General features: G+C 40.9%; 1 long non-coding RNA gene across 1 annotated transcript; it reads left to right on the top strand.

Moving 5' to 3' along the window:
- Window positions 1–3,481: 3,481 nt before the first annotated feature.
- Window positions 3,482–52,884, top strand: LOC148121102 (uncharacterized). Its single transcript, XR_015738538.1, has 3 exons — window positions 3,482–3,515; window positions 50,310–50,438; window positions 51,850–52,884. It is a non-coding gene; the product is annotated as an uncharacterized LOC148121102 (long non-coding RNA).
- Window positions 52,885–53,303: the final 419 nt, after the last annotated feature.

Raw genomic sequence — 53,303 nt, 5'->3', positions numbered from 1 at the left:
TTTTGTTTCCCTAATAAAATGATCCAATGACAGCGACTTTGCTACTTATGGATACTATGCTATGCTATGCTATGCTATGATAATTATGATATGAGTTCTCTCTTTGGTTAGCTTGTTTCACAGATTAACCTCAATCTCAGCATGTTAGCATCATCCTAGGGTCTCTGCTGCATGTCAGACTTCAAACTCTGGTGTCTTAGAGCTTCATTTTAGAGCATCTGGCCTACTGAATATTACCTGGCCTCATCAATTTTTTTTCCGTGAATCTTGTAAGTGTGATCGTATGACCCTCTCCATGCTTACATGAACAGCACTGAGGTCTACTGCTGTCCTGGTGAGTTGCAGCCCACCTCCTTGGGTCACAGCTGACAGTTACAGTGTCTTTTGAATATGTTTTTGGCTAAACCAAGGTTAATATTACCCTAGGTGGATGTCTAGAATCTGTAGAGTCTATTCTGCCAATCTCCTTTCAAACACATGCTTTTCAAATTGTTTCTTCAGCTTTGCATCCTGTAGCGTTCAGTGACTGGGAATGGTAGGTGGCTTTCCTATTGTCCTGGTGCCAAGTGGGAAGTGGGAGGGTTCCTGTACAATAGTGCTGATCTCTAATAGTTAGGCTCAGCCTGGTTCTGATTTTAAGCTCACTCATGTTCCTTTTGTAACAAAATGGCAGAGTTCTTTCAAACCTTTCTGTTCCACCTCCTACTCTATTTCCCTGGATAGCTAGCAAAGACCCTGAGCAACACCCATGCCATGTTTTGAATGCTATACTGCCCTGTAATTTCCCCCACAAAGTGTGTCCTTTAGTTTTGAATTCAGCTCCATCCAGATATTCAGGAAATGGGCAGAACATAGCGAGATTATTTTCCAGGATTTAAAATTACTGATCCAATGCCCAGTTCTAGACAGAGTCCTTATTCCCCGCTTAAACCTCACGAGCCCAACTTTTACTGCTTGTGTTTTTCTTAGTCTTTCTGTCTTTTGAACTCCTACCACACTTGAAGGCTTCGTGTAGCCTTCAACTCTAAACTTTTAGATATCCTTCTCACAAACCAATTTGAAGTTCCATTGAACTACATGGCCAGTTCTATTGTCAGAACAACCCCACTCCTAGTTTTAGTAGGCTGTTTCTTCTTTTGTTGCTGCAAATAAATATATGATAAAGAATGATTTATTTGGATTCACAGTTTAAAGGAATGAAATCCATCATGGGGCAAGGTGTGGTAGCTAGGACCAGCTTGGGTTAGGTGGCAGGCCCTGGTGGTGGAAGTTTATTGTGCATTTTTCTCACATTTCCGGAGATCGTAGTGTAGACAGCTTGATCCAGGACTATTCTGAAATCCTCAAGGCCTCCCTTCCACCTGTCCACTTCTTCCAGGTTGGGACTCAACTCCTAAAGTATCACAACTTCTCAAACTAGCATGATCAACTGGAGACCAAGTTTTCAAACACACGAGTCTGTGGGAGACATTTTCAACAACAATGAAAAAAAAACCCTAACAGCTGTTAAAAATCAGAGAAGAATTTTCTGTGAGAAAGGTCATGAAGAGTTGGGCATGACTGACTCCTTTAGGGCTGGCTGAACAATGAAGTCAATAGGAAAAGTGAAAACAGATGTCAAAAAAGAAACATATTAAAAATAATCTAAAATACACAGAATAAGTTGTCTTTCCTTTATAACGAATGGGAAATTAATGAAAGTTGTGGAGAGAGGTATGCACACAATTGGTTCAGCATTTTACAGCAACTTCTGGTACTTGCATGGGTGGCAAGAGGCAGCTGGATCAGGAAGTGAACATGCACAGCCTTGGGAGGGATTCCTTCAACTTTGACAAACATGTGATGGTGAGAAAATGGTTTGCCACCCTTATTTTTTTCTGATGTGGGATGTCCTTCTGTATATGTGTTCATTTTATTGGTTGATGAATAAAGCTGTTTTGGCCAATGGCTTAACCGAGTAAAGCCAGGCAGGATATCCAAACAGAGATCTAGAGAGAAAGAGAGAGAGAGAGAGAGAGAGAGAGAGAGAGAGAGAGAGAGAAGGCAGAGTCAAGAAGACACCGTGTAATTGCTGAAGGAGACAGACTCCAGAAACTTACCAGTAGGCCACTGCCTCATGGTGATACACAGATTAATAGAAATGGGATAATTTAAGATGTAAGAACTAGCTATAAATACGCCTAAGCTATCAACCAAACATTGTTGTAATTAACATAGTTTCTGTACGATTATTTGGGTCTGGATGACCAGGAAATAGCGAGCAGTCTCTGACTACACTTTTCTATCCATAACATAACAATGATAGTGAAAAGTACCTCAGAAGTTTGCTTTGATGGTTAAATGTCAACTAAGTTCAGGATTTATAACAATAGATAATATTATCAGAGAACACATAAATGATTGCACCAACACACATATGCAAGGAAAGAAATGTAAGCAGAGTGGAAAATAAATGCTTATTTTGTGTTGTGTATAATGTCACATGTCTGCCATAGAAGCACACAGAAGACTGAGGCAGGAAGATCATGAATTTGACATTAGCATGACTATTTAATAAGTCTCTCCATTTTGAAGGAAAGAAGAGAGAGAGAAGGGGCTAGTTTTTGGTAGGCTGCAGAAGGTTTGGAGAGGGGACAAGACTCTCTCTCTAGTCCCAGCTCTAAGGATGTGCTAATTAACCTTTTTTGAGCTTCTTTTTCCTTCTCTGTATATCAGAAGCAGCAACAATCCTTATTTCATGGAGTATCACATGTGGTGTGCTTGTCCAAGAGCCCAGCATCTAGTGACTACCTACAAAGGGTAATATTCATTATTAAAGATGATTCCTTCAAGGAGTTTGTGATCTCTTTACTGTGATAATTCTTGGGCTTTGTTCAAGTAAAACTGAAGTGAACCTCTAAACAAATGTAAATTATGTGATTGTTTTTTATATGATCTCTGCTTCATTCTGAGACAATGCTTTCATTTCAAAGGGTCGATTTGATGATCCCACGACATAATTCATGGGAAGTGACACCCAGTAAGAATGTGGAAGCTGTACTCTGTAATTCCTTTTCTTCAATTTTCTCTCACACCTGCTCTGAGGTGTGGAAAGCCATACAAGGTAGCCTGGGTATGCAGAGCCTAACCAAGACTGACAAGTTCCTCATTTTCTTGCAAATGGAAGAATAAGCAGTGCTATAAATGGGGAGTTGTGAGGTCAGAAGTAAAGAAAATCACAAAAGCAGATTGATGCCACCAGCTTCTGGATCTCTTGCTATCTGAAGCACATTGATAGCCACAGACTACTCGGGGAGTGCCAGCCATCATGTGGTGTGGGAGAATTATCTGTATTCTGTCAGTCATGTATTTTAATAAAATGTTGATTGGCCAGGCAGGAAGTATAGGTGGGAAAACCAGACAGGAAGTAGTGGTGGAGCAAAGAGAACAGGAGTATTCTAGGAAGCAGGAAGCTCCCTCGCCAGTTCTGCCCAGACCACCAGAGAGGAAAGATGTAAGCTGCCCCGCTGGAAAAGGTACTGAGCCATGTGGCTAACGTAGATAAGGATAATGGGGTAACATAAGTTATAAGAGCTAATAAGTAGTCTGATGTAATGGGCCAATCAGTTTATAATCTTATGGAGTCCTGTGTGTAATTTTCTTTGGGGCTTGCAGGTTGTGGGGTACCGGGCAGGGACAGAAACCCCAACAAGCCGGCCCCTCATGTTACAATCATGAAACATTTTAAACCCATTAAAACATAGAAAGGTAAAACGAGAGAAAAGGGCCAAGGACTGGAGGGGAGATCGATGCTGAAAACACAGGCTTCATTTTCCTAAATGATCTCGACAGTATGTGCATCAATTAACTTCCACATCAAAATACAGAAATAAATTAGCCAAGTGAATAAACTTTTATCAAATTTTGGATTAATTATGGTAGGTAGAGAGTGCCTAGGAAGACTTATTTCAGCAAGGTGATTGTTGATTTCAACCCTGGCTCCCCTATTTGTGAGCTCCACAGCCTTGGGTAAGTTACTCGAAATGTATGAGTCACCATTTCCTCAATAGTTCCTAAGTTAGTACATTAATGAAATGATTAAATGCCTCTATAATTCACACAAGGCAAATAAAAGAGATTCCAGACATCGTAACCAAAAAATTTTCTAGCTATTGTAACTGTGGTTTATGCTTTTAGCTGAATCAATACAACTCAAAATAAGGAAAGCAAAGGTGACTGTCAAGGTGAGGCAGATCGTCTACCTCTTAGCATGAATGGTTTACTCCTCATCTCCTCATATTTACTAGGTTAATAGTTAGCAGTCACCTGGTGCTACCTTTCACAAGGGCAACTTTCCAATGAGATATTTTTGGTATTTTTTTTTCATTTTTTTAAATTTTAACTTTTCTCAATTCTAAACACACACGCACACATGCATGCACACACACACACACACTTTCTTTTCCTTGGAAAATTGCTCTTATTTACTCTTGTTCTCAAATACCTGCAGGCGTTGCGTTGCTCATAGAGCTTTCCACTCTGTAGTGTGCTTTCCTCCCCCTCCACCAACATAGGTAATAACCATGGGAAGGACAAACCATTCTCTTCTAGCTCTGTGCACTCCTGTTCTCCTGCACTTAGCCCTTGCCAGAAATGTGCTTTGTGCTGGGTACTCTGAGTCTGTGGTTATAAAACAAACAGACAGTTTAAAATTTATCAAAACAACAAATCCTGCAAAATGCTATATTAACACAAATAGTTTGCTTAACAGACTTCATAGTGGTTTCGGAACCAATCCTTGCATGTTCTTGAAAGTAAAAGGATCTAATGTCAACAAAATTAAAAATGAATTGATAAAACAGCCCATAAAGTCAGTTCAGCACAAAGCTCTTTTGGGATATGCGGCATCAGGTTCTTCAGGCCTTTAGATTCCCATGAGATGTTTGATTGCTCTGTTTCATCAAGAATTCAGTTAGGTCAGCTGAACCAGATTTTCTTCTCTCAGATGTTTCTGGGCCGATTTTCCAGACATTGACCATCAACCGGCCCTCACTCTTCCACGTGTAAAATTCCACTGACACGGTCCTTTCTATCAATGTATTATATTTATTCTTTAAGAAGCTCCTACATGTATACAATGCATTTGGGTCATATCCACCCCTCATTCTCCATTTCCAACTCCTCCTAGACATCCCTAACATACCCCTACAGCTTCATCTCTTCCTCTTCCTCTTCTAAATAGAACACTGAATCCAGACATGTGTTAATGGAACAAGATCTTTGAGGCGAGGAGAGCACACGAGGATCCTCCATCTTGAAGAAGATTGACTCTACCTCCTGCCTGTAGCTTCCCAAATAGGGGTGAGAATGTATGAACCCTTTTCCCTCGGCACTAGAATGTAAACTGAATTGATGTTGTGCTGACAGCCACAGCTCCTATAAGTTCATGACTGCAGCAGCCCTGTCAAACCTGTCTGACAGCAGTTTTCCCAACCTCTGGCTTTGTTACCTGAGCATTGAAGGGGTAGGGTGCCAAACAGTGGTGATCCTGAATATTATTAACCCTAAAGTATTTAATACACATCACTGAATCTCTTTTCTTTAATAGTATGCATTAAACAAACGGCAAACATCCCAAGAATTATAAGAAAAACCTAGGGTTGAAAACAGCATATGGTTCCATTAAAAGAAATCAGAATAGATATGTTTTGTCTTCTGGGAAGCACCAGTCACTGCATCTGGGAAAGTGGGGGAGGTAGTTAAATGTTTCTGCTGGCCAGATGAGTGGGCTGACAGTACTGGAGTTGGAGCATTACTTCTTGATCTATTGAAATCCTTTCTTGCTACACAATGCATTTTTCATTATAAAGGCATGATAAATAGAACTTAGTTGATGCCGTTGTTTGCAAAGGATGATTTAATTGAATTTAAATGAACTGAAGTCCAGAGTGCTAGAATATAGTAATAAGTACAGTTTATGGCATATTTCAGTGTAGAAAGGATGTTTGCCTACATTGTTCAATGCTGACATTCTTTCTAAGATGGTTATTATCATTATTTTAAGATATGTACAGTAAAATTAATGGAAAGCAGGAAACTTTCCTAGCCAGGCAGTGTGGTGGCACAACCTGTAATCCCAGCACTTGGGAGGCGGAGGCAGATGAATCTCTATGAGTTCGAGGCCAACCTGGTTTACAAAGTGAGTTCCAGGACAACCAGGGCTGTTACAAAGAGAAAACCTGTCTCCAAAAACAAAAACAAAGAATAAAGAAAAGAGGAAATTTTCTTAGGTCCATTAATTTAACTGGCAACTAGTAACATTCCTACCATGTTTTATCACTTAAGCCAGTGTTGCCCTAATCGAAAAGGTCTTCATAGCTTTTCAAGGTAGATCATATCCCTCTTTGATAAAGAATCAAATTATTATTGTAGGAATTTAGGAATTGTTTCTATCAATGACAACATGCAGGTGGGCCCCGAAGTGGAGCTAGGGAGGGTGGAGGAAGTGGCATCGAAGCTGCATCCCAAAGCACATCTGGCCGCTTAGCAACTGCATGTCAGAAGCCTTTCTAGAGAGACTGGTGAACCAAGCTGAGACAGGTTTCTCCTTCAACAGCAAGGAAGCCGACTCAGAGAGAGGAGCAACTCCTCTGCATTACTGTCCAGTTGTGGACATAAAAAAGTTCTCTTTGTGAAAAAGGAAAGAAAAAACTCCCTCTAGGCAATGGATTGAAAATGAATTTGATTTATAAATGAGAAGAGGAGGTGGGGCAGTGATTGAGAAATCCTACAGCGTGGACATCAGAAGAGGAGACCGTGGGGTATGTCTACCTCCTCTGTGGCGAAGGCCGTCATGACGGGAACAACGTGGTGAAAAGAAGTTCTCCTCAAAGAGCAGATACTTATCTCTCTGAATTTTTATAGGTCTTAATAAAAATTATCAAAACACAAACCAATAATATCTTGCTCTGGGTGAGCTGTGCAGTGCATTAAATCTGGAAGAACTTTCTACTGCGGTGTGCTCACACATTGCTCCACTTTGCATTCCTGTCTTTCTTGCCTAGGTCTTTCTCACCGAGTTTCTGGTTCTAGACCATCAGGCCACACTTGTGTCAGTCCAGGCTTGCATGTTCTGAGCGCTTGGCTGACACTCCCTTAAATACCTCTGTGGCTTCTCCATTGCATTTCCTGGCCATTTTGTGCTCTAGCCAGGATTCCTTTGTGCTAATCAATTTCACTAATTAGTAAAGATAAATTTTAAAAAGTATTTTGTAGAAGATTGTATTCTGTTTCTCGTGTTTCCAAAAGTCTGTCAACATGTGCTTAACACAATAAATTTGTATTTTTTTTTCTTGAGAAGCAAACAATCAAAGAGATAGTATGTCATCTCTTGACATTTTCTCAGGGATTTGGCCTCAGTTAAAGCCTCCAGTAGAAAGCCAACATCTTAAAATTATTTTGGATATTGTGTGCTAGTATGTAGCAATTTGTTTGTGCTTAAAAAGTCTTTGAACACTAGTAATGAAGCACACATCCAAAAAATAGGATGAGATGGAAGCTGAATAGGGGCTTTCATTCCTCTTCTGCAGATAGCAAATGTGAACTGGATGAATTCATTTATAACTGATATACTTTCCTTGTACCATTGGTTATGGAGAATTAGAAGATATGTATATGTATATATAATTCCTATATGTTAGATTCCTGTTCACTTGTCTTGACCTTATTTTACTACCCTGCATTCCTATTTCCATAGGGCCAATGCCCACGCTCCCCTAGATAGTACACTCTCATGGGCAAGGCAGCTGGCATTTGCTGGACTTCTGAAAACTCCCCTGGGCATCTTTGCAAAATGCAAGCTTTTTCTAGTCTTTCTTAAAAGTCAACAGTTATTTGCCAAGTAATTAATCTTGAGAATTTATCTTTAGCTTGCAAAATGGATGTAGCAACCAAATCTGCAACTGAATAGTGGATTTTTTTTTCATTATGATCTTAGTAAGTGCTGAGAGCTAGTTAGTGGTTAGATAAAAACAATCTCAATCCCCTTTATCTCCAGGATCTTATCTCTAGGAATTCTTCTCAGGTCATATCTTTTGGGCAATTTTGCTCCCCAAATTTTCCCTCTTTCTCCTGCCTAGGTATGTGTTACATAACAATTCAAAGGAAAAGCCTACAAAAAGATCCCATGTTCTTGGGAAAGCAACTGAAGGTATAGAAGAATATAACATTGAAATCAAATATGGGCTCTGTTGTACTCCAAAAACCTCCATATATATTGATAAAAGAACATGAAGAAATTCAAAGGGTACTGAGCAGGAAGCTTACTCTCTGCTGGTTAGCTCTTATAATCTTAGAATTTGGTGTGGGAGCTTCTGGGAACGAAAACGTCCCCAGTACTTTTACACACCTGGGCAACCCTGGCACAAATGTTATATGGGGCTAGCTAACTGCTTTCTTATTGAACGTCCAAGTCTGAGCCATAGGAAGAAACTATGTCTGGTGCTGGAAATCTGGCCCCAAACCCATGGTTTGGGAGCTCATAGGTCTGAGGGCCTAAGTCTACTATTAAAATTTCCTTCAGAATCCGTATTCCTGAACCCATAGACTAGTGCACTCACGCTTCATCAAAGAGGTTTCTTTATGCAGTGGGTGGGGGTTAGGACAGAAACTCACAACTGGCCAAGATACAGAGAGAAAGTATCAGTGAAGCACACAGTCACAAATTGACACCTATATTATTCACAACTCCAGACTCAGGGACCGTTGTGGAAGAAGGAGCAGAGAGTCTGCAGGCACATGCTCGAAACAGTGCCTTCTGGACCTGACAGAACCTCTGAAACCAGGAACCCAGAGCCATTGCGGCTGTACAGCCTGCGCAAGACCTGCACAGGATCCAGTCAGTCAACACTCTAGCATGGGGAGAGAAGGAGCTGACATAGAGAGAGAAGGAGCTGTTAAGCTATGGTTTGCTGATGACTTCTGGGAGGGAGAGTCAGTTCTCTGTAAGACTATGGGCCTTTGTAAGTCAGCCGTGCTCCAGATGATGATCCCAGGCACGTGAGGACATGGGCGGCACAAATCTAATCTTACTTTTTTTCTGACATGAAGTGCAGGATAGGGAGGTAGGGATGGAAGAAGTTAGGTAAGGAAGAGAGTGGTGAAGAGGGTCAAAATAAGAACACAATGTCTGAACTGAAAAGCAAAGCTGTCGTTTTGGGGGAAGACATTGCAAAACACACAAGTGACGCATCAGCTCATTAAAATAATACCCCTTGGCCTCTGTCTGGAAAGACGCTTATTCTGCCAGGCCTATCATGGCTGTCGACTGCCAGGACAGCCGTGGATGCAGCCCAGGACACTTGCACATGACAGCCAGCTCAGCACAGCATCAAAAGTTGGGCACTCTTGCAAGTGGTTGCAAACGGAATCTTTCTGGGAGTATAAATTATTTGAGAAGACTAGGTAAGCTGTCATTAGACAAAGTATAAAGCCCCACAGATGTTCTACATAAATTTCTATGTGCTGAAGTTTGAAAATAATAGTCTTTGGCCTAGAAATTATACTTCTAAGAATATATCCTGAAGGATGGGCTTAAACTTTACACACGAAGACATCTGGTGCCTTAGTCACCACTCTATGGACATGAAGAGACACCAGGACCAAGGCAGTCCTTATAAAAGACTATTTACAGAGGGTTTTTTTTTTTTTTAGTCCATTACCATCATGGCAGTGAGCATAGTGGTACATAGGCAGGCCCTGGAGCAGCAACTGAGGACTACGTTATGATCCATTGAGAAACCTAATACAGGCTTTTGAAACTTCAAAGTCCACCCCTAGTGATACACTTCTTTAAACAGTGCCACACCTCCAAACCCTTTCAAATGCCACTCCTTGGTGACTAAGCATTAAAATATATGAGCCTTTGGGGTCCATTCTTATCAAGCTACCATATCTGGTGCAGTGTTCTTCTCATTTAAAAAAATTAAGTAATCTAAAACTCTTAACAATAATCAAATAATTAAAAATAACATACTATACCAAAGTTATCACTATTGACGAACAGTTTTAATTTTATTGTATTAAATTGTGCATGAACTAGCAAGTGACAACCATGGACACCTGGAGCTGATATAATATCCTTGGTGTGAATACACCCTAAAGGTGTAGACAACAGTTACCTTGGAGCAATGCAGTTCACAGTAGCATTTACTTTCTCAATTGTTTTCTAGATTTTCTAAAAAGCACAGAGGCAGAACAGGACAGTACTCCAAAAGTTAAAAATTGTATTTGGTTGGTCTTTCATTTGTACTAACTTTGTTATTGTGGATATTTTACTTACATTTTTTTGGCTCTGATTTTCTAATATGAGACTATGAGACACTAACAATGCCTCAACCACAGGGCTGTTCTGACAATCAGATGAAATGCTAGGCAGTGTTTACAAGAGTCCAGACAATAGGTTAACCATTTGATACACTTAGTTTTTATTGCTTGCAATTAAAACAAGTGCATCACTGTAGCAAGTCTTTCTCTGTACCACCAACTCCCAAATAATCACACAGAGACTTATTATTAATTATGAAAATTTAGACATAGCTTAGGCTTGTTTCTAACTACTTACTATAACTTAAATCAACCGCCACTTTAATCTACATTCTGCTACAAGGCTCGTTGCCTCATCTCTGTACTGCCCGTTCTGCTGGCTTGGTGTCTGGCTGGTACTTACCCTTCTTCCTCTTGATGATCTTTCTCTGCCTGGAGTCCTATCTATGCTCTTCTGCCTAAGCATTGGCCGTTCAGCTTCTTATTACACCACTCACAGCAAACAGCTTTACACGGTGTACAAATATCCCACAGCACACGATACACACAAATGTTTAATTCCTATAACAATGAAAATAAATGAAATTTTTGATTGATTAAAACAGACAAGTATTATTTACAATCCAAATTAATCAATGTGGTTTACTTTGAGCAAGACGTGGCTAAAAACTGAGAAAGGAACATTAACCAAAGTGGCAAGAATGGGCAAAGCATGACTTCACCATCTCCTTTGCTTTGGGCCACGCTTGTTTAGTTCTCTCTTGCCTGCTTATCACTCTGGAATGAGTTAAGATTACAATGTGACATGCCACATCTAGACAGACAGATTCTCCTGACAACCATTGAATTTGAGAAATACAATGCTCAAGTAGCTTTTCTGACTTTGGATTGTAGTTCTAGATGACAAAGGAGACAAGATGTAAGAAAGATACACTGAATTGACGTTGTGTTTTCAGTTCCAACTTGCTATGCCAGATCCTTTCAGTGTTTTCTTTAATCCAGTTCTCTCAAAGAGAGAATGCTGCATTAAAATAGCCAGCTCTCCAGAGAATAAAGCTGGGAAATCAAGCACTTTAATTTCAGTTTTCTATAGCAGTTTCTATCCATGAAGCTGTATGGTTTAGGAGAAAAGGGTAGCTTAAATGTGTAGAGTTAAAATTGGGCAAATAATTTCATTTCTGAAAGTTAAGTTTCTGCCTGTGAAACAAGATGAGCAGCAATTTACTTCAGAAAGTTGGCGGGTGGGTTCAATGAGATATCACTTGAGTATATGGCTTAAGTATATGACATAAGCAGATACCGGTGTTGGGGAACAAGGAAACAAAGAAAGAACAAAGTCTACATAAGGATGCTAAGAGCTAATAAATATCAGCAGAAAATATATGTCTCTTACTTTACATATAGTAAACTTCACAGGACCCTTAAGAGTTGAGCTTTGGGTGGCCTGTGCTGCCACCCAGGGGCACCAGGTCTGAGCTGATGCTGAGTCATGTTTGGGTCTGTGGGTCTGAGTTGATGTCTGTGACTCATGTTGCAATGGAGGGCCCTGTGGCTACCTGGGGTCTAATCAACCACCTAAGACCATGTTGGTGCTCAAGGGCCACGCTACCTTCTGTTGCAGAATATTCCTTTACATGCGTGAAGATGTGTTATTGTGATTGGCTTAATAAAGAGCCGGATGGCCATTAGCTAGGCAGGAAGAGGTTAGGCAGGACTTCTCGGGACAGAGAGGTGGAAATGTGGAGTCACCAGTCAGACTCAGAGGAAGCAAAATGGGTAGTACAGGGTAAAGCTAACTGAGTCATGTAAAATAATGCAGATTAAAAGACACAGGTTAGTTTAAGTAGTAAGAACTAGTTAGGAACAACCTAATCTAAAGCTGAGCTTTCATAATTAATAATAAATCTTTGTGTCATTTTTTTGTGAGCTGGCAACCCAAGAAAAATACATCAACAGCTTTCAGGGCCATACGTACCTAACTGGCACATGCTGCTATCAGGCGCAATGATGTTGTCCAGGCCCAGGCTGCTGGCAAGGGTCATGTCTGGGTTGAAGTTTGTGGCTTCTCTTGCCACAAAGGCAATGCATATTCCTAGGCTCTGGGCTTTCACCTGAGTCTGGGTTGGTGTCTGAGGGCTGCACTGCCACCAGGGCCATGCACGTCTGGAGGGCTTGTACCATCACCTCTGGCCATGGTGACATCCAGACCCAAGCTGCTGCCAAGGACCACATCCAGGTCTGCAGTCCTACCACTGCAGGGATCTGTACTGAAGTTCAGGGCCCATGTTACCACCAAAGACCATGTGGATGTCCAGGATCAGGCTAGTTACTTGTGTCCACGTTGGTGGCAGAGAGCCATACTGCATCTAATGACCTTATCTGGGTTCATGGTCTTGCTGCAGCTGGGGTCTGTGTTGATGTCTGTGGCCCGTGTCACCTCAGGGGTCTGTAGCAACCACACATGATGAAATCAGAGGGCTATGCCAAGCCAGCCCTGCCCTTTGCTGGCCCTGGGATATCTGGTGCTGCTGATTTGGTTAATGAGAGAAACCATATCTCTGTATTTCCATTTACCAGATTTACATTGTTATTTTAAATGTGCAACCAATGCATTTAAAAGAGAAACTATCCCCCAAAGTAGATGTGGGGATTAATACTGCACTGAATATAGACATTTGTCTCATCCAAGATGCCCTTAGCCACAAGGATATGAATTAATTTCACATTTGCAGTGTATGTCCTTCACAGTTAAAGATCAGACTTCAACAGCAAGTGTCAAAGTCTCCAGTTTCACACTGAGTTAGATCTCAACACAGAATATCTCCTGGTGGTTGAAGGATGGCTTTGTCACGTTTGGGTCTCTGCTCCTGGTGAGTGTTTTTATCACATCCTACCACAGCCCTGGGCCCACTTTAGCAACCCCACCACAGTCTTCTCATCTGTCCCACCCCCACATCCACACAATAAATTAAGTCAGTGTCTTATAACTCTGAGACAGCTATCAGACAATGGAAATAACCAGAAACTATTCACCATCTGAGGAATGTGGCAAAGAGGTCAAACCCATGGGAGCCAGATGTGTTGGGACTTAGAGCCAGTGATCAGTAAGAGATGAAGGACAATGCCCCCTAGTAAAAGATCCTCACATTACATTTTTGTTTTAGTATAAGAAATGAAAGAGATGAAGAAATGCCAAAAAATAATGCAAAAGTCACTGTGGTAAATCTGCTTAAGCCACTCTAAAATACCCTTTAAAGCAACATTTCTTAAATTTGCTCAGGGATTATGTGACTTTTGCAAAGATATTTATTTTTTATATGAATATTTTAAAAGTAAAACATGGGCCTGGAGAGTTGGCTCAGCAGTTAACAGGGCGCCTGGGTTGGATTCTCTACAACAAATGGCAAATTCTAACTGTAACTCTAGTTCCAGGGAATATGATTCCCTCTTCTGGCCACTGCAGCATCAAGCATGCTCATGGCAAACAGACACACAAGTGGACAAAACACCCATATATATAAAATAAAACCATAAAATAATTTTTAAAAACTAGAATTTTGGCATAAACAGTTACGTGGTGGGGCTTGAATAAGTATGCATAGACTTGTGTTTGAGTGCTTGGCCCATAGGGAGTGGCACTATTAGGAGGCATGACCTTGTTGGAGGAAGAATATCATTGTGGGGTGGGTTTTGAGGTTTCAAATGCTCAAGCTGTGTATGGGACACAATCTCCTTCTGATGCCTGAGGATCAAGACATAGAACTCTCAGCTCCTTCTCCAGCACCATATCTGCTTGCATGCCACCATGTCCCACCATGATGACAATGGACTAAACCTCTGAAAATTTAAGTCAGCCCAATAAATTGTTTTCCCTTTATAAGAGTTGCCATGGTCATGGTGTCTCTTTGCAGCAATAAAAATCCTAACCAAGATACATTACATATTCTTGGTCTGTGGCTTGGAACATTTACCCTCTCTCGTCATCATTTTATTGGCTTCTGTAATTGCTATGTTGTTCAGGAATGTTTTCATGTTGTAACAGAAACATGAAATAGTGAACTGCTTCATTGTCTTCAAACTCTTATGTAGTAAGTAAAAATGGCAGGCTGTGTCCCATTGCCTGACTAGCTTATACCCTGAAATAACAACACACAAATTGCATTCATTTAAACACTGACTGGCCCATTAACTCTAGCCTCTTATTGGCTAACTCTCACCTCTTGATTAATCCATTTCTATTAATCTGTGTATCACCACCTGATTGTGGCTTACCGGCAAGAGTCTAACCTATGTCCGTATCTGGCAGGAGAATCATGGCGTCTGCCACACTGCCTTCTTCCCAGCATTCTGTTCTGTCTACTCCACCCACCTTAGGGCTGCCCTATCAAAAGGCCAACCAATGAAAGCAACACACAAACAGAAGACCCTCCTACACCATTTTCCCTTTTTCTGTTTAAACAAAAAAGAAAGGCTTTCACTTTAACATAGTAATTATATATAACAAAACAATAATCAAGCAAGAATTACATTATTTATATCTACTTTATCTTTTATCATAACAAAGAAAAACTATAACTATAACTATCCATTCTTCAACTCCATCAAAGACTCCAGAAGGATATAATATTACCGAAGTAAACAGGAAGTAAGCAACTTCCAAAACTCTAAAAATGACAGAAACATCTTGCTGCCTAATCAGTCACCCAAAGTTATTTTGTACTGTTGGAGCCCCTTCGATGCCCATCTTCCTCTTGAAGTAGATTGGTGCTGCCAGGAGCAGACGTGTCTCATTGTCATGAAAAGCCCCAAGCTATTAAAGCATTAAATGCCATATTCTGTAGTCTTTGAAAAATATGAAGAGTGCCTATCTGAAATATATCTCTGTATATCTAGAAAATCTAACTAACATGACTACAAGCTTGATAGGGGAGTTCAGCCAATCACATTCTGTTTTGGGGGCGTGCCGCCCTCAGGCTAAAGCTTGCCTATAAACCTAGCAAGCACGCTCCACTAGCTCTCTTTTTCGCCTGGCTCCTGCGTCCGGATGGATCGTTTGGATTCTGGTGTAAGCTGTTGTAAGTCTTACTTCTGTTTATTAAAGCTGTATATTTTGTATCAAGATAGTCTGGGGACTTTTCATTACCAATCACCCTGCGACTTTATTTGGCACCCCAACGTGGGCCCTTTTTCCCACCTCGTGGCGCGGGCCTAGCAGCCTGAGTGCACACAGCACCTGGCGGCCTTTACAGTAAAGCCTGCACTGGATCCCAGCTCCATTCAATAGAATCGGGCTGGGGACTTTCCGACATCTGCAAAAGCCACGAAACTCGGGCAAGCGGCAGCTCTACCCCCACTCGGGCAGTGTATTCCCTGCAGCCCCGGCTGAGTTTGACTTGTGCTGCTAGCCTGAAAGTAACCTCTGGATTTGAGTTTATATATATTTCAGAATCTTTCCGGGTCGGCGCCATTGTCACGTGGATTCAGGTGCGCCCCCGCCACTTACTGGCAGGCAAGGGTCATTACAGGTAAGATTTTTCTTTTCAGTTGAAAACAAATAAATAAATACAATTTTTTTTGCTTGAACATGTCAGAAAACATTACTATTCAAAAATTCAATGGCCTTTTTAATTGCACCACGGAGGATATCCTCCATGAGGTTTCTGATATTCCTCTTACTTGGTTATTTCTGGGACTTGTCGCTTTTCTGGTGTTTGGATATTTTATAAGAACAATGCAGTCCTTCAAGATTGACTCAGCAATGCTGAGGGCAGACATCAAAACCTTAAGGACAATTCAGACTGACACCAACCTCCTCAAAAAAAAGTTTGGAGTTTTCAAGGAAGAGACTAGATCAGAGTTTGGAGCTCTCAAGGAGGGGACAACCAAAATGACTCGTAACCTCCAGTCCGTGACTGTAAGTGCTGAAACATTAACTGAGAGGATTAAAACCATTGAATGTGAAAATTGGACTTTATCAAAAGGGTATGATAGATTAATTGACAGGATTTCCATACAAGAAGGCACAGTACATGCCATGAGGATTATGTCCAAGGAGGATATGGTATCTCTAACGGACAAGCTCCATGTCTTAGAATTATCAATGAAGGCAATAGTGTCCAGGGAGGAAATGGTGTCTCTGATGGACAAGCTTCATCCCTTAGAATCGTTAATGAAGGCTTTGGAGCATAATACTGGACAGGAGATTCAGGATTTACAGAAGGCAATGGTGAGCAGATTTAATAAGATTGAGGAAATCATAGACTCTGATGAACAGGAGCAAAAGGTAGAAAGGCAACATTTACCTCTGAAAACTTTGAGTCTACACAGAGTTATACCTGCCTTTCCAGTAATAACATCAGAAAAGATAATTGGCTCCAAAAACCCTAAGGTCATTAAAGAACATACATGGAAGCCTATACGTATGAATGATCTGGAAGAATTTAAACAAGCAATTGTGAATTATGGACTACATTCATCCTTTGTTAGAGAGATGTTAAAATCCTGGGCTCTGAGGAGCAGGGCCACCCTTCAAGATTGGAACCAGCTCACATCAGCTGTCCTTGAGAACGGACCTTTATGGCATTTCAGATGCCTATTCAAGCAAGAGGCCAGACTTTTACAACAACAAGAATCAGTGAAAGGAATTGAGGTTTCTCAAGATCAAATTCTAGGTGAAGGACTTTATTCTGATCCTCAGGAACAAGCTCTTTATGATGAAAATATTTTTTCCATATGTGCCACAGCAGCTCTAAGGGCCTGGGACAGGGTTCAAGACTCAGGTCAGAGAGTAGAATCATATATCAGGGTAAAACAGGGTCAGAGAGAACCCTTTAGTGACTTTTCACAGAGACTAACTAAGGCTGTACAAATAGGGATACCTGATCCAGAAGCAAGAAATATAGTAATTGAGTCTTTGGCTTATGAGAATGCCAACGTAGAATGCAAAAGGATCCTGGGGCCTTTAAAGATCAGATCAACACCATTGGATGAATGGGTATTACATACAATGAATGTTGATACATTTGATTATGGCAATGAAACATGGGTGCAAGAAGCAATTTCCAAAGTTAAAAGGAGACATCAGATTACAAAATGCTTTCATTGTGGCAAAATGGGACACATGAAAAGGGACTGCAGACAATGGAATTCCAGGAATAATGCCTCTTCTAGGAATAACAGGAATAGGAGGACTCAGCCTTCAGGTTTATGCAGGAGATGTGGAAAGGGCAGGCATTGGACGAATGAGTGTAGGTCAACAAGAGATAAACAGGGCAACCCGTTGCCATCGGGAAACTCAATAGGGGGCCTCTCGAAGGCCCCTATGGCAAATATGGTCCAGTGATATTTCCGATCACTGCAGAGAACATGCCTCTTCAGGGAAATTAGAATGCCCCATGCCTGCTGTTAAAAGCAATAATGGCCTGAAGGATGAGTTAAATGTGGTGAATGAATCAAGAAATATAAGAGGACAAAGTAAACGAATATTCTGGCAGACTTCTATAAATGAACAAAGACCAAAGCTAAGAGTGTATGTAAATGGCAAATTTATTACTGGCTTACTGGACACAGGTGCGGATGTAAGTATCATTACTCCAGAGTCTTGGCATCCGCATTGGCCTCTTCAGGAGGTAGACATTCAGTTCCTAGGAATTGGAACTCTATCTTGAGTAAGACAAAGCATGAGATGGGTCAATTGTATAAGTCCAGATGGACAAATAGGAAAACTAAGGCCATATGTAGCCAATATTGCAGTGAATTTATGGGGCTGTGACCTATTGCAGCAATGGAATACCCAAATTAACATTCCTGCTGCTTCTACAGCCTATATTCCTGAGGAAAATACTACAAGATATTACAGATGATGGAAACCAGCCATTAGAACTATACAAGAACACAACACAATTGATGGCCCTTCAGAGGTACAAACAGTCATGCCTCTAAAATGGTTGACTGAGAAACCAATATGGACTAAACAATGGCCTTTAGCTGAGGAAAAGTTACAGGATTTAGAACAGCTGGAACAAGAGCAATTAGATGCTGGACATATAGAAGAATCTACCAGCCCTTGAAATTCTCCTGTATTTGTTGTTAAGAAAAAATCTGGTAGATGGAGAATGGTGACAGATCATAGAGCTATTAACAAGGTTATTCAACCAATGGGCCCTCTGCAATCTGGAATTCCTCTTCCCTCCCTGTTACCAAAGGGATGGCCTCTTATAGTTATTGATCTGAAAGATTGTTTCTTCACTATACCATTACAAGAAAAAGATAAAGAAAAGTTTGCCTTCACAGTGCCTACTTATAATAACTCTCAGCCTGCAAGGAGGTCCCAGTGGACCGTCCTCCCACAGGGAATGTTAAACTCTCCCACCCTGTGCCAATATTTTGTAAGCCTACCATTAAAAATTATACGCAAACAATTTCCTAAGTCCATAATATTCCACTATATGGATGATATCCTGATCTCTGATCAAAACAGATACCTTAGAAAGGTTGTTTGAAGAAGTAAAAATAGTGTTACCTAAATGGGGATTGCAAATTGCTCCTGAAAAAATTCAGAGAGGAGATTCTGCTAATTATTTAGGTTATAAAATAGGTTTACAAAGAATTAAGACACAAAAGGCACAAATCAGGAGAGACTGGTTACGAATTCTTAATGACTTTCAAAGATTATTAGGCGACATCTCCAGCCTACGACCGGCTGTTGGGATAACACCTGATCTAATAATTCATTTAAACAAAACCTTGGATGGTGATAAAGACTTAAACAGTCCCAGAGAATTAACAGCTGAAGCAGAAAAAGAACTGACAATGGTTGAAGAAAAATTACAGGAGGCTCATGTGGACAGGGTAAATACAAAGCTTAGTTGTATTCTTGTTATATTGCCTTCCAGAATTTCTCCTACAGGAATTTTGATGCAAAGAGACGATGTTATCTTGGAATGGATCTTTTTGCCACACAAACCAAGTAAAAAGTTAAAAACTTATGTGGAAAAAGTCTCTGAATTGATTATAAATGGAAAATTGAGACTTCGTCAATTAGCAGGTATAGACCCAGCAGAAATTATAGTGCCTTTCACTGCTGAAGAAATAAAAAAGTTGTGGGAAGACAATGAACCATGGCAAAGAGCTTGTGCTAATTTTTTGGGAGAAATCAGTAACAATTACCCAAAAAACAAGAGACTTAATTTTATAAAGAGAACTTCTTGGCTCCTTCCGTGAATTATTCGTGATGCTCTAATAACCGGAGCCATAAATTTTATACTGATTCTAATAAATCAGGGAAAGCAGGTTACAAATCAGAAGAATTGAGTAAAGTGGAACAAAGTCCTTATGATTCTGTCCAGAAGGCAGAATTATATGCCATTTTTATGGTGCTTAGGGATTTTAAAGAACCTCTTAATATAACTACTGACTCACAATATGCAGAAAAAGTTATCTTGCATATTGAAACTGCTGAATTTATACCTGATGATACAGAACTGACCTCATTGTTTATCCAGGTACAAGACATGATCAGGAACAGGCTTTGCCCTATGTATATAACACACATCCGATCCCATACGGGTCTGCCAGGTCCTCTAGCACAAGGTAATGCAGATATTGATCACTTATTGATTGGTAGTGTGCTGCAGGCATCTGAATTTCATAAAAAATATCATGTCAATAGCAAAGGCTTGAAAAAAGTGTTTTCTATTACATGGAAACAAGCTAAGGAGATTGTAAAGAAATGCCCTACTTGCTCTTTTTATAACCAAACATCATTGCCTGCAGGGACTAATCCAAAGGGTACTCAAAGGAATGAAATTTGGCAGATGGATGTGTTTCACTTTCCAGAATTTGGCAAATTAAAATATGTACATCACACCATTGACACATACTCAGGTTTCCAATGGGCAACTGCTTTAAGCTCAGAAAAAGCTGATTCAGTAATCACTCATTTATTAGAAGTTATGGCCATCATGGGTATACCTACACAGATAAAGATGGATAATGGTACAGCTTATGTTTCTAGGAAAATAAAACGATTTTTTGCTTATTATAATATTAAGCATGTTACAGGTATACCATACAATCCTACAGGTCAAGCAGTTATAGAAAGATCAAATCGAACTATAAGAGATATGTTGAACAAACAGAAAGGGGTGGAAAATACCCCCAGGAATAGGTTACATAATGCTTTATTAACCTTGAATTTTCTCAGTGCTAATGAGAAGGGGACAATGGCTGCAGAAAGACATTGGATATTGGAAAAGTCTGCTGAATTAAATCAACCAATTTATTTCAAGGATGTGCTGACCTCACAGTGGAAGCCAGGAGGTGTGCTGCGTTGAAGAAGGGGTTTTGCTCTTGTTTCCACAGGAGAAGAAAAATTGTGGATACCATCAAAATTAATAAAGGTTCGGTTTGAAGAGGAGAAGCCTCTTGGAAGAGATAAATGATAACTCACTTACAAGGATAATGATCACATCAAAGGTAACAGAAATATAAAGGTTGGGGGCAGGGTTCTCTTCTTGTCTCCACAGGAGAAGACTCATTTTCAAAGGATCAAGGAACCCTGGATAATTGAATATAGAAACTGCCTATGACCAAAAGAGGATCAACAATGAATCCAAATAGTTTAGGTAAGTATTACTATTTTTTTAAATATGTAATAATGTGCATTTATTTATAAATATGTAGAGCTGGTTTTGGAGTTGGACAATGGCTCAGTCCCTCTTTATTTCCAAGCCTGTTGATAAGAGATATCCCAGAGTTTCTGTCTCATGTCAAGAGCCAAGATATGGGACAGAATAACTATAATTGATAAATTTTCTTTGCCTTTCCCCACATCTGTATATATATATATATATATATATATATATATATATATATATATGTCTGTATATGTCTTCGTAGATAATGTTTAACTTTCCCATAACAAACAATAAATTTTCCTGCAGTAATCTTTAAAGCTTCTAGGATGAAGATGGGGCCCCACAATACCAACTCCACCTGGTTACTATGACGTCATAATGTTGATAGCGCTATTTTTTAAACCTGTTTTTTGGTACCAGCTACACAAAACAGTTCCGGATGATGCACAATATTTGACAACACTCTGGCCAGACCTCCTCAACTTATTCAGAGACTATTTACAACTTTCTCACACCAAATGTTTATATGGGAATTTTACCATCAATTATTTTCACAGGACCCCCCTAAGAGAAACGTCGCCCCCGTGACAGCTGGAAGCAATTTTAGAGGACGACGTCCCCTCTCCCAGTAGAATTTGCCCTTAGGTTTAGGGACATCATTTAGGAATTGGTTATAATTGATACAGGGATGAGGGAATGGGGGAGGTATTTTTATAAACTCAGGGGTGTTTATCAAAAAAAAAAGGGGGGATTGATTGGTGATGGGATAATAATATATTGATATTTGTGAGTTATTGATTTTAGAAAATTGTATTGGTGTTGATTTTTGTACATTGATATATTGAATATTGTATGTGAGTATGTTTCTTCCTCTATTTGTATTGATATATATACATATATTTACATACCTTTGATTAAGATATTTATGTAATTTGTTTGGAATAATAATAATATATTGGTATTTGTGAGTTATTGGTTTTAGAAAATTGTATCGGTGTTGATTTTTGTACATTGATATATTGAATGTTGTATGTGAGTATGCTTCAACGTCTATTTGTATTAATATATATACATATATTTACATTCCTACCTCTGATTAAGATATTTATGTACATTGTTTACATTTGGAGGTCATTGTCCTCACTCATTGCACAGTTGTTCATTCTCTTAGTCTTCAAGTTAGATAGATAGAAATCAATAGTCATATATGTTTATTATATTTATATTTAGGCTAATCAGGTTATTTAGGTGCATAGAGATCATACTTAGTATAGATAGTATACTCTTCTACCTCTTCGAAGAGCTGTGGAAAATGGCCTTTAATCTAACTCATAGTTCTATAGTAGTGAGACACAATTGCTCCTGGCATCACCGCTCTACTCCCAAGAGAACGTTGAGCACCAAAGACACTCCACATGGAGCTTGTCTTCTTCCTGGCAGAACTGGCCTTTGGGCAAAGAAAAAGCCCATACCTCAACCACTGACAGAATTACAGAATATCCTAAATGGATAAAAGCAGGATTGTCTTATCTTGCCAAGACAGGGTGAGAGAGTCCTAAAAGGTTTCTTGCCTTTGAAAATGGCATGTCAGTTACATCAGGCCTTAGCCAAAGTTGGTTGACTCAACATTGCATACGAGACTTTGGGTGATTGCCCAGGTATCCAGTTGTCTCTTCCATTCGTTGCACTTTTTGGAAGTTTTCCGCTTGTACTTCCGGGCTGCTTGAGTAAAATTATTTTCCTTCTCTGATCTTTGATGGAGTTGAAGATTAGATAGTTGTAGTTACCATCTACATTATTTAGACTCCCTGAGATAGAATGTTTAGCAGAACTTTTGTTATATGTTTCTTGCTTAACATTGTTTGTTGTTTGTAACTTTATATTTATTATTTGCTTCTATTGTATATAGTTGTATTTGGTTTGGTTCTGTCTTATTTTAGAAAAAAGGGGGAGATGATAGGGGAGTTCAGCCAATCACATTCTGTTTTTGGGGCGTGCCGCCCTCAGGCTAAAGCCTGCCTATAAACCTAGCAAGCGCGCTCCACTAGCTCTCTTTTTCGCCTGGCTCCTGCGTCAGGAAGGATTGTTTGGATTCTGGTGTAAGCTCTTGTAAGTCTTACTTCTGTTTATTAAAGCTGTATATTTTGTATCAAGATAGTCTGGGGACTTTTCATTACCAATTGCCCTGTGGCTTCACAAGCTTGACTATTATCAATGATTATCCATTGACAACCTATAGTTCCTAATTATGCATTACATTTTTAAATGAGTTACACAATCACAATACCCTAATCAAGAGCAGAAATATACATATAACAAGGTTGACCTTAAATTTATATCAATAAAGCAAAATTTATACCAATGTAAATTATTCATATCTATATCATATCACCCTTTAAATGTAAATGAGCATTTATAAACAATATTTGGGAATATGGACACAGTTATATCTCTCCAAACTGCTTAGTGCTGTATGGGGGTGCTGTTGATCAGGTCTTTCATGGTATATCCTACGTGCTAGGTTCATCTCAGTCGGCAGTTGAGTAAAGTAATTTTCTGAAGGTTTTCATGGTGACCTTTCAGGAGGGCATGGTCTATCATACCATATTGGGATAGAAGCAATCCATAGGGTCTCATCCTCTGTGAAAACAAAAGAAGAACCTCTTTTCCAAAGCATCATATTCTTAGACCCAAATTCTGAAGTCAAGATAGCTTTATAATACACATGTTGGATTAGCTTAGCAGACCACACAATGAAATGTCTCTCTGTTTTTAGCTCCTTCACAGTCAAAAAATTCAAAGAAAACACAATAGTACACAGAATCCAGGCTCTCTGTGAATTTTCCATTTTTATGTGGCTTATTTTTCTTTATTTCTTTTAATCTATAACTATCTGTACTCTGTCTCTTTAATGACTTTACTCTTTTTTTAAAGCATTAATTTTGTTCTCTATACTCCTTTTCTTCTCTCTTCCAAGCCTATGTATGTCTATCTAACACTATGACCCATTTAGAGGCCTTTTATGTCTGAATCTGTCCTATTGCATTGTCTTTAATTCTCTACTGTCTTGAAGAGCTTTTAAAATGCTAAACTCTTAAGAATCTAAGCTGCGACAATCCCAGGTCAAGTTCAGGTACTGCCTGCTTGCCCTGCCCAGTCCAACATGGTGGAGTCGCTTGCATGAATGGCGGAGCTGCTCTGGATGTTGACTCCACCTCTCTCCAATTTCAAAATGGTGAATGTACCATCTCTGCTAGCTCTGGGGCTGCCAGGTAGGAGCCACACTCAGCACTTTAACTCTGAGACTGAGCATGCCGCACATAAACTCTTTCTTTTTGAGTTACAGCCAAATCTGCCATGCAGAGTGCTGCAGGCAGCCTGGAAACATCTCTCCGTATGGCGGCAGAAATCCGCCATGCTTTCCTGCTTGTGCATGCCTATTAAACCTGATTCTGCTGCCTGCCCAGGTGGAGAGCGCTGAGCCATTGGCATGGTCTCAGAGTACTTTCTTCACGATCCCAAGTGGGCACACAAACATCTGGTCCCACAAAAGCCATTGAAATGCTGTATAGCAGGAGTTCGCACTGGCAACACAGCCCAGGAAGCTGCCTTTTAAAATGGCATGGCTTTTTTTCTGCTGCTATTGCTGAATCAGGAAATCTCTGACACCACGCCTTAGCAAAAAGCTGTGTTAAACTCTCATTCTCTCCTTTTTAAGACCTCTCTGGTTTTTAAGTGTAGTTAGTTTACCACGTTGGGCCTTTCTCTCTTTAAAAAGCGGTGGCAGCCCTCCCCTCTTGCTCTCTTGCTCCAGCGACTAGATTCCTTTCCTGGCTGTCGTGTAGGACGGTGTTCTGTAAGTCTTTTCCCCTCAAATAAATAATTCTTTGAATCCAAACTGGTGTGGGATTGTTTTGCACATTACTCTTACCCTGTAGGAATACAAAACCATTTCATTTTGTTATAGGACAGGGTCTATGCTGATAGTTGCTAGTAGACATCTCATTTAGCATGGGTATGGCCCCTTTTTCAAAGAAGCAATTGCAATCACTGTTTTCAAGAACTGTCAGTGTTTTTATCTCCCTCTTCTGCAGGATTATTTTGGCACAACCTTCAGATAAATGTTGGTCTAACACCACAGGAGAAGAACTGAGGTCAGGAGGAGGGGTACTGCCTAAAGTATGGACACATTTTATCTTAGAATGTTTCACGATTAAGATATCACCCTCCTGGGTAGGCAGACTCTTCAGGCATACTCTTCACTGTAGAACATCATTTCCACATAAGTTGAAACATCCTTCTATGAACCAGATAGTAATAGATCATGGCAAAGTGAAAGAAGCTAAAATATTGTATATACTGTGATCATGCAAGCATAATATACTGATTATGACATATACAAGGTGAGCAAATATGACCCAAATTGACCAGCCAGGACAGAAACACATAAATAAAAAACATTATCCTCTAGAACAGTGGTTCTCAATCTGTGGGTCACAACCCCTTTGGCAAACCTCTATCTCCAAAACTATTTACATTACGATTCATAATAGTAGCAAACTTAGAGTTATAAAGTAGCAATGGAAATTCTATCAGGCCGGTAGGCACATTGGGTGTCTTAGTGTTTGGCTCTTCCATTTGCAAAGAGTCTTAGAGAACTGGAAGTGTGGGAGAGCTCCTTTGGAAGTCAGTCATTGTTGTACCAGCTCCCTACAGACAGGTACATGTTTCTTATAGGCCCGAGTGCCACTCTCAAGCAGCAGGATGAAGATGAGGTCTCTTTTCACATTTCTTCCCTGTGGTATTGTTGAGGCACAGAAATGCTGAGAGGTCATATTGGGTCTCTTCTGCCAAGACCTCTCCAGTAAACTGCATCGCCAAGTGTTACAGGTCTGACTCAGTTTCACCACTTTCTAGGGACACTATTCCAGAGGGGGCATCATAGAGTCCTTTCTGTGGAAGCCACAAATATCTATATCGTCACGAATCTCTCTGCCTCACCTCATGCCCAAGAGCAACTTTTGCTGTCTCCTGGGAGGGCTTCTCAACCTCAGGATGGTCCAGATATGTGGTTGTATGGGCTCTGCTGTATGTTACAGCATATTTAGGTGTTCTCTGGCTCTTTCCCTCTATATCTACCCATAGCTTCTCCATCCCCAAATAATGACCATTAAAAAAAAATGTTCCTGACAAATGTCTTGTGAGGTATAAAATTCACTCCATTTTAGAACTATCATTCCAGAAAAGTTCTCTATTCAAAGCTCACGTTTACTCAAGTATTTATATCTGCACTCTAAATCCTCCCAGTGCCTTGTCGGTCAACCGCCTTTGTCAGGACCTTTATTCATATTTTTAATATATGCCATGATAAAAAAGTGTGATTTATTCAAAAAGTCCTTTCCATAATAGTGACACTTTTTTATGACCTGTGAAAAACTGTTGAGTAAATGGCTAAGAGAGCTTTCACGAAGACTACACAGAGCCATCATACTACCGCTGTGAGTGCTGCGTTAAGTGGATGCCCAGCTAACAAGACATCTTTGGTATTGACAGCGAAACATGACTCATTCCTTCATTTAAGAGTTTACGCTAACCCATTCACAGAACCTTCCACCTACAATTTGTCCTGCCTGCAAGATGTGTTGAGGGTAAAGGTAGCTCAGAGCGTGTGGGAGTAGCCAACCTGAGACCCACATATGGATAGGAGAGGAAGCCCATGCCTGATACTGCCTGGTTGGCCAGGAACCTGGATGTCCCTGAGACCTATGATAGAGCCAAACATGGCTGAGGAAAACAAAAGCCAATGAAATGATTTCTAATCATGGTCTGTTGTACTTGTAGACCAGAGCCTAGCATAATTGGCATCAGAGGCTTCACCCAAGAACCGATGGGAGCAGATTCAGAGACTCATAGCAAAATGTTAGGCAGATCTCAGGGAATCCTGCATAATAAGGGTTGGGTGTAGGATCCAGAGGGACCGAGGACACCAGGAGAATGCAGCACAAGGAATCAACTAACCAGGGCTCATAGGGGTACACACTAAGACTGAATTGACAATCAGGGAGCCTGTATAGGTCTGAGCTAGGTCTTCTGCATGTATGCTATGGTGTGTAACTTGCTGCTCTTGTGGAACTCCTAACAGTGTAGTGAGGAGCTGCGGGCAGGCCGGCTTTTCATCTCACCTGGCTCCCGCAGGGCCCTGGAAATAGCACCACACAAATTGTATTCATTTAAACACTGCCTGGCCCATTGTCTCTAGAGAGTTAGTTACTGGCTAACTCTCACATCTTAATTAACCCATTTCTAATAATCTGTGTAGCACCACGAGGTGGTAGCTTACCGGAAAAGATTCAGCATGTCTGACGTGGTGACTGACTCCATGGCATCTGCCTCACTGTCTTCTTCCTCCCAGCATTCTGTTCTGTCTACTCCACCTATCTAAGCTGCTGTCCTATCAAAAGCCAAGGCAGTTTTTTTTATTAACCAATGAAAGCAGCACAATAGACAGTTAGCCCTCCTCCATCATTTCCCCTTTTTCTGTTTAAACAAAAAAGAAAGACTTTCATTTTAACATAGTAAAATTACATATAACAAAACAGTTATCAAGAAAGAATTACAGTTACAATATCTATATCTATTTTATCCGTTATCATAACTATGGAAAACTATAACTGATGCCGTTTGGGCAAGAAACTGCTCTTGCCTGGACTGATGCATAGACTGGATACAAAGACCCCACAGAGAGAGGACTGCTAAACTTGCCTAAAGGTGAGATGGTCTTTCGGGGTTCCTGATTCATGAAAAAGTCTGCAAGATATTCTGCAGGACAAAGAAGAAAGTGACTGAACTGCCTTTGAAATTTCCTGCTTCATGGAAAAGTCTGCTGGATACTATGGGCCTGAAGGCTGAAGATGGATGCCCCAACGGTACAGAGGAACTTTTGGTGGCTGTACAGAGAGCAAGATGTCTCTGTCATTTCTAGAGTTTTGAAAGTTGCTTATTTCTTGTTTGCTTAGGTAATATTATATCCTTCTGGAGTCTTTGATGGAGTTGAAGAATGGTTAGTTGTAGTTATATATAGCATGACGGCTGGCTTGTTGGGGTATCTGTTCCACCCGGCACCCCACAACTGGCAATTCCCAAGGAAAAATCACACACAGGACTCCATAAGATTATAAACTGATTGGCCCATTAGGTCAGGCTACTTATTAACTCTTACAACTTATGTTACCCCATTGTCCTTATCTACATTAGCCACATGGCTCCGTACCTTTCTCAGCTGGGCAAGTTACATGCTGCCTCTTCGGAGGTCTGCAGAACTGTGGAGGGAGCTTCCTGTTTTCCCAGAATACTCCCAGTCTATTTGCTCCACCCCTACTTCCTGTTTGGCTTTCCCACCTATACTGCCTGCCTGGCCAATCAGCGTTTTATTAAAATATGATTGACAGAATACAGACAATTCTCCTGCATCATTTCCCTCTTTTTTTTTTTTTACAAAGGAAAATACCCATAGTCCATTTGTTGGGAATGTGGGCGTAGTATTTCAGGCTACTTTCTGCTGGTTGGGGGCACTGATGATCTTATGGGGACCTAAAGAAAATTTAAAGTTATAATCAAGTCCTGACTGGAGTATCCTGTGAGTCTCGATCATCTCAGGCAGCAGTCTTGAATCTGTTCTGGATGAAGAACCAGACATCTGGGCCATCTGTTCCTGTTGGAGATTTCTCAGGTGGCCTCCCTTGATCAAAGCTGATTTTTCTTAAATCAGAATGAATCCACAGCCTCTCATCTTCTGTGGAAACAAAAGCAAAATCTCTTCTCCAAAGTAACATACCTTTTGACTTCAGTTTTGAAGCCAAGGTATTTTCAAAATACCTATCTTGTGTTAGTTAAGCAGCTTTTATAAACAAAAGTCTTTTAGCAGCTGTTGCTCCTTCCTCAGCATTCAAACAATTCAAGGAGAGAATAATAGCATACAGTATCAAGATTCTCTGCTTATTTTCCATCTTTATGCAGCTTTATTTCAACTTCTATTTCTTTTATTTTTACTTTTACCTTTTGGCTTTTTGAGACAGGTTCTCTGTATATATCTTTGTCCTGGAATAACTCTGTAGACCAGGCTGTCCTTGAACTCACAGAGATCCTCCTGTCTATGCCTCTCCATAGATTAAAGGTGTATGCTACCACACCTTGAACTCACAGAGATCTGTCTGTCCCTGCCTCCCAGGCATTGGGATTAAAGGTGTGCACTACCACACCTTGAAGTCACAGAGGTCAATCTACCTCTGCCCCTTGAAGTCACAAAGGTCAATATACCTGTGCCTCCCAGGCATTGGGATTAAAGGTGTGTACCACCACACCCTATATCCCCCTTTCTTTCTTTTTTATTTTTAATGACTTTAACCTTTAGCCTGCATATATTTTTAACACACTGTAAACCATTTAGAGGTTTTCTTCCTCTTTGAATCTCTCTTTACTGTATATCTCTCTTTTTCTGACCACATGAGCCTAAAACCATGGAGTTCATTACCACTCTGGGTACCACTCTGTAAAAGGAACACCAGGCTAGCTTTACCCGAAATAATTACACGGAAATTGTATTGGACAGGAGAGGAAACCCATGCCTGATACTGCCTGGTTGGCCAGGAACCTGGATGTCCCTGAGACCTATGATAGAGCCAAACATGGCCAATGAAATGATTTCTAATCATGGTCTGTTGTACTTGTAGACCAGAGCCTAGCATAATTGGCATCAGAGGCTTCACCCAAGAACCGATGGGAGCAGATTCAGAGACCCACAGCAAAACATTAGGCAGAACTCAGGGAATCCTGCATAATAGGGGCAGGGTGTAGGATCCAGAGGGACTGAGGACACCAGGAGAACGCAGCACAAAGAATCAACTAACCAGGACTCATAGGGATTCACCGAGACTAAATTGACAATCAGGAAGCCTGTATAGGTCTGAGCTAGGTCTTCTGCATGTATGCTATGGTGTGTAGCTTGCTATTCTTGTGGGACTCCTAACAGTGGGATCAGGGGCTGTCACTGACTCTTTTGCCTGCTCTTGGGACCCTTTTCATCCTACTGGGTTGCATCGGCCAGCCATGATGTGCGGGTTTGTGTCTGGCGTTCCTGTAGCTTGTTATACCTGTTCAGCTGATCTCTCCCGGAGGCCTGCTCTTTTCTGAGGGAAAGCAGAGGAGCACTGGATCTGGGGGAACGCAAAGGTGCAGGTGGGGGGAAGACTGGGAGCAGATGAAAGGGGAAGCTGCAGCTGAGATGTATTAGAGAGGAATGAAAAATGGAGGTTAAACTTAAGTTTTTATAAAATATTTTACAAATTCAAAATGGTTTAAGCCAATGTAGTCCGTAGCTGTATGCCCACCACCCTCTTTGGAAATAAGTAGTCAATACTGCAATTAAACCCCAGAAAGAACTCTTTCCAAATCCCAGTCTAGCCACAGCTGCTGTGCTGGTTTGGTAATGAGACCACATAGTTAGCCTGAAATTCCCTCTGCCAAGCCATAGTGGCCTGTGCAACTATTTCAATAATTCAAGAGTTTGGCTGGTAGCAAAAAATTAAAATGCAAAAGGATTCAGAGACATTTAGGAAAACAAATTTAGGTTTATTCAAAGTGAAAATTCTGCTGATATTTTGAGAAAGCAGATACCAGCAACTCCGAAGAGCTGTCCAAAATGACTGAAGGTTTCTCTGAGGCATAGACTTCGTTCCAGCCCTCAGATTATGCGACAGAACCTTGTCTGTGATTCCTGCTGCCCCGAAGTCAAAAGCATCTCAGGTGGAGCTGCATGAGTCACAGCGCCTCTGTCCTCTGCACTTTTCTCCTCTTCTTCACAATGCCTTTGACAATAAAGAGTCTTGAGCAAAGAGCTGCAGGCCTGATGGAGCACACTTGCCAAGCCAGACTGATTTACTGGCACAGCTATCTGCTGCAATCAATGGAGAAGGATAAACTTCACATGTTAATCACACTCTTGTTGATGAGGAGAAATGGGATGTCACATAACGATCATTCCAATAATCAGTCAACCCCATGTAAAAATTTAAAGGTAAGAAATGCTGTAAAAGGATAACCGTGTTTTAATTCCCTTTTTGATAAAAACAGTATGATTGCTACAGAATAACATGCATACATTTGCAATATTATCCAGCACTGAGTACAGAGCATAAAAAGATCAAACAGTAATGACTCTAATGCTTGCCCTAAAGAAGTGTTTAATAACAACATAGAGTATGAATGAGGCTCATTCCAACTTTTAATCTAAGTAAAGGGTGACTTCTTGATAGAATTCTTTATTTTGTCACACGATGTTGAGAAATTGTCACTGTAGAGACTCACTCACCCAAAGGGAACATGGGAGGAAAGGCTACAGGAATAGAAACTGAAAAACAAAATCACAGGCAGTTTTCTACAACCAAAAAGATTATGTAATATTTTACAGCTCACACAGACAGTAAATAAAGCCTCCAGAGGACAGAGAAGAATAAAGAAGAATAAAGGACAGAGGACAGAGGCTTAATTATTTAGTCAGTGTATACCCATTGAATAAATAAAATACTAGCAGTTAATATTGTAGCATAAGGAAACTTTCCCAAGGGAGTAGTGTGGAAAAGAATTATCTGGCTTAATGTAGACCATTAAGGGAAAGTCAGATAAGCCTGGGTACGATTTCTCCCTGTTGCTCTGGTGAATGGGCAGCACCATTGCATCTATGGAGGATAAACACTAGAGGTATACATGAAAGCTATCCTGCGCAGAGACGGGGATGGCAAGAGAAAACATATTTCTGGGTAGGTCTTCCCCATATTTTATTCCTCCATCCTCCATCCTCAGCAGGAACTGGAACATTTCTAGGTCTTTCCTGTACTCACAGGAGAACAGAAGACAGCAAGGTCTGCAGGGGGGAAACTCTGACTGACGTTCACTGAAAGATACAAAGAGCGTATTTTTAGTGGGAAGCGTGGCTGAGAAAAGTCCACAGATATAAAAAACAAGGGGAAGTGACAGATAGGAGGACTGAGATGAAGCCAAGTGAGCTTAGGCTAAAGTGCCTTGCCTTGTTTTGTTTTGTTGTGAGTATCCAGGGGTCTGTAGGACCCCTGGACAGATTTTGAGGAGGCAAGTGTTGCTGTGCTTTGAGAGGCAGATGAATGGAGTAAATTTATAGCAGTTTTGTTTTGACATAAGCTGTATAATTATCTTCCATAACATCGTCCAGCTATTTTAAGTATCAACTTTTCGGTTGGAATGAAACAACTCAAATAAGACACCCCCAAACTTTTGCACCGTCATCCAGGATGTGACATACACATTCAGCCAACGCCCACTACCACAGTGGCAGGAGAGGTGCAAGCATCCGGGAAGTGAGACAAGGCTACAGTGCTGACTGAGCCACTGTGCCCAGAGATTCACTTGCAGAATTTGCAATGCTCAGGGATGGTTACACAAGGTTCCGGTTCCTGTGAGGAAAGCATCAGTACCAGCACTAGGGTACAGGACAAGGATTCTTCTGGCCAGGAAACAGCAACTGCTGGTGACCTTGGTGGCTCATTCTTGTGGGTCATCAGGCAAATAAAGGAGTTGCTCTACTGGCTAATATCTTACACCCTGTCTTGGGAAATAAGGACCATGGGCACGCATGGGGACTTGTGAGGCCTCTGTGTCATTTTTTAAGAAGGAACTGTGGCTAGTTTCAGCAACTCTCTCCAGACAAGAGCTAGGTGCCCAAATCCTGAAAAGTTGAAAGTCTATGCTGTTCTATTAGCTAAGCAAATTAAATCAGCTCAACTGCTAACCTAAGATCATGACATTATAGCCCATACATGAAGGACAGAGACGCATAGTATTGATAGAGGTCTAGGGACCAGTAGACATCATTGGTAGGAATAGCTTGTTTCACTAGATGCAGTGGTCAAACAAAAGATTGGATCCCCAGTGAAGGTTAGTGGGATAAGAACTTGACTGTGATATTCGTTTACTGCTCTTTCCATCAGATACCCCAGCTTACCCTTAATTTCAAACACAGCTGTAATGAGTTCTCTCAAACCTCAGGGTCATATTGCATGGGTACCTGTCCGCCTAACCACTAGAATCTTTCTACACTCCATGTCAGAGCTTCCCCAAGCCACTAGGGTCTAGTTGACTAGTCTGAACGAAGAAGTACATGAAAGGGTGAAACATAACCACCCTGGGAACTTCATACACATGGCAAAGAGACTTTTGGTCACATACCCCAGATCCTACATACTTTTAAGAGGCATTATGTAATTCTTCGAAATCCCAAGGGAATGGAAACCAAGTTATCCATAGCTGCAACTCTGCGGGACACACTAGTAATTGCTTTCTACTCCTCACTAGTTGATCTCCTCATAGTACTCTTTGGATCCGTGCGACCATCAGCCACAGGGGCCCAGGTTGTCGAGGCAGGCTCTGATCAAGGAGAGTGAAAACTGTAATGGTATGTTTGTTTCAAAAAGTATCTTCTGCCTTTAGAGACATGTTTTCTCATTTTACTGTAATTTGTTTTGCATTTCTTTAGTTATCACCTTCTTTCTTTGGAAATAGCCAGTTATCTCAAAACTTCACTTTTAGTTTAGTTCCAAGACGATGACAGTGCAATCTTCTGTGGTCTCCACTTTCTGTGAGTACATATTATAACAAACAACGTTAAGACGCCGCCACGAGTCTGGGACATGCTTAGCACTTGCTCGAGAGGATGCAGTTCATATATATGTTTCCTCAAATGGCCTCATGCCTTCCCCATTCTGTGGTTAGTAGTGTTTGGTGGCATCTGACTGTGAGTTAGACACCGGAGTGCGGTCTACCTCTAGAAAACACCAGACAGTGATTCACAGGCCTTGGATTCCTTTTTACGTTTCTGCTCATATGTGTTGAGCAACCTCTTGTCCTCCCTTGCTCAATTTTTCAACTGTAATGGAGCCAGCCAGCACTTTTTCTGTATCCCAGATTAAAGGGATCAACTTTAACAACTCCAAGAGCCTTTAAGATCCTCAGGAATTGGCCTAATTCCATTATACTTTCTTGTGTTTAAAAATCTAAAGTACATCTACCAGTTGTATTTTGATGTGGTTGGGGTATGCTTAACTACAGAGAAAAAGAGAGAACACTTTTGACTTTTATTTAATAATTGGAATGCATCCTGAGTAACCTGTTTTTTAAAATAAGGGTGAATTTCTTTTAATAAAACTTAATGAATTCAAATCAAATGTGTAATGGAACTTAGCAGTATTCTGTTAGCACACAGTATAAATCTCTCTCACATTAAGGACACATATGAAACATCAGATTGGAGAGGGGAGATGCAAGCAAAGGGTAGATTTAGCTTCAAAACTTATTTCTTGTATTTCATGGCAAGGGAAGGGATGCATATGAGTGTGTGTGCACATGTGTGTGTGTGTACATGTGTGTTCTAGATTTGTGGTTTTATGACCTTTAGGAGTAGTCTACATGTGGTACACTTTGGTCACATAAAGTGAAATCAAGCTGGAACTGGCCTAGAAGTTTCCTCCTTTCTAGTTAGCTTCGACAGTGCTGGAAGGTGCTCTGCAGGCTGCTGGAGGAGAGAAGTCTTCAATATTCTTATCTAAACATGATCCCTGTAAGCTGAAGTAGCCACTGGCCAGGAAAGATGTGCTCAGTGGTGCAATAACTGCATGACCTTTATGAGGGAAACCAACAGTTTTCTGACCACCTTTACCTGAAAGAAGAGATTTTATATCTGGTACCATAAACCTGGCCAAGAACATATTCTATATTGCTACTGGCTACAACATCAAACTCCCTCCTAAATATTTGTCTCTGTATCCATAAACTAGTGAATCATTCTCCCCCCATCAGAAGCTTCTTATAGTAGTGGGTGGCAGTTAGCATAGAGACCCAAAAGTGGCTATGGAAAGCAGTGAAAATCTATGTCACTCCTTTCTCCACCAGACTCAAGAAGCATTGTGAGAGGGGTTGAAAGGTTTTAAAAAGCCAGAAGGCAGGAAAGATTTCTATAAAATAATGACTTAGAGACTTGGCAAAGCCCTTGCACTCAGAAACTCACAACTGCTGTGGTTGCCTCAGAAGACCTGCAGAAAATCAAGCCAGTCACCACTGCAGCCTGGGTGGATAGGGGCCTCAGGAGGGGCCCTCCTAACTAGGGAACTATTGGCAGTTTATGGTTGCTGAGGAGGAAAAGCCAGTTTTCTTCAGGGACGTGACCCCTTCTGGGTTGCTCAAACTCTAATAGAGGGTGCTATCATTCCCATGGACATAGGCAACACTAACTGGACTTAGTGAGTTATTTTACGCAAAGGATATGAAGTTGAGTGGGGGATGGGGACGTGGCAAGGAGTCTGGGAGAAGTTGGAGGGGGACAACTGGAGGTGGGTATGATCAAAATATATTGTGCATATGCATGAAACTGAAAAATAAAACTAAACTAAAATATTAACAAAATAAGTAATTTTAATAAGGCTTTAATCCTACTTGTTTTCTGATCAGAGAGAACATTTGCTTCTTCAAATTATGCTTAAAATACTTCGTCAAAGATTTAGTTTACTCGTTTGTATTTTATAACCAAGAAGCATAACCCGATCAACGATGTATTTTATGTGCATAGCTGGGATGCAGCAGAAATGGGATGTGAGCTGGATAATGAGTAATTGTTACTGCAGACGTGAGGTAAACGCTACAGGTTGTAGGCAGTGACCTTCCAGAGAACAGCAACCAAGTTCTCAGTGAAACGAAGAAGTAAAAAGCTTGGGACTGAAGGTGGGAGGGGAGAAAAAGAAAAAGGTTTCTCATTTGTCGGTTTTAGCCAAGTTAGCCTAAAAATGACAAAAGTTCCTTCTTTCAATTCTTCTTAGCTGTCTCAGGCAAGACTGCTTCTCAAGCCTAATAACAAATTTAATTAAAAGCAAGAAAGAAAAATTGTATTTTACACCACACACACACACACATACACACACACACACGTGTACACATCCAGAGAAGCAGAGAAGTCTCAGTTCATCCACTCTCCATACTTAGTTTTTTCCAACATAATATCTTTATTATTTGGAAATTTCACACAATGCACCCTGGTATCACTGACTTCTGATTTTTTCCAGGTCCACCCTCCTACCCTTGAGTCCCACTCAAAAAAAAAAAAAAAAAAAAAAAACCACCAAATCCAATTTTTGTTGCTCATAAACTCATTGGAGTGTGGTCAAACTCCGAGGAGCCAGTCCCTTAAAGATAACTGAGTCCTTCCCCACAGTCCCCAGACAGAAGCTCTCAGCTACACGAAGAGCTACAGTTCAGCATCCCCACCACATGAAAGACTCTTTGCAGTGTTTTCCTGTCTAGACTGTTTCGAGGGTGAGACAGGTTGTCACAAAAGCCTTCAATGTCTCTCATTCCTAACAGCTGTGGGTCTGCTGCTATCAGACCACTGCCAAAGAAGCTTCTCTGCTCACCACAGCCGGGGCAGCATGGATCATGGACTTACACGTGGTTTCTGGGAGCAGCACAGACCTCTGACATCCACACAGCCTCTGGTAACATGGACCGTGGATATCAACAAGGCCTCCGGCAGTGGCATGGGCCACAGGCATAAGTATGGCTTGTGTGGGTAGCACAAGCCAGGTGTACCAGCATGGCCTCCCAGGCAGAGCCTGCAGGGGCTCCAGGTTGCTGCACACCACTTTGCCGCAGCTGTTCTGCCATCTTTACCACCTCTCCATCACACATTTATTTACTGAAGTGACATTGGAGTGTTCCCACAGTGTATATCCCTAACAGCTTTACATACAAATACTTGATCTGGTTCGAAGCTTCTGGTTTCTGAAGCAACCATAAATACTGGTCTATCCCTGAGACTCGACTCGACTCTACTCACATTCTGTTATTACCCGGTGATCTTGGTGCTGGGAAGGACTCTAGGCTGCTGCTGCACACCACTCTGCCCTCAGCGCCTGCTGCTTCCATTGGCTCACCATCTCTGACCATCATTCTCGTAGCCCAAAGGCAGCTGCACAGCCTGTACTCTCCTCGCCCAATCAGGGTGATCAGCAGAGCATGCTACAGAGGTGGCTGTGGCTCCCTGTTGCAGGATGGGCCACTGGCCGGAACCTCCAGGCAGCCCGAGGACTGGCCCTATTCAGCAACAGTAGGCATGTTCTTTGTCTGCGGCTGGCAGAGCTCCTGCGCCTGTCGCTAGATCCTCCATTCTCAAGTTGCGCACAGCTCTGCTCCACCATCGTTCCTTCCGATTTCTTGAGAATACTTTTAAAAAGTATCTTCCCATAAGATCTCCTTTTTCGTTTCAGTTGTTCCAGCGATACTGTGGGTTCTGCAGACTCCTCCTCTGCCACTGGTCTACCCTTGGAGCCCCTGTGGGGTTTTCAGGCTCCTTGGAGCTGCTCCGTGGTCCTTCGGGTGCTGGCGGCCTCCAGCATCTTGAATCAGATGTCGGGGAACCTCTTCATTCTCAGTCATCTCTAGCTTGAAAAAAATAAGATTTGCATTTCTATACTCATCTTTTATAATTTCATGATGCATCAAGAAATTCAGAAAAAGGAAAATGTTTAGCATTGTCTTCAGGAAATCAATTTGATACATGAATATAGGATGTGTATGTATGCATGGTGTGTGTGAATATATGGTGTGTGTGGTTGTGTCTGTATGTATTCCTTTGTATGAGTGCAGGTGCATGCTTGCCAGAGCACATGTGGACTTCAGTTGTCACTTTTCACCTTGCTTGAGACGAGGTCTCTGTTCTTTGCAGCAGAGTATAGCAGGCCAACTGGCCCATGAGTTTCTGGGGATTCGTTTGTCTCTGACTCTCATTTCCCCATAGGAACAATGTGTCCCAGTTTTATGTGGGTTCTAGGAAATCAAACTCATACACTCAAACTTGCACAGCAAATGCTTCAGCCACACAGCCGTTTCCCAACTCCCAGGAACACAGTCATTTTGAGGTTCCCTTTGGAATAAGAATAGAACACTTCTTAAGGCTTCCTCAAACAGATAAGTATGTATACTGCAAGCTAATTTTAATTATCTCACAGAGAAGGGTGTCTCCTTCTCCATGAGGACAACCCCACAGTGGCTCCATTGTTTCCAATGTCACAACGTGGTGTGTGAGCACTTTCTCACTTTCTGTATCAAAGACATCCCCAGCGCAGCACATACCTTCCTTCCAGATGCTCTCTCGTCTTCGTCGGAGAGGTATACACACCTCTACAATACTGCACAACACAGTATGTGCCTGTTGGTCTTAAAGGAAGATATGGGGATAGGAAAGGAGAACCATAAAGTTCTGGGTTTTTCTTCCACTCACATCTGCTCAATGTAGCAGCTTTTTAGGAACACAGGAACCAAGGGAGCCAGGAGCCCCACAGAAATGCTATTGCGACTCCATTTGCATATAAATGCTTTATTGAATGAATTAGACAATAAATGCATTCACGACAGTTCCCTTAGTATTATGCTGTCTCTTTATACTTTTAATTCTACGTTTGTATACTTGATGGCTTAAATTTGAAGACGATTTCCAGCACCTAGTAGATGCTCAATCCATATATTATCATATTATCAGTCCTATCAATAATTCTGATCGCGAGTTCTAGATAATATATATGGTTTGTCAATGCCTGGCAAAGGGCAGGTGTAAGACAAACCAAAGTAAAACCCGGAGGACATCTGCAATCTGCTGTCTGAGAAAAGAGCTTAGTTTTCACTCATCAGCATTCCCTTCCTCAATCTACAAATAGGCTTTTAAGAAGAGATGTGGAGAAAACAATTTATTGTGAATCCTGTTCAGTCTCGGGTTTTGATTAGTTTTAAGAAAATTGTTTCTGCAACAAAGTCCTAGATTGAGATTCCCAGATTGAGTCAGCTAAGGCTTGTGGTTGCTATGAAAATATGATTAACTGTTAAATTAAAGCCATACCACCAGCTGCTGGATTCTGGGCAAAAAGTGTAATATACGGGAGTTACAGTAAAAATATTTAGATGAATCTGTGACTGTCAAAGCAATTACAGTTTTATAAAAAGTAAAAATGTAATATACTCAAATCAATTTCTAGGCTAATTTGGAAAAGTGTGTCTACTTCTCATGCAAAGAATGAGTCAAGCTTACCATTATAATGAACTTGTCCAAAAGCAGAGGGACGGAGTGATGCAGGAACACTGAAGCTCAGCAATACCAAGACATATATTTCTAGCTCTGATCTTTGTGTTGTGCCTTCATGTGTATATCTTTTTTTTTCAAAGTTTATTAAAATACAAAAATCTCCATTTCCGCCCCTCCTCCCAACACCCTCCCACTCCCCCCACTCCCTCCCCTCCTCCCTCTCCATCCCCAATAACAGTCAGGGTCTCCCACCCTCTGGGTAGTTCAAGCTCCTCCCCCTCCCTCCAGGTCCAGGAAGGTGAGCATCCAAACAGACTGGGTCCCAAAAATCCAGTATATGCAGAGGAAACAAGTCCCAGTGTCATTGTCAATGGCTTTTCAGGAAGACTCCGGGCCAGCCACATTCAGAGAATCCGGCCTCATTCAGAGAATCTGGCTGGATTACATGCTCGCTCAATCCCAGACAACTGGCCTTGGTGAACTCCCATTAGATCAGTCCCCTTGTATCAGTGGGTGATCGCACCCCTCGCAGTCCTGATTTCCTTTTTCATGTTCTTCCTCCTTCTGCTCCTCGTTTGGACCTTGGGGACTCAGTCCAGGGCTCCAATGTGAGTCTCCGTCTGTATCGCCATCCCTTGTCGAATGAAGGTTCCCTCTGATCTTGCCTTCCTTGCTCACATTTTCTTTCCTTCTGCTTCTCATTTGGACCTAGGGAGTAAAGTCCAGTGTTCCAATGTGGATCTCCGTCTCCAACTCCATCCATCGCCAGATGAAGGATCTATGGTGATAAGCAAAATATTCATCAGTATGGTTATGGGTCAAGGCCAGTTCAGGCACCCTCTCCTCTGTCCAGAGAACAATCTGAGGATCTCTCCTTGGTCCTGGGATCCCATTTATAATCTAGTCTCTAGTAAACCCTAAACTGACTCCCTTAGTTGAGATATATTCTTCCCTGATCCCATATCTATCCTTCCTCCCTCCCCCCTCCCAGTCCCCCAAGCATTCCCCATTCCTCCCCTGCTCCCTTCTCCCTAACCCTCTCCCCTTCCAGCAACCCTCCCCGCTCCCAAGCACCCGAGGTTACCTGGGACTCTTGTCTTCATGTGTATATCTTAAGATTTGTTTTTATTATTTTTAAGTTTTAAGTGTGTGTGTGTGTGTGTGTGTGTGTGTGTGTGTGTGTGTGTGTGTGAAAGAGAGAGAGAGAAAGAGAGAGAGAGAGAGAGAGAGAGAGAGAATGAGGAAGGGAGGAAGGAAACGAGGGAATGAGGGAGAGAGAGAGACAGAGAGACAGAAAGACTAAGAGAGAATATATGTTTGGGTGCTTACACATAAATGAAGGTATTCATGGATCCCAGAAGAATCAAATCCTCTGGAGTTGGAGGTACAGGAAGTTATGAATCAGCCAAAGTGAGGTTCTCTGGAAGAGCAGTGTACACTCTTTTTCTTTGTGGGGGTCGGGAGGAGTTCAACCTCAAGATCAGAAAGGCAAAATAGCCAGCCACTGCCTCTTACCTCTACCTCAGTCAGAGATGGCAAACCTGCCTTCAGGAATCTCTGAGTGAGACTATGTGTGAGAGCTGTCTCCTCCCGTCTTAGATTCCTCTCTAGTGCTGGAGTTAAAGATGTGTACTGCCCGATTCTATGGCAAACTAGTGTGGCTACTGGGATTAAAGGGGTGTGTCACCATTGCCTGGTCTGCAAGGTGATCAGTGCAACTGTTTTACTTTCTGAACTTTAGGCAAGTTTTATTTACTAAAATGCACATGAAATATATACTCTCAACCACTCAACCATCTCTTTAGCCACATCATGTATATTTTTAGTTAGACTTTTAATTATACCCTAGGTTTCTATGTATTTGGCGAAGACATCTTTTGTGTCCTCTGTATCTTTCAAGGAAGGCAGACTGAAACAGTACCTACTCAAACACTGAGAACTACAGACTTAGCAAATACTGCAATCTCATGGTAAGTAGGGGTGATAATAGCTGTATCATATATAGTAGGGTTGGAGATGTGACTTGGTGATAGAGTGCTCATTTGTGACATGCAAGTCTCAGAATCTGACCAAGAACACTACCAAAAAGGTGAGGTAAATAAAGGAAAATAAAAAAAAGAAAGTGGAAAGCATCAGAATGCCAAGTCTATAAATCTATCAAGAACTATGTATGACTGTAGGTAGGTAGATTTATAACTAACCACTGACTTTTGCTCCTGTTCTATTTTTTGTGTTTGTGCAATTTGTTTTTCTGCAAGAAGAATCTTGATACATTTCAGGCACACAACTAAATTCTCAATGAAAGGCTTGGTGTCTTCTTTTTTATTTGAGATGGGGTTTCTCTGTAGCTTTGGACCCTGTCCTGGAACCCACTCTGTTGACCAGGCTGGCCTACCACTCACAGAGATCCTGCTTCTGCCTCCTGAGTGCTGGGATTAAAGGCATATGCCACCACTGCCCAACAAGAGTCTAAAGAGTCCAAGTGAGAGAGGAAGAAACAACAAATCAGTAATGATCTTTTAAAGACTTTAATCTGGAACTTTCTGGATACAACTTCATAAAATTTATAACCTACAGTCTTACCTTATATTACAGGTACAAGAGAATAAGGAGGACAAGGTTTTGAGACTGTTTTTATATAAGTTTTCGGTCAAAGTGAAAAACTAAACAATCATTGTTATAAACAAGGGTAGAAAGCAAAGATTGCATGTTTTCCACAACCAATCAGCATGTTACTAAGTCCTGTTAAAACTGAAACACTGAATGTCAATTGGATAACTTATTTATACCTCTACTGAGAAGAGCCTTAAACAGGTACCTCTAAATGCATGCAACTGATTTCTTGCCCATTTAAAACACGTAAAGATTGCTTTTCTGTGCTCTAGCCAACTGTATAATTAACTGAGACCCTACAGGCTCAGTTACAACCATGGAGTTTTGTTGCAATCCCTTCTTCTTTCAGAGTTGTGAATAATATGGATCTGGGGCCACCTTGTGACAGACTGGAAAATTCCTTGCATGGATCTTGGATCTGAACTTTGGTTTTCTTTCATGGAACGTGTTACCTTGGTGAGAGGGTTCCAATAGGCAAAGCTGACTTCAACCAATACAGAGTGACTTTATTTACCACACAGTCACAATATAAGCAGTTTTACACTGACATGTTTCCGTTCCCAACCATGGCAACATTACATCTGTACCTTGTATCACTTGTCACTCCCAGTGAATCTGTGGCGTGAAATTCATGAATGTTCGCTGTACAGAGAAGGCAACAAAAGTGAAGCTGATGAAGGCATTTTACTTAGTCACACATAAGGCCAGTGGGCTCTGACAAAGGCTCAAACTACTCCACAAGGAGACATGAATGAATTGTTTTGTGTTTGTGCAAAAAGTACATAGAGTTCCATGACAATATTAATAAGTTAATAAATATATATGCTGCTTAATAAAGTTTAACACATTTAATTTCATTTTGTTAGCAGAGTATTGCTTTATGGCTGCTTTTATGAAATTACTATATAGCAGAAAACCATGAGGAACTTGAAAGAAAAATTTAAGCACTACACCATTGTCAATAAACTCAACAGTACAGAGATAATGTCATAGATTTGTGACACTTCTCTCACACACCGCTACACCTGCTGTCTTAGGCTTGTGCTATTATACCACTTGTAATATTTATAAATTTATAAGGAACAGGAAGTTTATATGAAACGGAAATGTGCTTCTCCCAAGACACAGAGGCCACATCTTAGGTTTGAAAGGTTTTTACTTTTGACTTCAGGCACAGGGTCTATTAATTCAAGCCGCAAACTTATGTGGCGTCTAACATGTAAATAAAATGCCTCGGATAAAATTTATTTTCCTATCTCTTCACATATTTATGTTCAAAGAAGGGAATGTTGCCGGTAGTGGCTGCAATTATTGAACCACGCACATTAAGAGAAGAGTGTCTTGTGTTTTCACTTTTCCTGGTGCAGATGATAGCACCAGACTCCCGTAGTAGGCAGCCCCTGGGGAGTTTCCCTTTACCCTTACCCCAGCGGGGGCAAGAACTGACGCCAAATATTTGGCCTATTTGATGATTACTTACTTTCAGCAATTATATTTTTCTAATTCAATTTTCATTTGTTCAGAACTGAAACCTGTATGTTTTTAAAAGTTTACTGACAGAATCAGAAATAGTTTCAAATAACATCAAATGCAGCTTTTTAACCTGTTTTCGGAAGGCAAACTTGTTCCATTTGATAGAAAGAGAAGTCTAATGGATTTCTTATTGGAAACTTATATTGCATATCATTTTTCCTTAGATAAGAATTACTCCTCCAGTCTATGCACACAAAAGCAAGGGTTGTGAATTTAGCTAAGTGTTTAAGGTCCTAGATTCAACTCTTAACTCTGGAAGGGAAAAAATGGTGATGACGTTGACGACATATATCAATGGTCCAGCTCCATGATCTAGCATGTGTGAAACCCTGGGTCTAGCCTCAACTATTTTAAGTGTGTGGTGGGTAGCAGGGACAATGACAAAAGCTTTCATGAAGGAGAAAGTTATTTTGGTTATTGGAAATGATTATGAATTCAGTCCTCTTTATTGCTGCTATCCAATTCTCCCAGGCTATACACTATCTGGGAGAAATAGATGGTGCGGGAGAATTATCTGTATTCTGTCAATCATATTTTAATAAAACGCTGATTGGCCAGGCAGGAAGTATAGGTGGGAAAGCCAGACAGGAAGTAGAGGTGGAGCAAAGAGATTGGGAGTATTCTGGGAAGCAGGAAGCTCCCTCCACAGTTCTGCCCAGACCACCGGAGAGGAAAGATGTAAGCTGCCCAGCTGAGAAAGGTACTGAGCTGTGTGCTAACATAGACAAGGATAATGGGGTAACATAAGTTATAAGAACTAATAAGTAGCCTGACCTAATGGGCCAATCAGCTTTATAACTTATAGAGATCTCTGTGTGATTGATTTTCCTTGGGAGTTGCTGGTTGTGGGGTACCGGGCAGGACAGAAACCCTAACAAACCGGCCCTCATGCTACAAACAGATAACAGTAGACCATATCTCTAGGCCAAGAATTACCCCACATGGCTGTATGACTGCTTTAGCTGGAGTGTATAATACAAATAAAAAGTAGACAAAGCTAGATAAGTAAGTTCTTTGCTAAGTCCATTTGTCAGTAGAAATCACTACACGGTCAAACCTTTAAACCCTGGTTAACCATAGTGGTAACCCCGTGAAACTGTTTTAAATAGCAGTAGGATGTAGCAGTGGAGATAGCAAACTTCCCAATGCCTGTGGACCCAAGGTCATCCAAATTTCTAACACAACTGACATCCTGACCAGTATCGACCTCATAGTATCTACATTATCCTGCACATGGTTCAGCATAGCTTAGCCCAGGGGCCAGGAAGGTGGTATTATAATAAATGCATGGTACCTAGAGCTAAACACTTTGATTTGAATCAGTCTCTACCTTTCTTTAGCGCATTTGCATGGCTTTAGTAGTTAGTGCTTGTACAAATTTAGTAAGTTACTAACATGCTTTGAGCTTCGAATCACTAGGTAATAGGAAAGTGATCTGTTGCACAGCCTTCTTGAAAAGAGATAATAAAAAGTCAACTACAGGGGTGAGGCCTTGTGAGATTTACCCATCCATGTTAGTGTGTCTGCTGGTGTTACCATCTTGAGTATCTTGCTAAGGTGATCATTTTCTTTTTTGAATTTCATGGGTGCAACATCCCTCTCACGTATAGAAGACATGATCTCACAACAGACTTCCTGGTCCTTGGGCTCCTAAAATCTTTCAGCTCCGTCTTCCACAATGTTCCCTGAGGCTTGGGTATAGAGGCTGTGTTACAGATATCTCAATTAGGGTTGGGTACCCCAAAGTCAGCTGTTCTCTATGTTTTGGCATGTCGGTTTTTGTGGTGCTCTCTGGTCACTGCAAAAAGAAGCTTCCTTAATAAGGGTTAGAGCTATACCTATCTGTGGATTTAAGGGTAGGTTTTTAGAATTCAATTATGAAATATACTGGTTTAGGAAAACGGCAATACTGGATTCTCATCTAGGGTCTATAATTTTATCAGCCACAGGTGTTTGGTTAGGTTGACAGTGATACACATTAATTATCTCCTATTGAGTGGGCTTTTAGTTTAATTATATAGTGGTTGGGGATCCCCAAGTTGTAAGTGCCGTTACTGTGCCCTTGGATATATCTTGCTATGTTGGTCATTATTGTGGTTCATGAGCTTTACAGCTATAAATATACTTCATACAACAAAGAGGAAGAGAAATAAACCCACTTGTTTTCTGGTTTCAAATAGTACTTTGCCATAGAAATCATGGACTCCTAAGGTACCTGTCATCAGATCTCAAGAGGATTGCCTCACAGTTTCGGAGCCCGGGACACTTACATTGCCAAAGACATGTGGATCCAGACATAGGGAAAAGAGCCCTGAGAATGAATACCTGCACCGGGTTGTGCGGGCAGGCAGAGAGCAAGCAGAGGAGCTCCGCATTTCTCCTACTGGCATTAACTTCGTGGAATGTCAGACAGCCCAGCTGCCCAGGGTGTGTGTTCTTCAGAAGCTGCCTTTGTCAAATAAGTGCAAACACAACTCTGGAATTTAGAAACAGTCGGAGTCGGGCACAGCGGCCAAGAGTAAACAGATGTCCTTACCATGTTAGATTCCCTAGCTCAGCACTTTCTCTTCCCGTTCCATTCATTGCAGCAGAAGGCAGCACACAGGCAGTCCACATTTGTAGAAGCAAAGTCATGAAGCACTTTGAAAGTATTTATTTGATCTTTAAAAACAAAATTCACAGTGAGATCCTCTCTAGACCATTTTTACCTCCTAATCAGCTTGAGGTGGAAAAGTGTATAAGAATGTGTTACTTTGAGCTGGCGCTGGACAATATTTGACACAATGGAAGTACTGAAAACAGTTGATTTGAGGCTAATTTCACCAAAGGAAAACATCCTGCTAGATGCTCCTTAAATTAGAGCTAATGATTTTGAAAACCCCGGTAGAATGTCTTAATTTTAGGAAATGTTTGCATGGCTGCAAATGGAAGGGGGCTCCTTTAAGTCAAACCTTGACACCAATCACCTTTCTCATTAACAATTTTGAGTTCTTCTCTATATAAAAATACCACTTAGTTGGGCATGATGGTCCATCCCCCAAGTTCTAGCTGCTCTGGAGACTGAGGTAAAGAGCTCTGTACCAGCCTGGGCATCGCAGCAAAAGTTTATCTGAGCAAAAAGTACCACTTGCATTTTTGAGTAACAATCGAGGCAAATTAATATTTAATCTCCACACGGTACTTTCCTTTTTAATAGATTTTATAATGCCCACTGTGATAAGACAATGCTATTTTAGGAAGTAAAATCTGTATTTACTAACGGAGAAATTATTCTTAGATAAGGAGATAAATTTGTGGGGGCTTTGATTCCTTTTAGTATAAGCCATTTAACCCAAGGCCATATGCATGCTAGGCAAGCACTCCTCCACACATTGAGCTTTCCCTCAAGCCTAAACATTGCATTCAGAAAGCATCAGCAGAAACACTGACCAGTCCACAGGGAATCTCTTATCTTTTAAAGTGTCTGATGCTGATAAAGGAAAAAAGAAGGTTAAAAAATAAAACAACTTCATGCTAAGCACATATTGTGGTAGACGGAGATCTCAGGATGATTAATGACTCCAGGAATCTTCAGAATGCACAGGACACAGTTATAGTTTAGGTATCGACCAACAGAGCGCTGCATAGAAACAGGCTGTCTGATTCAATGTTAATAGATAAGAATGGCCCCCAGTGGCTTTTTAGCCATAAGTCCACATAAGTTATAACATATAGGCTTAGAAATTCAACTAAAATATGTGCTTTACAGCACATCTATTTATGGTCTTCAGTGACTAAATGTCTCCACCAATTCAAGTCATTCATTTTCTTTATATAGGACCTACATAATTTAAAAATTCAATGCCAATCAAACTACCTATGAATTTATCCCAGTAAGTATAGACCTAGGATTGGTGTTAAAGGTTCATGAGAACATTTCACCTTCTTTTAAAATCGGGAGGATAAAATGAGTCTTCCACAGTCAAATAAAGTGTTAATTTCCCCTAACCAAAAAGATAAAATTTTTAGGGTCTACAAAATATTTTCCTAAAACAGAAAAAATGTTGAAATATTAATGCCATATAAAGCATAAATATTGTGCACGGCCCCCACAAAGGTCTAAGTGTCTAAAGCCAACAGTAGTCCCTTGGCATTTCTGCCAGCATTAGTTGAACACAAGTAGAGAACGTATTCTAATAACTGGGTCTCAAAGCATATTAGATGCCCTTTCTGCCTGTGAATGACAGGCCAAAACAGCCCCATTGATCAGAAGATGTGCCTTTCTTCGCACAGTGCTAGACACAGTGAAACTGACAGAGAGCAAGAGCAACACTGCAGGGAAACTGAGTTTCACAAGCTAGCATGCTTGGCTGTGGAGAGAGGTTGGAACTGGAGTGCTGCCGAGGCCTTTTGTATTATTGCCACGTTGCTTGGAGTGTGCCTTCACCCGTGCACGGAGTTACTGGAAGTTTTACAGAATCCAATACACACCCTGCACCTTGTACCCGCACCTGAGTGAACCTGGACAGAAAATACTCCCTGGTCTCTTAACTAATCTCCACTGTGCTTAAATTTTAACTTGCTATTTTGCAATACATACGACCTTCAATTTGATTGTTTTTTATCCATGGTTTTAATCTTAATGATATTTATATTTTAAATAATTCTTAATGCATAGAAAATGTTTTAAAATAGTATTAGGAATTCCAGATCAGATCCCACCTAAGTTTCCTAGTATTTCCTAAAACCAAGAAAATTCTACAACTAAAAATAGAGCATTAATGGTGGCATAAAAGAACTATTGGACTACATACTTTATTAAAACCATGAGAGATATCCTCAAAATACCCTTTATATAGGGGTATCACACATGTGATGCTCTTGCCATTGAATAGTATCTGAATAGCTATCTATTTTCAGGATACATACTTAGTTTTTGAGATTATAACATAGTACATCATTTCCTCCTTCCCTTTCCCCTTCAAACTTCCCACATATCCTTCCTGTTATCTCCACTTTTTTTAACAACAACAAAAATTATTTAAAGAACTTCTCTCTCAAAAAACAGAAAATGAAAGTAATACTCTATGACATGGAGAAAAAGAACTGGAGAATCTGTTAGTTTTCTTGGTGTGCCATACGAGTTACCATAGGCTTGCTGGCTTAACCATCAGAACTTATTTTCTCACAATTCCAGAGACCATGAATTAGAAATGGACAGGGGGAGGGATTAGTTCCTTCCGATCTACAGGTCCCAGATGTCTTCAACCTACATCTACAGGGAGCCTTCTCCCCCTCTCTCTCTAGGTATCCATCCCTCAAGTCTTTTCCTCTTAGAGGAGCACAGGTCTGATTAATTATAATTAACACAAATGAACTCTCTTTTTGGTTAAAAGATGACCCCAAATATTTGACATGGTGAGTCATTGGAGCTGTCCATATAATATCTAACTCTCTTGGCTGATATTCAGTGTTCTAATTTGCTTCTCAGTTGCTGTGACAAAACACTGACCAATGGCTGACAGTTGGGGCAGACTGAGAAGCCAGTGGTGGTGGCTTGTCTCTACTGCATGTACTGACTTTTTGGGATCCTAGTCTAATTGGATGCATACCTTCCTAGGCCTGGATGGGGGGGGGCTTAGACTTCCCACAGGGCAGGGTGCCCTGCCCTCTCTTAGGACTGGAGGAGGAGTGGGGGAGTGGGAGGGAGGTGGGAGGAGGAGGAGGAAGTGGAAGTTTTGAATGGTATTATGTATAAAGCAATAAAAAATAAAAATAAATAAATAAAATAGTCTGCAGAAAAAAATAGAAATGAGATTAATAAAAAAAAGGACATTAAATTTAAAAAAAAAACATTGACCAAAAACAACTTGGAGAGATAATTTGTCTTGTGGTTATAGCCTGTGGTGGTTTGAATAGGAATGGCCCCATAGACTCATGTGTTTGAATGCTTGGCCCATAGGGAGTGGCATTATTAGGGAATGTGGCCTTTTGCAGTAGGTGTGGCCTTATTGGGGGAAGTGTGTCACTGTAGAGGTGGGCTTGGAAGTCTTACATGTACTCAAGCTATGCCTGATGTAGCACACAGTCTCCTGCTGCTGCTGGATCAAAATGTAGAACTCCCAGCTCCTTCTCCAGCACCATGTCTGCATGCATGCTGGCATGCTTCTGGCACTATGAAAATAATGGACTAAATCTCTGAAAATGTAGGCCAGGCCCAATTAAATATTTTTCTTTATAAGGGTTGCTGTGGCCATGGTGTCTCTTCACAGCAATAGAAACTCTAAGACACCATCCTCCATCTTTCAACTTTAACCTTGCAAATTCTTGTTGATGAGTCTTTGTTCACACTCTTCTCTCGGTGTGGTTCAGGCCAGTGGTTCTCAACTTTCCTAATGCTGTGGTCCTTTAATACAGTTTTTCATATTGTGATAACCCCCAACCAGATGATTTCCATTGCTACGTAATGACTGCAATTTTGTTACTGCTATGAATCGTAATTTAAATACTTGTGCTTTCCGATGGTCTTAGGCAACCCCTGTGAAAGGGTTGTTCTACTCTCCAAAGGGGTCATGACCCACAGGTTGAGAACCACTGCCATAGACCCTTCACTTCTGGGCATGGTATAACCTGTGCAGTCTTCAGTATCCAATCTAGGTTGCTTCTCTACCTGGATAATTTCCAAAAATTCCTCCCCCCCATTCTTCATGTTTCTCTCCATAGAGGTAAAGACAACATAGTCTGTTCTTCACGGCCCAAGAGGCCCTCCTCAGACTACTATCCTGTTCTCACCTGACCACCTGGTGTTTTTCTCTTTGAAACATGAGTTGAATATGAATCCCACTCCTCTTGAATTCTCTTGTAGAGTACATTCAAGAAAACTTTGCTGAATAATCTTTCATAGTCATTCTGGCTCAGCAGCCGTCAAGAGTTCCTTCTCTTGGCTCAGTTCTAACCTCAGCGTGCTTGGCCCATGACTCACAAATTCCTGAACAAAGCAGTGAATTGACAGAGCTAGGAAGCTCTGTCCACACATGGGATTTCCCGAGGAGTTCAGAATCTCCCTTTAAAACCCCTTTCCCCATGCATTTCCACCACAGATACCTCGGCAGACAAAGAATAACAGAGATAACAATGCACAGCTATGCCAAGATAAGCCAGAATATTTCCCAAAGGAACCTGCCCCAACGATCTGCAAAAGAAAGCATGAATAATATTCAGCTCACAAGGTTGGTGAATTCAAACTCAGCATGCAAATTTTCAGAGCAGACATTAGACTGCTTGGGCTTGGATTAAAAGGACACATGAAAGTCTCTAGGACTGGATCAAAATTCCAGAATAGTGCCAAGAAAATTAAAGTATCTCTTGTAGCACAAGTCATCGGAAGGAAACATTACTTAATGTCACTGGGGTGACATCGTTCTGGTTCATCACTCTGACATTCAGCATTCTTACTAGTGACTTGGGTCAGTGCCTAATGTAAACATGAGGATGAACATTTTTATATTATTTAAGCAACAATGGTCAATCAAGCGAGCAGAACTTCAAGACAGTAGCAGGTGCATATACCACAAAGAGACTCAACCCATTCATAATGAAAGCCTTTGCCAACACCATGGGAGGGGACCTGGAAACGGTGCCAGAGATTTTTATAAAATACGCTGAAGCTGGTTAGAACTGCTTCCTTCCTTGTCTCTTTTTGGTGTTGTGTGGTGCTGGTGTAGCTGTAAACACTTTTCACTCTGGCCAAGGAGGAAGTTGAGTGCAGTCAACTTTAGCATAAGTTTAGGGATATTTATTGGTTGGCAGTCACATTCTGGGTGGTTCTGTTGAATTAGCCATCTTAGTGGGAATACCTTTTATAAATACCAGTGTCTTCACTATACATATCCACTCAGTTTCTTGATGCAGGAAGTCAGAAGTGTCTGAGACAGCCATGCCAGCCAAGCACAGCCATGGAGAAACAGGGCTGAAGTGGATAAAATTACAAGACAGTCTAGGTGAGATTCCTCCCATTAGCAGGGTACAGAGTTACAGAAGAGAGTTAAGACAACTTCAGTTCTCAACAAAACAAATCACCACAAAATTATGTTCTATATAGTCATTGTATTCAAGTCTCAGTTTCCATGCATGTTTTTCTGTATTTGATTTGAGCATGTTACATAGAATTCACCAAAATGTCAGTGTTTGTAAAACATATACCCGCAAGACAGAAAGCTCTGTTTGAGAAGTTACGCTCTAGTGTCTTCTCCGATACTGTAATAAAACACTGACCAAAAGCAACTTAAGGAAGGAAAGGGTTTATTTCGCCTTACAAGTGGTATAGGCCATCACTGAGAGGAGTCAGGGCAGGGACTCGAGCAGAAACTTGAAGCAGAAGCGATGGAAGAGCTCTACTTGATAGCTCAATCCAAGATACATACTTAGCTAGCCTTTTTTATGTAGCCTGGGACCAGCATAGTGCTGTTTCCAGTGGCCTGGGCCCTTCAAGGCCATATCAAGTTGACTGACAGGTAAAACCGACGATAACAAGCTCCAAGCTTCATACACCCAACTACTTATCATATTCACCAGTAAAATATAACTTAATAATTTAAATCCACACCATTATTTCATAAAAGAATTTCTTACAAACTGCAGGTTAATAAAGACTAAAGAGGAGATGAAAGACTTTGGAAGATTGTGCTGTCTGAAATAAAAGGAAGATCTTCTCACAGCTGGTGGATTCCTATTTCTATGAAGACGGGGCACATCGCACATCTATACAGAGAGGACTCATACTAGTCAGTGTGACCAACTACTATGCACAGATATGGACATCAACACTAGGAAAATTCAGGTTTGAATTGATAGCTGGCATGGGAAACACAGATCATAATAACTGGAAGACAGAAGAAGGCTGATTATAATACATATTTTTATATTAGTATGTTGAACTCTAACTACAAAGATTCTCAGTTCCTCAAAACTTATAACTATGACAGCTATTTTTTAAACAATAAAAGTTGGGTAGATATCATAAAATATTAAATAAGTTGTTCTTACTATTTTTGAATGGGAAATTACTTTAAATTACCTTATAAATTACTTTTATATGAAGCAGAAGAAATTAAGAATATGTAACCAAATCTGTACAGCCATTATAAAATTGAATATCAGTTTTCTAATTCATAAAAATAATTCCCGATACAAGCAGGCATTGGAGGTCATATTGTGACTATTATCTCCTAGCCATTTGTTCTAAGGTAGAACACGCATACACAGGGATCTGTGCTGTTCTCGCTCACAGTTGAGCCTTGTTCTCCACTTCTAGGTCATGGTTAGCCACAATGTTCAATTAATAATAGTTATAATTTAAGTGTGGCAAAAATTGTTATATTTTTACATTAAAGTATTATGATTTTTTATAACCTTAGATCTATTTGAAGTGCTTTTAAATCACAAATGGATTTCTATTGTGGTCTAGCTTATGTTACAAAGCATTCAGGTAAATTAAAAGCAGTTTTATAAGAGATGAGAGCTGAAGAAGGATCTGGAACAGTCTCTCGTGCCCACCTCTCCCTACTCCCATGGCCTTCTATTGTTCCAGAGTTGGGGAACTCAGTGAGAACATCTAGTGGGCAGTGGGCAGTGGGCAGCCAAACACACTAGTGCCCCTGTCTGTCACCTGCGATACAGAACAACCTCTCAGAACCACAGTTGCCCCATCCATGCAATACTGAAGCCCTCCCTTGTGAAGCTGGTGTGAGAGTCAAGTGAATTATTGTCTAGAAAAGGCCGTGACAGTAGCTGTCCAGAGCAGATGATATTCCATGTGTGTTTTACTTCCCACACTCTTCGCAGCTTTGCCGAATAAACTATCTTTATCACGTCTCTTTTTGCAACCTGAAGACCCACATAATGCGAGAGTATTAATAATTTCCCACACTGTAAACAGATAGAGTTTTAATCTATCGTAATAAAAATCATCGTAATAAAATAAAATAAAATAATAATAAAATAAAATATCGTAATAAAATAAAATAATCATCGTAATAAAAATAGTTAGACATTTTCACAGTTCCTGGTAAAGCAGATGCCACAGCCCACCTGAG

The sequence above is a fragment of the Myodes glareolus genome, chromosome 8 (genome assembly GCF_982192425.1).
Source record: "Myodes glareolus chromosome 8, mMyoGla1.1, whole genome shotgun sequence".
NCBI lineage: Eukaryota > Metazoa > Chordata > Mammalia > Rodentia > Cricetidae > Myodes > Myodes glareolus.
This window is presented reverse-complemented; position numbering and strand designations above follow the sequence as displayed.